The sequence below is a fragment of the Cibotium barometz genome, chromosome 3 (assembly GCF_041138505.1).
Source record: "Cibotium barometz isolate CiBa-2024 chromosome 3, ASM4113850v1, whole genome shotgun sequence".
Classification (NCBI taxonomy): Eukaryota; Viridiplantae; Streptophyta; class Polypodiopsida; order Cyatheales; family Cibotiaceae; genus Cibotium; species Cibotium barometz.
The window spans coordinates 9,404,512-9,476,600 of NC_141048.1; the positions used below are offsets into that span (position 1 = coordinate 9,404,512).

The 72,089-nt window shown below is 41.6% G+C and overlaps 2 protein-coding genes across 2 annotated transcripts; one reads left to right on the top strand and one right to left on the bottom strand.

The window, feature by feature from the left end:
- Positions 1-30,040: 30,040 nt before the first annotated feature.
- On the top strand, positions 30,041-33,029 carry LOC147639685 (pentatricopeptide repeat-containing protein At3g57430, chloroplastic-like). The gene is made up of 2 exons (XM_086772734.1): positions 30,041-30,141; positions 30,233-33,029. Exon 2 carries the CDS (start codon positions 30,520-30,522, stop codon positions 32,491-32,493), a length of 1,974 nt encoding a protein of 657 aa, XP_086628860.1. The 5' UTR covers positions 30,041-30,141; positions 30,233-30,519; the 3' UTR covers positions 32,494-33,029.
- A 10,352-nt stretch (positions 33,030-43,381) lies between these two features.
- On the bottom strand, positions 43,382-45,377 carry LOC147639686 (uncharacterized). The gene is made up of 4 exons (XM_086822083.1): positions 45,022-45,377; positions 44,396-44,743; positions 43,959-44,274; positions 43,382-43,873 (listed from the first exon to the last, which is right to left on the bottom strand). The coding sequence occupies exons 1-4, from the start codon at positions 45,375-45,377 to the stop codon at positions 43,397-43,399; spliced, it is 1,497 nt and encodes a 498-aa protein (XP_086678209.1). The 3' UTR covers positions 43,382-43,396.
- Between the last annotated feature and the right edge of the window lie 26,712 nt (positions 45,378-72,089).

Here is a 72,089-nt window from a genome sequence, read left to right on the forward strand (position 1 = left end):
CTCCTTGATGGGGTGATTCCAATACTTCATTGGGGGCCTCAGCTTGAGTTGGAAAGACCTCTTCATCAAGAGTTGCACTTGCAAGAGGGGCTCCTCTCATTAACCTCAACTTAATGTGTATTTATTTGGGCATACACATTATGTTTAAAAAAATACCCTCTAAACCCACTTGCATATTGTGGTTATTAAATTATATGGCCCTGCTAGCAATGCATGTACCAACAGCTCCCACCATGCACCAACGCGGATTGCTGTCTATCACCCTCGCTCTCTACAAGTACACAATCAATTCTGCAGTTTTCTTTTTCCAAGTCTGTGAGATAAGGTATTATATGTATGATAAACATCATGCAATAATAGGTAGTATTAGGTTGTCATCGTTTCGCAGAGATGTAAATGATAGAAAAAATGAGGTAGAGAGAGAGGGGGGTGGCGAGGGATGTGGACGTGAGATGCCAAAAGTAAAGGTTTGCAAAATCAGATTAATTATGGGCCCCTATTCAATAAGGTGCTGCTTCCAGCCCCTTTTTAATAGATTACAATAAAATCTTACATCTTAACACGAACAGTTTTTAATCTTTTGATTTGAAATTACCTAGTACATTAAAAAATAGCAAGATGTGCTCAACACCTACGTGCCTCTGAATGATGAGATGAGGTAATTATGATGTTAGCAAACCCATAATCACGTTAGAGTTTAAATCAACCCTACCACCCCTTGATTATCTCCTAAAAGGTGTCTTCATAAATCTCTCAAAAAAACTCCCATGGAGCTCTCACTTCAACCATTTCATATCAAGCAAGAGATTACCATGGGTCTTGCCCCACATCCCAAACTAATCTCAAGATATTATATAAAGCTCTTTTGTTATCTTAAGAGAACTTGTATAATATATAAATTGTGAAATTATTTATAAAAGAAAATCTCAAAATCTGAAGGTTTTTGTCGTACTACTAGATTGGATTAGAAAGGGCATTGCTCTACCTAGACTACAAGCATTGCAAATGTAGCAATGCCATGAGGCATTGTTGGATGTCAAATATGCATTCACATATTTTGGGTCGCTATCTACAAATGCATGAAAAATGTTTTTGGTCGCCCGTATTTTGGTCTTGGGAGGAGAATATATGTAGCATTAACTGTTGAAGTTCTGTTTTTGGGTTTTTGGTCAGGGTCGCACTTTCTGTATCTACGTAAAATACGTTTATATTTGATCTCGTGTTACTCAATACTGTTTTTTGTAGGCTAGTACGTTTAAAATTCATTGTTGGGGGTTTCCTAGTTTAAGGTTTCTTGTAGTCATCAGGATTTTTTCTTCAATAGAAGTTAAGATTTACCATTTGAGGTTTCTTGTTGCAACCGAGCTTTTTTTTCCTATAAAAATTATGGTTGTGGTTAGACAATCCAACGATGATATATTCACAAAAATAATACTACAAGTTTCTTCATGTTCATTACAAATCATTGCCCCTTCGCTCGGAACGTGCTCTCGCTCATGAAATGGCCATCCTCCTTTATGTGTCTAGCATTATAGTATCCAGATGACAACATCAATGTCCCAAAAACAAAAGAGATCCAAGTATCCAATTTTCCTGCAAACCATGGAATCCATAAAATATGGACTATAAGTCCCACATGATGACTTATACATATTGTGGAGAACATTATTCATAGATTGGCCCTCAAATCAAACATACTTGATCTACAACTTCATGAAATCCACCAATATATATATCCATGATAACATCACTTCCTTATAACCTGTCCATAGTCCTGAATTAAATTGAAAATGCAAAAAAGCATACCATAAGTTGGAAACTTGTTGGGGGATACTCAGTGATGGAAATGAGTGTTCAACGAACGCAAGTTCATATGATACCTCTCAAAATCATGCAATAAGTGAGAGGATCTTTGTTTTCATGTTTGTGGTGTAGTCCATCATGCTTTGTTGGCTCTTAATGGCTCCTTTTCTTTGTGGTGTAATCCACCATGCTTTTCTCCCTCCTTATGGCTTCTTTTCTTCTTTGGAAAACCCTAGCTCTTCACCTTTGCTATTTGAAAGAGGGAATATTCCTTTTATTAAGTTTGATTAAACCATTAAAACAGTTATACCATGCATAAGATCGTACTAGGCATATTAATGACATATAATGTGTTTTTGTGTTAATTTATGGACGTTTTGTAGGCTTGATGATTATGGACCTTGTAATATTAAGGTACATAAAAGGCAAGAAAATCTTATCATCTTACAACTCCTTGGCCTTTTGAACTCAGAACTTCCCATTTGCAACTATCCACATGATTTTGTCTCTATTTGTGAAACATGGTAAAACCTTCATCTTTATATTGAGACTCTCAAATCAACTAATGATTCAAGAAAAAATGGTTCCAATATTCTATTGGCATTGAAACTTTCACACCTTTCACTAATGAGAATGTGACTCCCTATTTGGTTTTGCTATGGTAGAACCCCTTCGATTTTTCTATGGTGGAACCAAAGCATCCCTTCTCCTCTCTCCACCCCTATTCTAGGAGATCTTTGGCTTCTTGCCCAATCTCAGAAAATCATCACAACCTTCTTATTATCCTTCTTGGCTTCCTTAAACAACTCACCACAGTCTTCATACTCACATAAGTAGTGTCAAGTAGCAAACTACTCGTCTTGGTTTTAATTATATAGAGCACTCCTCTAAGTACAATCTTGCATGCCGAGGTTGGAACTACAAAAGAAAATATATTTTGTGGCTACGTTATACAATTATTAATCAAGGAATATGAGCAAATGTAAAATCATACGTTATATAATTATTAATCAAGGCATATCAGCTAATATAAAATCATATGTGGTAAAAGAAGTTGTTGCTTTGGAGTAGCCTTTTAAAGAGAATGCAGGAAGAGGGAGAGCTTAAGTTTCTTGCAAGAAAACACAACACACACAAGAGAGAGCAAGACACAAGAGAGAGATGGATGTTTGAATTTTCTTCTATCTTCTTCTCTTCTCTACAACCATTAACATAAAGAGATAAGAGTACATATTATAAGGGAAATTATTCTCCTACTATAACTTATAATGGTCGGTCCATAGTGTGAACCCAAGCTGGATCTATAACTATGCCACTTGATCCCCTATGCTAACATATACTAGATCTACATCACTTGCTAGAACCTTCTCCCTCATAAAGTGATAATTCATCTCAATGTGCTTTGTCCTAGCATTGTATATAGGGTTACTAGTTGTATACTACTCATGTTATCATCACAATCAATGACAATGGCCCTATCCACCACAGGCTCACCCATATCACACCAAGTAGCTTATGAAACCAAGCTACCTCAAGTTGCCATAGAAACACCCCTGTACTCTACCTTTGTACTCGATAAGGCAATCGGGGTCAAGATTGGAAGATGGGCCATATTGGGTAATAATAGGGTCCACATCTAATTCAAAGAGAGACACCAAATTCGGATTATCTTTTAAAATTTCATCTTCTTCATCCTCCTCTGCCCCTTGTTCATCATACAGTGGCCTGGCTGTCTTAGTGACCTTGTGATCTAAACCAGCTACAGTAAACCTGATCTTCTTCTTGCCTTTCCACAGGGTGATCTAGTTAGTCGCCCAATTATGCTTTATTTGTCCTTGTCATAGCCATGATTGACCCAATAGCATGGAGTAAGCACCAACAATTTCGTCCATCTTCGTGACCACAAATACCATGGAATAGTCACATTCGGCGATTTGAATTTTGTATGTCATGGATCATCCCCAATGGCTTAACATGTTTTTGATCCGCCATTTGGACTGAGAAAGGGGTGGGTTCTAACTCCATGAGCCCCAATTCCTTGTGCATAGTATCCAAAATGATATTTACCCTTGACCCCCCATCCAGTAGAACGCCGGGGATTCGTCTTGATTTAATGCTAACTATTACTTCAGAGACGGCTATGTCCTAATCTAGTTCAGCCAAAACTATGGCGGATTTTTGGTCTACATTCACCCTATCTATTTGTACTACTAGATCCACTAGCTTACTTAGGAGCTCCTTTTGATAATTCGGTAGTAGGCTCAGTAGAGAGTAGGTGGTCCAGTGTCATATTAACTTTCATTTGTTTCAAATCTTCTCGTGCATCATACTATAATGGTTTATAGCCCTTCGTTTGGCTTTGCCTCTGATTTAATAGCTTTGCCAACTCTGCTTGTGTTTGTCCATACCTCTCTCTCTCTCTCTCTCTCTCTCTCTCTCTCTCTCTCTCTCTCTCTCTCTCTCTCTCTCTCTCTCTCTCTCTCTCTCTCACACACACACACACACACACACACACACACACTTTGTCTCTTTTAACTCTCTCTTTCTCTCTAACTCTCTCTATTCAAGTCCACCCATGGATCCATTGGCGCGATTGCATTATCTAGCTTGTTGTCCGAGAATTGACTTCCCCCATTAATGGATTCCGTCGGACTGGGTTGTATGCTAACAGTGCCTGATACATTCTTTGGAACACCAGTGAATTCATTAGAACTAATCCACCTTGTCATATTGATTGAGAACTGGCAGCAGCAGTTGACGAGCCAATGCCTAACGTTGATGCTTGGTCTCCTCCCATGTGAGGATAAATTGATCATGCGGCGTGAGGGACATGATATAGAAGCCTCGGTGTGGCGATCACCCATTAACTGGATAAACACGGTTACGTCGTATCACTAGGAAATCCTTCAAGCCATCATCCGACCGGAAGCACATAAGAACAACATGATCGCCAAAAGCATTGGGGGTTCAACCCCAACACGTAGTACTGAGTTTTGTCAAAAGAATAGTAACATAACAAAATACATAGAATGACAATGGAGCATAACTAGAATTGAATAGTCATCTTCTGATTATACTGAATCTGAATTAGGTCTCTCTTACAATGAGCGCTTAGTGCTTATAGATAGTGTTTACAAATGAAGATTTGAAGCGGCATTAATGCCCTAATGAATCTCCGTGGGGTGAATATACCTAGTGTATCCTAATGTATGTTTGCACCACTAACAACATACAATTGAGAGGAAGGATGTTGCTTTTTAGGATATTCTAAGTGTTCATGCCTGCCTACTTCACTCCTCCTTTTGGTGTCACTTGGTTTTCTTGGAGTGCCTCAACTTGATTTCTACACCAACATATGATGTAATTGATGGGAAATAGTATAATACCCCTTCATTTGAAAATTTGTGAGCATACTCTCCACTCCTTAATTTTGGGCTACCATGTCACGTAACTACACATCTACCTATTCATCTTATATGATCTTACATGGAAAATACTATAATACCCCTTCATTTCAAAACTAGTGTGAGCATACTCTCCACTCCTTAATTTTGGACTACCATGTCTCATATAGCTGCACATCTACCTATTCATCTTATAAGGCCTTACTACATGGCACATACTATACCTCCTAATAATAAGCAAACATAATAATAGCTCCTAACAATAAGCAAACATAATAATAGCTCCTAACAATAAGCAAACATGATAAGTATACCGTGATTTTGTATTGTGGGTTTGAAGGGACTTCTATCATGTTCCCTTAGGCATGCTAGGTATTAAATTAGCATTTTGTCATCCATAACTATTTGAAAATATTACCCTTAGTTCTAAGGTGGCTAAGGGGATCTGAAATATCATATCAAGATTAGGTACTTTTATAACACATGCATAAGAGGTTACAAAGAGTTGAGTACTGGGAGTTAGAAAATTGAAAGATTCCTTTTTATGGCTATTTAAAGCATAGATATGTCTATTTTTTATAGGGGTATGCATTTGTGTGATATACAATGCTTTGGGCATCTTTTTTTATTATCTTTTGCCTATATGGAATGAAATAGAATGCTTTACACTCTCTTTACACTTGTCCCTATATTTTTTTCATTATCTTTTACTTATATATATACTAAAATATAATGCTTTGCACTTGTCCCCATTATGCCCATGTGTCTAATCCAAGAATCCCACATACACTTAATGTTGTCCACGTGTCTACTATAGAGTATAAGCTTAATGTCCACGTGTCTACTATAGAGTATAAATATGAGTGACCTCTTGATAGATCAAGCATAAAAAGTTGATCTACCTTTTCCTTCCCTTTCCATGATACATGTGTACCTATATTCATCCTCAACCTACATGACCATGGACTAACACTAGATCCACTCTCCAGGTACTGTGTTACATTCATTGACTAGGAAAGTGTGGGTTTACTTCATGAAGGAGAAAAGTGAGACGTTTGCTCACTTTTAAAGATTTAAAGCCTTGGCTAGTAAGGAAAAAGGTACGTAGATCAATACCTAAGATCAGATAGTGGGGGAGAATATTTTTCCATTGAGTTTAGTCATTTCTTAGGAAAGTAGGGAATCAAGAGACAGTTTAGATGTAGGTACACTTCGCATGTAAAGGAATGGTGTTGTAGGAAAACAAAAATAGACATTTTGTAGAAGTGGAAGATGCCTTGATGTCTAAAAAGAATATGTCAAATTATTTTTGGGTTGAAGCAGTAGCAAATACTGCTTTCATAATGAACAAGATCACTATAATTGTTTCATGGCATGAGGCTTGAACATAAGTTTACATACATAAAATTAGATGTGTGCCACTTGAAAGTGTTTGAATATATTGCATATGTGCATGCTCCTAATGAAATGGGAATAAAGTTGGATCCAAAGGAAGAGAAATGCATCTTGATTGGCTATGCTTTGGAGTAGAAAGTTTATAGATATTATAACCCTACCACTCATAAGATGTGAGTAACTAGAGATGCTTCCTTTATGAGATTAGTAGCTGGTATATGCACTAGTGTGGTAGGGTTATAGATGCTATAACCCTACCACTTATGGTACAAGTAAGCAATGATGTTATCTTTGATGAGATGAGTAGCTAGTACATGCACCAGTGAAGGTAACAAAAGATGTAGATGTAGAGAGTAATGATGTTGCCCCACATGTAGAGTAGTAGTTACAAGTGCTTAGTGGACCTAGAGAGTCCTCTAGTAGTGGATTTATTGTCGGTCCATAGACAAGCAAGTTGAGGATAGATGTAGATACACATGTATCACACAAAAGGAAGGAAAAGGTAGATCAACCTTTTATGCCTTATCTATCAACAGGACTCATATATGGATGATGACTCTAGTGTGGATTTGAGGAGAGCCTTAATGAAGAGCTTGGCTTTTTGTCAATGGTGCAAGGAGAACCAAGGATGTTTTGAGGACACCTGATCCAGGTGTATACAAGTATATGAGGGTTAGATACCCTATTGAAAGGCTAAGATATGATGGATATACAACCCAATATTATCCTTACATGGTTAAAGCAATACAAGAGCTGGAGCCCACTTGTTTTGAGCAAGCACTTGGAAATAAAAAATGGGAAGATGCCATAGATGAGGCGATGGGCAAGCACTTGGAAATAAAAAATGAGAAGATGCCATAGATGAGGCGATGGGCAAGATTGGATGCAAATGCAGCATGTGAGTTAGTGCCTTTGCCTAAGGAAAACAAGGGAATTGGGATGTAAGTGGGTGTATAAGCTCAAGCATAACTCGGATGGATCACTGAGCATGTATAAGGTCAAGCATAACTCGGACGGATCACTTAGCATGTATAAGGCAAGATTGGTTATGTGCAGACCTGTGACATTGACTATGAGGAGACATTTAGACCAACCTTTGCTATGGCCGTAGAGCAAAGGTTGGTCTTTACATTAGATGGATGTAAAGAATGCTTTCTCGCATGGTGTTTTGCAAGAAGAAGTACACATGATGCATCCACCGCTGGGTGCAGCCACCACTGGGTTATAAAATGATGCATACCCAAATTTTGTGTACAAGTTATGTAAAGGTTTGTATGTCTTAAAGAAAACACCCAAAGCATGGTCGCGCTAGTGCTTTAGACATTGATGACCTACCTGAGTGACAGCTTCTGCACTTATGCTATTGGCACAATTGGTAAGATTATGATTGATATGTTGCTAGTGGAATGATAGGTTGCGTGACCACCACATTTAGATTACTAGAGTATAGCATAGTTATATTGTCAGCTCATATAGTCGCGTTCACACTATGGACCGAACTTATATGTTTTAGTAGGAGATTACTTTCCCTCATGGTATGTACTCTTATCTTTATGATATACTAGATTAAGAGAAGAAGAAGATAGAAGAAAATTCAGCCATCCATCTCTCTCTTATGTCTTGCTCATGTGTATCTGCTTACAAGGAACTCAAGCTCTCCCCTCTCCTTGCATTCTCTTTATGGAAGACATCTCGTATGCCTATTTTACAAGCATTAGAGTAAAAACAATTGTCAAAATTAGTAACTAGATAGATTAACTCATTTTTCAAGACTAACTTTAAGTAATATAATGACATACAAAATATGCCACAAACATAATGTCCAAAAAGTGAGTGTGGAAAAAGATATATCTCGCTAGTCGAAAGGGATCACAATGGTGAAAAGATGCATGGGAGAAGAGAGCTTGAGCACTTACAAGCACACACACACTCACATAAATGCTGGAAGAGAACACACAAGGTGAGAGGCTGAAACTCCTCTTCTTCTTCAAACAACAAAAGATGTCTACAAAGAAGATAAAGTGACTAACACACATAATAGAGTTTATACAAGCGGTCCATAATGTGAACACGCTAAGTGGAGTGGGTAGGTGTGGACTAGTTAGTGTAGTCCAGCTGTAGAATCTCTGGACGAAGATATGTCGGTGCTAGCTACCAAACCCGCTAGTGATGTAGATGTCGAACGGTCATGTAGACGCCTCGTGAATGTCAACTAATGTTGAGCTTGACATCTCAACACTCCCCCTCAAGCTCAATTCTAGCTCATGAACTTCAAGCATATCTCAAAATCTGCGGAGCTTCTCAGCTCCCAAGGGCTTCATGAAGATGTCAGTCAACCTGATCCTGTGTGTTGACATAGGCCAAGTCGATGTCTCCTGCCAAGACTCTCTCCTTGATAAAGTGGTAATGTACCTCAATGTGTTTTGTCCGCTCATGGAAAAGTGGGTGCCTAGCCAACTGTATACTGCTAAGATTGTCACAATAGATGAAAACCTTTCTCTCCACATGCAACCCCAAATCAACAAGCGCAGATCTCCAAAATCCTTCATCTCAAACTTCCTTTTGAGAAGAATTTTCACATGCTCAATCTCATCTAAGTTGTCACCCCCAACAATAAGATTATCTACAGAGATGGTGATTATCACAATACTCTTATCACTCTTGTGCATATACAAAGAGTGATCTACATTTTCCATATGAAATCCAATAGTGACAGCAATCTTGTCATGCCATGCTTGTGGATCTTGTTTCAGCCCATACAAAGCCTTATGAAGCTTACATACATACTCCAGGTGACCTGTATCCTCAAAACCAAGTGGCTAATCCATATAAACTTCTTCTTGCAAGTCACCATGCAAGAACATATTTTTTACATCCATCTAATGTAAGAACTAGCCTTCAGCTCTGCAGCCATCGCAATCACAACTCTCATAGTTGCCATCTTTGCAATTGGGGCGAATGTCTCCTCATAATCAATCCCATGTGTTTGCGCATATACTTTGGCTACCAATCTAGTCTTGCACTTGCTTATGCCACCATCACTGTTATGTTTCACCTTATACACCCACTTATAACCAATAGCTTTCTTGCCTTTAGGCAAAGCCACCAAATCCCAAGTCTCATTTCCATACAATGCATCCATCTCCTCATCCATACAATGCATCCATCTCCTCATCCATATCTTTCTCCCAATACACATTTCCAATAGCCTCATCAAAACATGTGGGTTCTACAACCTACACAACTTTTGCCATATAAGCATAATGATGTGCCACATAACCATCATAAGTCAACCTCTGCATAGGGTTTTTGACTCTTCGAGATCTTTGTAACTTTGTATTCATGGCTTCCATAGCCTTCTTCACATCAGGTGTCCTCATCGCTAGAATCCCAAGCTCCTCTCATCAAGGCTCATCTCCAAGCCACTGACTCTCCATTAACAAGAGAATGCCCTACAGAAGTATCATGCATACCAAGGGGCTCAACCACTTTCTCTTTGCCTTTATGTGATGTAACAAATACATTTTCAAGACTGGTATTATGATGCAACCCTCCATGGTTTATCAAAAAAACCACCGGATGAGGACTTTCCTAGTCTACTCAATGACTGTGATTGCTAACTTACGTTCTGTGCAACCACGTTTCCACTTACATCAGCCCCAACAATAACATCTTTTTCAATAGCATACCAGCTACTCATCTCATCAAATACAACATCCCTGCTTACCCTCAACTAAGTATGCAACTCATCTGGCACATGTACATATGCAATACACCGTGCACGAACAAGGGCTAAGATACACGTGTAAATGCCCAAAATACACTAAATGGCCTAAAATGTGCACGTGAATATCCAAATTACACTAAAATGGCCCAAAGTGTGCACGTGAATGTCCAAAATATACCAAATCGACCACATGGCACACTAACCACCACCAATACGAGGCTCAAAATATGTGAACAACCTCAAATAAAACATCAATGTGTGTGACACACCTCACACTTGTGAACAATCACCCAATATACCCACACTACACACAAACTATCCCCACAAACTCAAGGCATGATGATGAACTCCATCACTGCATGTGAACACCCCTAACTCAATGCATACTTATCATGCAAGGGAACCACCACTAGCACAAGTAAGGGTGGGATAGCCAAGCGATAAATAGATGTTAAAAAAAAAGAGTGGGAACAAGCTAAAGAATGGGCAAGATGGGCTAATGTGAAAAAGGAATGAAGGGACAAGATGTAAAGTAATGGAGGGTAGAGATGAAGAGATTAAAAAAAGAAACTACACTTTGGATCCAACTAAGTATGCAACTCATCTAGCACATGCACATATACAATACATCCAAAAACTTTTAAGTGAGACAAATCAGGTTTCTTACTAGTAAACGTCTCCTCTGACATTACATCATGTATGCTTGCAATAGGAGTCTTTTTCATGATATAAACTGTTGTAGACATAACCTTAGCCCAATAGCTATGTGGCATATTCTTCTCTACACGATGCTCGTGCTATCTCTGCAATGTGCATGTTTTTCTACTCAGCAACTCCATTTTGCTGCGGAGTGTATCTACATGCAAATAGTCTCTGAATGCCATTCTTTCACAAGAATTAAGAGAAGTATTCTCCCTCTCCATCTGGCCTTAGGCACTTCATATGCTTTCTTGTCTGGTTTTTAGCCATCACTCTAAAATTCTAAAAATGAGTGAACACTTCACTCTTCTCCTTCATGAAATACACCCACACTTTCCTCGTGTGGTCATCAATGAATGTTACATAGTACCTGTAGCCACCCACAAACATAGTCTTCACAGGATCCCATACATCTAAATGCACAACCTCTATTAGATTCTTGATCACATTTCTGTCATGTGGAAATACATGTTTTGTTTGCTTTCCAAATGACATGCTTCACATATTTTCTACATACCTTCAACCTTAAACTTAGGCAGTCCTATCACAATTTCTTTAGTTTGCATAGAGTTCATTCTTTGCACATTTACATGCCCAATTCTCTTATGCCAAATGTCTATATCTGCAACAACTCCTAAACCATTTGCAAACATTGTAGCACCAAAAACCTTGGCATCGCCCCATGACTACTTACAGGTGGATCTCCAAGCCTCTCCTACAAGCTCAACACTTCTATGAAGGTAATCAAAAAATTTGGGTCCTCTGACACCCAAGGTACACCATTCCTACCCCCATGCTTCTAGAATCACCCAAATTTTAATGGAAGCCCAAGATAGCCTCCGTTTCTACAACCACTACTATTGCATAGGACAAGGGGAAAGCAAAACTTCAGGAGGATTCCTTGACCTTTCGACTTCGGCTACTCCCCCACCCCTTACTATCCGACTCCCTTGGTGTACCTCCACTCAACCCCTTGCTTCTCCAACCCCAACTGCTCCCTCCGTGGAAGCCTCCAAACTTCCAATGGAGCTACCAACCTCACCAAAACTGAATTGGAGCTGCCTTCTCACTCTAGTAAACTGGCAAGGAGCCAGTACAAAACCCAGAACGGGTTGCTGGCTACATAGCCTTTGGGTACAAAACCTATTACAGGGTGCCCAGAAAAAAAGAATGAAGACACGGTCATACTCTCACGAAGCCACGCCCGTTCACTCTTGAAGACATGGCCGCACCTTCCTAAAGCCATGGCTGTACCTTCTCCCTCTACTAAGACGGCCATTATCTTGTCAAAAATCTAAGACATGCCCATACGCTCCTGAAGCCATTACCATTCCCTTGTCAATCACTTAGCTTACGGATGTACCTTCCTCACTGTGCTTAGCCACGGCCGTACCCTTCTCAACAGACTAAGCCATGGTCATACCACGGCCTTACCTTCCCTAAGCCATGGATGTACCTTCCCTAATCCACACATGTACCTTCCCTAAGCCATGGTCGTACCTTCCCTAAGCACGTACGTACCTTCATGAAACCACGGTCATATCCTTCCTAGAAATCTATTAAAGGGGCCCACCACTTCTATTTCACTCACTTTTCTCTCTCTCCCCTAGCCAAAAAAACTATTGGCAATTGTTTCTACCGAGCTTTCACCCTTGCCTACCAGCCTTCTACTCTCAGTAGCATGGCCACACACTCTGACTCATCCTATCAGGTCCTCCCTTCATAAACCCTAGAAGATGAAGTGCTTAGCTGGGGGCCGTTTTGAGCAGTACCGCAGACCCTAAGGGCAATTGTTTCAGCTTGTGGAGCTACACTTACACTCCAAGGGTGTTAAGCAAGGTAATGGATTTATAGGGTTCATGAAGGGTCTGGCCATTTTGGAGCATGAATTGCGTGTTGAGTTTGCGATTTAGGAGGGTATCAATTGTAGCAAGGATTTTCATCCAGTCATGGTCCACTTTGTCGCTTGACATAAGCGATCATGCATGGCACCCGCCGCTCATCATCAAGGGCTTGATGACAAGCATCGCGCAAACCAAGAGATCATTGCTCCTGTGGCAGTGGTCAAAGAATCTTTGGCAAAGGTAGATTTTGCCATAGGATGTGAGTGCCATGTATATAAATTAACCTTTTACACAGAGGTGGACATGATGCGCATCCCAGTCATGGATTGGTCGAGTTTGTCTCATGAAGGGTCGACCCAAGATGGCATCATAGGTGGCATTACAAAAGTCCATGACCACATATGTGAGGTGGAATGTCATGTCACAGACTTTTATCTTGAGGTTATGCACTTGCCCAGGGGTTTTGCAGATTTCCCATCTGCAAGCTTGATCACCAAGGTGGTGGGATCAAGGCGTGGTTGGCCATAGTTTTCCCAGCATGTTTGTGTGAGGATGCTTACGCGCCAGCACCTCCATCTAGGATGCATTTGACCACATGTCCATTATAGGAAATGGGCAAGGCTGCGTTGGTGTCATCACTCTCAAAGTATTGTCCCAATGCATCTACATGAATTGTGGGTGCACCTTTGGGTTCTGGGTTGTGGTGATGGAGTAAGTTTGGATGATGGGGCTCAGATTCATTCGAGGAATGAGTGCACGCCATCCCCCACTGAACCTACACTTTAGCACTAGGCAAGGTAGGAGCCCTCACAAATGCTCAAGGCCAAGGAAGATCCATTCGCCAACATGATGTTGACAAATGATGATTTTTCCCCTCATGCGCTTCCTCATCCTCCAATGCATATTCCACAAATGGCCAAGCCCAAATCCCACATTCCCATTGAACAACTCGATGAGAACAGTGACACAGAGTCCGGCAATGACTCACGAGGTCTGCACACCAAATTTGCCAAGGTATTTTATCCTCCTACGGCCACCCAATCTCGACCTCCACACCTGTCAAATAAGGACTAAATTGAGCTTCTATATACTATTGCTGGTCCACTCTATGATCAAGGCCCCGCCCCTCAAGAAGCTCCTACTCATCAATGTGATTTGGCCAGCCTCTATGCCTTCCTTTCCTCCCAAATCCAAATGCTCATTAATGATTTTTTTTAAATGGTACAGCCATATGCTTGCAAGTGTATGCCCGTGGCTTTAGTATGGAACGGTCATGGGGCAAGTGTGGAATGGCCATGGTAATTTTTTAATTTTATTAAAAAAAGTCTTACGCTCGTGGCTTTAATATGGAATGGCCATGGAATTGTTTTTAAAATTATTTTTTTAAAAAGTTTTTTTGTACGGTCGTACACTTACAAGCATACGCCCATGGCTTTAGGATGGAACGGCGGCCATGGTTTTTTTTTTATTTTTAAAAAAAATAAAAAAAAATTTAACAATTGTATGCTTACAAGCATACGCCCATGGCCTTAGGTGTGAATGGCCGTGGCAAGCCTTAGGTGTGAATGGCCGTGGCAAGTTGAAATTTGAATTTTGAATTTCAAATTGGAGGGAAGTGAGTGGGAGACAACTAAAACCCCCTCATTAATGCTAGGTAGGTGGGAAAGGGCTAAAGTTAGAGGCTATCTCTAAATTAGTAGATTTTACTAATCTAGAGGCACTCTAACTTAACTAATGATTAATCTTCTTAATCCCACTATTAATCACTCCTTGACCCTCTTCTTTGCCCTTAAATTACTTCTAATTGGTGAGGAGTTTAAGCATGGGGATTTGATAAGTGGATTAGAAATGTTTAGGCTAATCTAAAGATGTGTTTACCCCTAAATAATTTCACTAATTAGGTCTCTAATGAATCCACTCAAAAGAGGAAAAATTAGATAAAAGAGACCAAATTAGTGCTAATTAAGGCCTAATTGGAGTGGACTAAACATAGATTTGGGTCAAGGCAAGTGTTTAGAATAGTAATGCCATTCTAATTAGTCTAATTGCAAGCAATTAGGCTTGATTTTTTGGTTTTTTGCTCTCTTTAAGTCCACTAATCACATTGACCAGAGATAGTTTATGGTTTTTTTTATTTTTAGTGGATTAGGGTTCTATTTAATAATGCTAACCTACCTATGCAAAGGAATTAAGCAAAAGAAACAAGATTAAGCTAAAAAAATTAAGGAAAATGGTTTGGGTTTAAGCAAAAACCCTCTTGATTAGGCTCTCTAATCACCCAAATCTCAAGTTTTTTCACTCAAACAAGTAGTAATCCTACTCTAAACACAAAGCTATACATGAATCACAACAAATGTTAGTATACACTCAATGCCCGCCTCTCAGCATGTATCTCACTATGATGTATAATGCACATTTGTTAGGCCCCCGTTCTAAGGAGTAGCCATGGTGCATATGTCTTTAGTGGTAACCCCGACTTAGATGCCGATGGGGTCATTATTGTGACCATTGATGATGGTTAGGAGATGGTCAGGGATACGAGCGTTAGTTGAGGTCTGACGATATGAGGAATATTTTCTCAAATACTAGGTCCATCATTAGTGGTTGCAAGTCCCAAAAGAAGCCAAATCCACAGTATCACATGAGTGGCATCAATCCTCGGCATATGCAACTACCAATGTATATATATAATGAGAAAGCATGAGTGGACCAGTTGGGTGGCCAAATGGAGACATCTATCCCGGATTCTAAATAGTTGTGCGCAACTGAAAAGCATCCAAATATGTCTAAAGCAAGTGCGGGCAATCTCTAAAGAACTCTTCATCTACCCATTTAGCATCGATGGGAAGATAGTTCTTGAACTTCACAAAGTAACGCTCGACAACTTTACCTGCAGTCAGCAGCAGTAAGCTTGGGTTCCTTGTGATACACAATCTGTTCTGGTTGCAAAATCTCCTCAAGCTCTTTCACTTGTGGTGGATCCTCAATGACCAGCTCATTGGGCTCTGGCCTTACGTACTTGCGAAAGCAACTCACATGAAAAGCATTGTGTATATGCCAATGACTAGGCGATGTTAATCTGAAAGCCACTTCATTGATCTTCTTGATCACTTGAAAAGGCCCATAGTACTTGGTTGCAAGTTTAGGGTATGCACCCTCGTTCTCGGGCCAAATTTGATCCCAAATCGAGTTGGTGGGCTGTGTTCTTGATACGCGGGCGATGACCATGTCTATGTAGTGTAATCGCCCTCGTTGTATACGCATCTACCACACCGCCTATAGTACTATATATGGACATGGCTGCCATGAGCTAAGGTATCCAATGCTTGTGAGTATCCACCCCCTTCTACACCTTGTATATACTCCATCTAGAGTCTGTCTAGATCGCCATCTAAGCTCTACTTGAGAGCGCATGGGTCGGCAACACCATCACTTGTACCTCTTTGGTATAATCAGAATTTTATATTCTCTCCATTGTGTATCTATTGCATTGTCTATTGTGCTTTGTCTTGCTATCTCTTTCCGCTATGCCATATGCTTATAACAAAAACCATGCAAAACATCAAAATATATGGAAAAATAAAAAAATTGCATGACAAAGAGCTTACCTAGCACCGGACTATGGAGGCTCTGTCGGATTCGAATCAACATGGCGTAGACAAGTAATGGATTGGTACTCCTTGGTAGCGGCACCAAAGATGTTAAGGAAACCCTTGTAAGATTCCTCTTCCTCAGCAGCACAGCAGCAGCCTGAATATTGAATAACCCTTTACTTCATTACCCTATAATCATTCCCTATTTCTGAATACAAGAAAATAAGAATCAAGCAAATTAAGAGGTAAAGTGTGATTTATGGTCTTTTTTCTTAATCTCAAAATGTTTCTCACTTCTCAACCCCTCTCAAGCTTGAGAAGCATTCAATTGAATTACTCTTTAATGCAATTGGAACTCTCTAATGAATTTTAGTGATAAATCTTATAAAGTTTCCATTTATGCTTAAATTAAAATGTTTTTTTAAGAATATCGCTCTCTCCCCCAAAGAATGGTCAATCCTATGACCTATTCTATATACAAATCATGCTTCTCATGAAGCAATTCTCAAATCTAAAAGTAATTTCTATGCTTGTCAAGTTAGAGGCCAAAGAAGTGGCTTTTTAATGCTTTTATGCTACTTAATTTATGAAAAACTTAGGAATCAAGTCCATAATTGTATATTCATCCAAATGGTAGTTATTCTATCATATGGTATTACTAAAATTTATGCTTTCAAAATTATTAAATTTATCAGTCATAGCAGCGGAGCTATGGCAAAATTTCTGAAAAATTAACACATAAAACATTTTCATTCATATATGAAAAGAGGACTTCCTACCATATTCTAGGATTAATCATCCTAGGTTAATTGAATAATTCTCATCATAACCATGGAAAACGAACAAAATAGTTGCCCTGTAGCTTTGCTCCTGTAAAGAAAGCTCCTCAATGGGAGTTCATTTTTCGGTGCCTCCCGAAGAGCTCCCGACAAGGGTGTAGTAGCCAACACAAAGGGGAAAGAGTAGATGAAGCTCTTACCCTCGTACTGCTTTCTGTGCTTCTCTTGCTTGCCACTCATCCCTTAGCATGAACCAAGCTTTGATACCATGAAAAGATGCAAGGGAGAAGAGAGCTTGAGCTCTTACAAGCACACACACACACACTCACATAAACCCTAGAAGAGAACACACAAGGTGAGAGGCTGAAAACTCGACTTCTTCTTCACACAACAAAGAGGTCTACAAAGAAGATAAAGTGACTAACAAACATAATAGAAAATTTGGATTCTTCCTTTGTTGGCATTTCTTTCTCTAGTTTCGTCCTTTAGGTGATTTATACAGTCAACCTGATCGTTTACGGATGAACATATGTGACTCATCGAAACATTGATGACTCTCTATGTTGATATGGATAACTCGGGACGTCGATAATTCCATGCGCAGATGTGGGTACGTCGGGTCGCCGAGATGAATACCTGGTTCCTGTTGTTATAATGCCATGTTTTCCTACTTTATTCCGAATGGTTTACAAAACAAGTTGGCATTTCTTTCTCTAGTTTCGTCCTTTAGGTGATTTATATAGTCAACCTGATGGTTTACGGATGAACATATGTGACTCATCGAGACATTGATGACTCTCTATGTTGATAGGGATAACTCGGGACATCGATAATTCCATGTGCAGATGTGGGTACGTCGGGTCGTCGAGATGGATACCTAGTTCCTGTTGTTATAATGCCATGTTTTCCTACTTTATTCCGAATGGTTTACAAAACAAGGAAACTACTTTGAGTATGAATTCCTTTGATCATCCGCAGTTTGATGGGCAAACAGAGCATATGAATCAGATTGTAGAGGATATGCTTCGTGCATATGTCTCTAGTTTCTTGCGTGATATGCAGGAAATGCTGACCAAAGCTCGGGATTCTATCAGGAGTGGTCAAGATAGGGCACGGTTCTGCTGATAGAGGATGCTCAACTTGGTCTTTTAAACCAGGAGCGTTGGTTTATTTAAAAGTTCCTAAAGATTCTCAGATTTTGTCAAAAGAAAAATGCTCGAATTTATCTCCTAGATATTGTGGTCCATTTCGATTTATACATTGGATTGACACGATTGCGTATGAACTTAAACTACCTCCACATGTTAGAGTTCATCCGGTCTTTTATATCAATAGATTGAAAGGGAAAATGGGAGGTGAGGATAACACAGTTACTCCTCAAGAACTCGTTGAAGTCGAAGAATTACCCAATGTTCTACATGAACCTAATAAGATACTTGAATTAAGGGAAAGGAAACTTTGTAGTTGACTAATCCCTGAGGTTAAAATTAGGTGGAAAGATAGGGAAATAGAGGATTTGACTTGGGAGTTGGTTGAGATTGTTCAGCGCAGTTCTCCTTTTCATTGCAAGAGTGCAATGTTTTGAGAGAGGGGAAGTATGTTATGTGCACATTATGCGTAGATATACTAGGAGGCTAACCCACATTAGGCTTGTGAGCATGGGAGCATGGGTAGGGTCAGGCATCCAAGGGTCACACATGCGAGATGGAGAGTCAAGAGTCACTTGAGGGCCCTCCTATATAATAGGGGCATGGGACACACTCAAGGGGGGTTTAGGCTATGGTCTCTTGATGTTATCTTGAGGCTAGGTTATGTTATGTTCTCTTGTGTAGAGGATCATGACTACTCACCTACCATTTCACACTATAGCTACATGCTGATGGATTGGAGTTATACCTCTTGATGGTATGGGACATCAAGGTAAAGGTATGATGTACTTCATTATAATTCATGTGTGCGTCCCTTGGGCTCGGGGGTGGTCGCGTGGATGAGTTTATGCCTGATTTATGAATGTATATGCATAATAATTATCTAGAGAGATCTTAGGGTTTTAGTAGTCATGCAAGCACCTCGTGAATGTCCGCTCATGTTTAGCTTAACATCTCAACAAATGGGACTCTCTTCTCATAGGCTGCATCCTTCTCTTGCACATTCTCCTCCTAAACTCTTGCTTTCTTACTAGAGCTGAAGCCAACACAAGAGCTAAGGCATCCACTATAGAGGAGTTTGAGTCGAAGGAAAAACAAGGCCCTCTACAAGCCTGACAAGCTCTCATGAGGGGATTTGTCCTACACCCTATCTCCAACACAAGACCTCCTACGGAGTCCCTTAATCTCATTTAAGTGGTATGGCACTGCGTATATCCTCATAGAAGTAAGTGATGGTGCTACAACACTACCTTAACCATATAACATGTTCGCTCCATTTGCCTATATTTCATTCTTTACACTGAGGGTACTTAGGGTGTCTAACCCAATTTGTAACACTCTCTTAGCCATTCATGTGTGCTCCTAGTGGTCATAGTAAGATTATTTTTCTTTGTGGCCTTGCTTGCAAATTTCCTACTCCATATACTTCAATTGATGAAGTACCTTGAAAAGAGATTATAGGGCTCCAAAAGTGGTGTGCTTAAAAAATTACTTTTTATGGTACTCGGTTTCCAACCCTATTCGCAGTGCTCTCTTAGCCCTATGTGCTCCATGCCCTACATTCCATTCTTAGCCATTCTAGGATTTAAGCTTCTTGGTGTATCGAACCTACTTTGCAACCCTCTCTTGGCCATTCTAGGATTTCTCTTGAGCCATTATGTGCACTCCATGCATGCCCTACAACCCATTCTAGGATTTAAAGGCTCTTAAGCCATGTGTGCTACATGGACTTCAACCCACTCTTGGCCATTCTAGGATTAAATATCTCTTGAGACATGTGTGCTCCATACATGTCCTATCAGCCCTCTATCTCTTACATACCTGGTGGTTTTCACTAGCTTGCAAGTTTCTAGGTATGTTTTTTATTTGAAGCCCTTCTTCCTTATTCTAAGTTCTGGTTGAATGATTTTACTCATATCTCTGATTTCTATTGTATAAAAAGATACATAGAGTAGTTTTGTCTAATGTTTTTGGTTGTTTCTTTCTAGATGATCATATGTCAAGGACAAAGAAAACTGTAAGGGTTAAAGGAAAGGGTCCTCAAATAGCAAAAATAGCTACCATGAAAAGGGCTAGGAAAAGTGTTGGAAAAGGGAAGCTTGTGTCTATTATTCAAAGAAGAAAGGAAAGGAGAGTGACACAACACTTAGTTGTATTAAGGGACATCAAAAGGCAACAATATGCTATGGATTTAGCTATACCAAAGGCTCCTTTTTAGAGAATAGTGAGGGATCTTTTTGCTGAGAGAGGATTAGAGCTCAGGTGGCTCTCAATTGCACTCTTGTGTTTGCATAAGGAAACTGGGGATTTCTTGATTGAGTGGTTTCAGGACACCTTTGTTCTTGCAGCACATGATCGTAGGAGGGTGACTATAATGGAAAGGATGTGAATGCCCTCAGAACTATGAGAGATAGGTATGATAAGCTTTTTCACCATGTGGACGTTATAGACATAAAAATGAAAGACATCCTAGTAGCTCCTCCTGCAAGGAAGCCTAAAGATGAGGTGAATATTACATAAGTAACACATGAAAGAGACACAAGGAAGCCTAAAGATGAGGTGAATATTACATAAGTAACACATGAAAGAGACACAAGGTTTCATGCTGAGGGTAAAGAAGTGTGAAAATATGAAGAGAGGAAATGTGACACAACCAATAGCAATCAGATGAAATGAATAAATTTAGAACTAAATCAGCACTGTGTTTATTATTGAATGAGAAGAGATACAATAATGATAAATCTAACTCTAAATAGTAAATGGGGTAATCCCCATTACCCTAATCCTAGCACTAATGAGCTCAATCAACTCAGATATGAGAATCATACAATGATGTGTGTCAGACTCAGACGTCACTCAGTTGTTAGCCTCTACTTATCAGTGGAGGCTTTAGTTTAGTCAATTCACTGCGCTAATTGTAGCAAACAGAACCGACTTTTATAATGAACTAGGAGAGCAATTTTTTTCGCATTGTGCTTCATCTCTGTCGATGTAACCTGTTTGGTGTGATCAGAATCCTATAGCTAAATTATAGGGATAAGGTCACCTAATGTAGAATCGGTTCTTTAGAGGCCAACAACCTATAATTCATTCACCAAATGTTTACCAGCTTATGCAGTGCAATTTCAAGGTTTTGCAAACCTTGGATGATGTGCATCTTGCATTTTCTAACACCTTCCCTCAAGATTAGCAACATCTCTAAAACTTTGTTAGATATCTGACTACAAACTGATTCAATCAGCTGATTTAGTCAGCTAGTTTAGTCAAATAATTTAGTCAATTGATTTAGAAAAATGACTCTAACAAACTCTACGGGTTGGAAGCTGACTCCAGCATAGCTCAAATAGTTGATTCACTCAACTGATTCAAGCAACTGACTAAGACTTGCAAATTTAAAAAAATCTAAAAACATGTTATTCTATGGAAGACTATTGAGCCTTCCCTTGCTCCAAGCATGAAGTAATCGTGGAGCCTTCCCTTACTCTTCAAACACCTTCCCTTAAGGGAAGCTCCATCATGCCAAGGTTTTCTCTATGCTTGAAAAAGAGCTCTTTGCCAAGGGCTTAGTAAAGATGTATGCAAAATTCTCTTTGGTATTACAATACTGCAACACTATATCACCGGAGTTAATCTTCTCCCTAATGAAATGTTCTCTGACTTCAATATGTTTGGTCCTTTGATGCATGACTGGATTCTTGGCTAAGGCTTCAGCTGATATGTTATCCATAGAGAATAGGAGTAGAACCATCAACTACATATAAAAACCCCATTCTTGTAAGCATCTTTTCAACTAGATAGCCTTACAGGAGGATGATGTGGTTAAAGCCTTGTATTTAGCCTCTATAGAGGAAAAGGCTGATTGTATTGTGCTTCGTAGAACACTATGAAATGGCTCCTACACCAAGAAAGAATGCATTTCCACTAACGCTTCTTCTGTCCATCAGACAGGCTACATAGTCAGAATCACTAAACCCATACAGAATCAAGGTGTCACCTGTATATAAGATATCGCAATGCTAAGTGCCTTTTAGCTATTTGAGCACCCTTTTCACTGCAGTCCAATGTGAGACAATTTGGGGTTCTGCCTAAACTGAGCAAGACTATTGACTACAAAACAAAGGTGCCTATACAAAGTAGTGTTCCTCTTTCATCCTTTGTCAGCTTCAAAGTGGATTCCATTGGTGTTCCTCTTTCATCCTTTGTCAGCTTCAAAGTGGATTCCATTGGTGTAGACACTGGCTTGCAAGTCTCCATTCTAAGTTTCTTGAGGATAGTTTGTAGATACTTTTGTTGCGAGATGAAGATACCACCTACTGTGGTCCTGGCTACTTCAATCCCAAGAATACAGTGTAGGTATCCAAGATCTTCCATTTCAAACTCAATTAAGAGTTTGGATTTGGCAGCTGCAAAATCATGATTTCATTGCTTCCTGTCAAAATCAAATCATCAACATACAAAAGAACAATAACAATTTCCTTTCCTTTTACCATGTAGTAAAGCAGGAAGCTAACCCTGGTAGCGATTTCAGATAGCTGGCTCCGATAGTCAGAAGATGACATGGTGTCACAACAGGTCAGATGATGAACGTGACTTCAGTACGTCAGAAGATGACATGTTGTTAGCAGATCGGATGATGATGTGGCTGCAGCACGTCAAAAGCTGATGTAGATTTTTCAGATCTAAGTCTACAGACGAGAGTGGCTGATATACTGAACCTGCACCCTAAGTGCGTAATGTTGAATAACAGGATGCAGAGGAGTGACATAGCAGTTTGTCTAGCACTGACTCAGAGCGAAACGACTGCATATCTGAGGTAGTGTGTGATTGAAGGCTGATGGACATGCTCTTGTGGGTTGATCTCAGAGGATAGGTGGCACCGAGGCAGAGTTTATGTAATGGAGTAAACAAAGCTCTAATACTATGTGAAAATATGAGGAGAGAAGAAATGTGACACAACCAATAGCAATCAGATGGAATGAATAAATTCAAAACTGAATTAGCACTGTGTTTATTACCGAATTAGAAGAGATACAACAATGATAAATCAAACTCTAATTAGTAAATGGGCTAATCTCCAAAACCCTAATCCTAGCACTAATAAGCTCAATTAGCTCAAATATGAGAATCATACAATGCTGTGAGTGTCAGACTCAGACTGCACTCAGTTGTGTTAGCTTTTACTTATCATCAGTGGTTGGGGATTCAGTTCACTTAGATCACTACGCTAACTCGAGCTGTATACAAAATTGGCTTTTATCAGTGTGGGGATTCAGTTCACTCAGCTCACTACGCTAACTATAGCTGTATACAGAATGGACTTTTATCAATGGGGATTCAGTTCACTCACTCACTACGCTAACTGCAGTTATATATAGAACTGACTTTTATCAGTGGGGCTTCAGCTCACTTAGTTTATTGTGCTAACTGCATTTGTATACAGAACCGACTTTTATTAGTGGGGATTCAGTTTACTCGGTTCACTACGCTAGCTGCCAACTGTATACAGAATCGACTTTTATAATGAACCAGGAGAGCAATTTGTTGTCGCACTGTGCTACATATCTGCCCGATATAACTTGTTTGGTGTGATCAGATTACTGCAAGCTGAATTATCGAGATTAGGTCACCTAATGTAGAATTAGTTCCTCCTGAGAGATCGGTGACCTGTAATTTCATTCACCACCAACAACTTTTTGCCAACTTACGCGTTGAAATTCCAAGGTTTTATAAACCTTTGATGATGTACAGCTTGCATTTTCTAATAAGAAGCTAAGAAGAACAAAGAACAAGAAGCTAAGAAAGAAGAAGAACTAAAAGCTACCAAAAAGTGTAATGCACAATGTAGTACAAATGAGGGTATAAGGAGAAAACTACAAGTTATTGGTGCCCTGTTTGATGTAAATATAGATGATGACCTTGGGATACTTAGGTTTGAAAGAGATGACATCTAGGCTTTGAAAATATTTCATGTAGAGCTCGAGGGACTTGCTCACAACAATAAAGGGGGATGTCACCTATGTGCATGAACCTCAAGAAAACCCCCTATATATGATGCTCATAAGATGATAATACCCCTCTATTTAAGCTTATAAGAATACCTTTAAAATCACTATGTCACCCCCTTCCTTGTATCTATGTTTTTTCTCCCCCTCTTCTTAGGCTAAAGTATGTTACTTTGAACCTTATTGAGAAAACATAAGTACTTCATGCATGCTACTAAGAAATAGATGCTAAGAGGCTAGGAAATCATCATTGTAAATCACCCCCCTGAGGCCCCTCCCCCTAACTTAAATTTAAGATGTAGTATTCACCTAAATACATAGCCTTATCCCTACCTTATAAACTTATGACTCATTAAAAACAAAACCCCTCTTGTACACTCATGTGATTTCATAAGTTTTCTAAGAGTCCCCCAGGATGTAGAAGCCAATGTGACAATATTATCTTTACATACATGAGGTTGCTGAAGTCAAATCTTGCAAATGGTGATGAATTGTTGGTTTTTATTCTGGCTCCCCTTATATCTCCTTTGCTAAGGTCATATGATCATACGGATACTGAGCTACAATCATGGTTTACTTATTTTGACCCTTCAATTGTAACATTCATCATTTTTCCCTACCACCAAACGTATGTGGTTGAGAGGTTTATCTATTTATAATTTTTGAGTATTTGTATACAAATATGTTCCTCCATCTAATGTGGTATATTTGTTTAACATGAGACATTGGAGTCTAGCAGTGCTTTACTAGGATGACATTAAACATACTCTCTAAACTCTGTACCAACCTCCCATCTAGATGTAATATTGTGAGTAGACATAAGCATAAGTTATGACTTTTTATTGTTTTGAAGTGGTGCCACTACTTATTACATCAATACTTTTCAGTTGTTGCAAGAGAATAGTTTCTGTATTGGAACTTTGTATGGAGGATGAAATCTTGCATGAGAATGGCCGTATACAAAAACATAAGTAAGTATATCGCTGTTCAATATCATAGGTAAGTATATCGTTGTTCAGTATCATAAGTAAGTATATCACTATTAAATATTTAAAAATTGAGATTCATGCCATTATGCACACTAAGTGAAAGTATAAATTAAATAGGTAGAAGAAGAACAAGACATGTTTTCTTTATAGATGGAGAATACTTTTAATACAAATTATATTTTTAAGCTTACTTTTCCCTTAATGTATGATAACTCAATGTAAGCCTTATAACATTTCCTCATAAAACTTCACGTAATAATTTTTTAAATCTTTATTACTGATTATATATTTTTTCATTGTAGGTTAAAGATGTAAAACCTTAGGAAATACAATTGTTCCGTTCAAAATTGATATTAGAACTTTTGGAAGCTACATCAGAAACTAATATTGCTGTGGATAGGAAACCCAAGGTGCTAAAAAGGATCCAAAATCAACTGTAGAAGAACCCGAAGTGGCTAAAGTATAAAATATAAGTGAAGAAGAACAAAAAAGAAACAAGATTAAACGATGAAACAAAATGAAATCCAAGCTGGAGCATCAACCCAAGGGAGAGCGTGAAGAAGGGCCTAAGGGAGGGCCAAAAGTAGTGGAGCATCAAGTCACAAAAGAGCATGAGGAGCCCAAGATAGAACCACAAGAGCTTGTGCTGCCCAAGATAGAGCTCAAGCAAGATTGTAAGCCACGAGAGGAACATTAACCATACAAGAACCTGAGCCACATGAGGAGCAACCAAAACAAGAGTCTGAGCCGCAAACAATAAGAACATGAATCCAAGGAGGATTCCAACCCATAGCCAAATAGTCAACTGCAAGCACATGATACTAGAGAGCCTGCATTACCAGCACCATAGAACATTGTCTATAAGATCCCAACAAAGACGGTTTTGTATACTGTATATAAAAATTAAAGACTTATTGAATACTACTTATAACTAAAATACACTTACTATTACTGAGGAATCAATGAAACTAAAGAATTTTCCAGATGCAAATGCAAATGTAAGAACTATTACATATCATTGTTTGTTCTTTTCTCTTTGGCACTTGCATGTGAAAGCAATGCAAATGTAAGAGCTTACACAAATATAAAAATTTAAATACATACAAAACACTCTCTTGTACCTTTCACATGTATTTGAAAATGCAAAGCTTTCTGGCAAGTCTATATCTTCATTTTGTAAATCTTTTCTAAGCTATGCAAGTGTACAATTTTTTGCAATTGGAATTATAGTTTGAACTTCACCATGCACTTTCTCTTAAACATCAATAACCTGTACGTTTTCTAAGTCTTGGTCAAGAGGCACAAGCTAATTTTGAACTCTATGTACCCTTGTATAGAAAAAAGAAAGTTTCAAATTTTGACTTCCAGTGATGTATTTACATGATAGTGTTTTTGTCACAACTATGCATATTATACCATATGTCTCTCTATGATCCCATCCATTGTCAAGAATATCCATACTTACATTTGAAATATCTATGTTGGAAAAGAGATCAATAAATGCATTAATTTGTGTGAACAATGTTTTTGTAATACAAATATCTATGTTGGAAAAGACATCAATAACATTGTCAAGAATATCCATACTTACATTTGTACAAATATCTGTGTTGGAAAAGACATCAATAACATTGTCAAGAATATCCATACTTACATTTGTACAAATAAACATTGTTTTTTGTGATACAAATATCTATGTTGGAAAAGAGATCAATAAATACATTAATTGGTGTGAACAGTGTTTTTGTAATACAAATATCTGTGTTGGAAAAGACATCAATAAATACATTAACAACTCTTGTTATCAGTTGAGGTTTCAAATTATGTTGAACCTCTTAAAAAATCTTACAATGAAGACTCTCAGTACTTTGGCTACTAGTAAGGTAGTTTCCATTCTCAGCTACTAAACTCAGGTAGATCAAGCTTTTTGAGTGTACTACAAGTGTGTTAAAAAAACTATCGTAGAAAAAAATACCATTCTCTACGAGTGACATTTTAGTCCTCCCTTGGTTTTTTTTCTCACCAATGAAAGTGTGCTAAACATCAAACAATCCAATTACCAATTTTATAGGTTGCCATTCTCTATAAGATGATGGATAAACATTTGTAAAACAAAAATTTGGAGTTTAAGAAAATAGTTTTCTTGAACATTACCTCACCAAATTAGCATAAAGACAACAGCAATAGGTATATTTTACTTATAGTTTGGCCTATTCTTTGATTAACCCTTTGGCCAGCTCTCTAAATGGAGCTTCTTATGCATGTATACGTGTTGTACATGTAGCTCCTTGATTTTATTGTTGCTTCCTTGCCTAAAGTCGATCACTTTTGTCTTCCAACTTGAGAGAAACTCATTTTGAATCTTGGCCAGCTCTCTAAATGGAGCTTCTTATGCATGTATACGTGTTGTACACGTAGCTCCTTGATTTTATTGTTGCTTCCTTGCGCCTAAAGTCGATCACTTTTGTCTTCCAACTTGAGAGAAACTCATTTTGAATCTTGTGCCTTTTTCTTGACCTTGTTTGTAGAAGAACCCAGCTTCCTTTGGTTATTATCAGTGGTGCACATTCGCCATTTTCATTGTGTGTTTGCAATACATACTGAATGCATAGATGAAGAAGGACAACGTAAGGCCATGGCGATGGTTACATACTGAATGCATAGATGAAGAAGGACAACGTGAGGCCATGGCGATGGTTGAATGAATAGAGCAAAGAATGCAAAATGGGCAAGAAACCAAAACCAATGGGATTTAAAAAAGTTCAGTCATTCATTATGCATCAAAACTTGAAAATTCCTAACTGTCAGAACGTATCTGACATTTGATACACTCTCTCTCTTCCCTTTTTATTTTTTAAAAATTGAAAATTATGATAATTACAAATTTTCCAATGTTTTAGTGAATTTCACCGTTTCGGTGGCTTTGCTCTAATTGGTGGATACAATTATTTTCCAAACTCTAAAAGGCCCAAGTAGGAGCTCGAATTTTTCCTAATGCTAGATGACATGCTAGTGAGACAAAAGCACCAAAATGAGGATTTACAGTTTTCAAGGCTAACCTTGCCTTAAACTTCTAGATATCAACTCTTGGTCTTTTTACACTACTACTTGGGTGTGTAGTTTATACTAGCAAAATGATGGTATTACAATCAAAGTACATTAAGACACTGCTCAAGAGGTTCAATATGGAAAGTTACAAACTAATCTTTACAATGATGGAACATGGTCTTCTTCCTTCACCCAAGAGGGTGCCTCAATCTAAGACAGTGTCTTCCATGTCTACCTATAGCTCTCATAACTACCCAAAGGTGTCACATTAGGAGAAATATGGACTCTCATTTTTTCCCCATAAGGATTTCCACATCTCTTCTCTCTCTAAAAATGGACTCATGGTGAAATTTTTGCAAATCAAGTCAGAAGTGAGTGGAGTTTGCACATTTGGAATCTACTCTTCGAGACCTTTCCAATGATATATAGCATGATGGGCAATTTGCATATTCAAGAAGTCCCCAAATTGGTGATGATGTTTACATACCACATCATCACCAATTCGGGGACTTCTTGAATATGCAAATTTCCCATCATGCTATAGGAAAGGTCTCGAAGAGTAGATTGTTACATGCCACATCATCACCAATTTGGGGACTTCTTGAAAATACAAAATTGCCCATCATGCTGTATATCATTGGAAAGGTCTCGAAGAGTAGATTCCAAATGTGCAATCTCTGTCAACTTTTGATTTGATTTGCAAACATTTCACCATAAGCCCATTTTTCTAGAGAGAGGAGGTAATCCCCACCTCTGGCCTAAGACGTATTCACATTATGTATAGCCATTGATGTATCAAAGCCAGTTACATAGCCACAAACCTTGTATATATGGGTAGAGATAGGAATTGGGCACCCACTTAAGTTGGGTGGCTAGGCAAATAACTTTTAATAATGTGAACGGGGGACTCTATCATTTCTCAAGTGCAAATCTTTCTTCTTCTCTTGAGCTGTTACTGTCTTGATTGCTTGATTATAGAGGGTGCATGCTTGTGTGAGTGGATGGAGTGTGGGTGGCTAGGCAAAGAACTTTTAATAATGTGAATGGGGGATTCTATCATTTCTCAAGTGCAAAGCTCTCTTCTTCTCTTGAGCTCTTGCTATCCTACTTGCTTGATTATAGAGGGTGCATGCTTGTGTGAGTGGATGGAGTGTGTATGGCAACGCAAATAACTTTTAATAATGTGAATGGGAGATTCTATCATTTCTCAAGTGCAAAGCTTTCTTCTTCTCTTGAGCTCTTACTGTCTTGCTTACTTGATTATAGAGGGTGCATGCTTGTGGAGTGGATGGAGTGTGTTGAGTGTGCTTGCTTGAGTGAGAGTGTGATTGAGCATGATTGGAGAAGAAGGTGGTTCAAGCTTTCTCGCTTAACCTTTATCTTTTGGAAGGATTAAGTACTGGATTAGAGAGTAGATGAAGGGCTTAAACAAGAGGGATTGACACACCTCTTGGCCTCTCTAGTCTCTCAAAAGGGTGATTCAAGACAAGTGGTCTAACCACTAGCACTATGGTTCCTTGTAGAGTAAGAAGGTTCTTGACATGAATAACACTGCTCGTGTATATTTTGTCATATGACTACCTCCACCTCCTTTAGTGAGTGAGTACATGCTGATAATTGTTTGTCATGAGCTCCTAAGGAATGCGGTTGGAATACTTGCTAGGTGCATATAGCCATGGACACGCCTGCGATCAAAATGCGAGACCTTAGGTTATCTTGTTCACATACTCTCTCACTTTCTGTTTTGTTAATTAAGGTGTGTCAAAATCCCGCAACATAACACAAGTATGTGATGATGTAGGCTTGGGGGGGTGCCGGGCGGTTGTTGGCGGCTCAGCAGGTTGTTCAAGAGCAAGTATGAAGCAGCTATGGAAGCAGACGGTGGGACAACCGGTAAGTGGTTGCTGCTGCTTAGATTGAGGGGGGTTGGTCGTCTCTTGTGGGTGGAACAGACAAACCCAGATTTAAGGACTTGCTGTGGATGGATGGCTGGTACAATCCAAGCTGGGTTAAAGATGAAGACCACGGCAACAACAGTGGCGGGAGACGCTTGGCTTAGAGGACGCCCTCGCTTTTCTGGAAGAAGAGATGCTACCCCATCCTTCCGTCGAGAACCTTATATACATTGTGCGCGAGTGCTCAAAAGAGAAAAACCTAGCCTTTGCTCTGCGCTTAAATGCCTACATGCGTAAAAGTGAGCTGGAAGCTCATAGATCACTCGGGAACTACCTAGTCTCCATGTTGGTGGAAGTTGGAAGCATGTGCATTGCTCAGAAAGTTTTTGACGGGTTGTTGTTCAGAAATGAGTATTCCTGGAATTCCCTCATAAATGGTTACATCAGTTGTGGGCAGTCAAGGCATGCCCTCACCCTCTACCAGAAGATGCAACAAAATTCTCTACATCCGACTGGGCATACCTTCGTCGCCTTATTGAAAGCCTGCGCTAAGCTGAAAGATGTGAAGAGTGGTTGTGAAATACATGCTGAGATTGCCAGAAAGGGGTTGTTGCAAAAAGACCTTTTTGTTGGCAACACATTGGTCTATATGTACACCAAATGTGGCTTGCTCAGTAAAGCACAGGAAGTGTTTGACATGCTTCCAGTTCGAGGTGTAGTTACATGGACTGCACTGATTGCGGGATACGCGCAACACCAGCGTGGTAAGGAGGCACTATATTGCTTTGAGCAGATGCAACTTGAGGGTGTCTCTCCAAATGCTGTCACGCTTGCTTGCAGCTTGAAGGCTTGTGGTAGCATTGGAGACATGGACAAGGGCAGAGAAATACATGCTGACATTGAAAGAAAAGGGTTGTTGAAAACAAACCAATTTGTTGGCAATGCATTGGTTGATATGTATGCTAAATGTGGCATGCTAGTACGAGCAAAGGAAGTGTTTGATGAGCTTCCGGTTCATGATGTAGTCTCATGGAATGCATTGATTGCAGGTTACACCGAAAACAAGAGTGGCGAGGAAGCATTAATCTGTTTCAAACAGATGCAACTTGAAGGTCTGTCTCCAGATGCTACCACATTCGCTTGCAGCTTGAAAGCTTGTGGAAGCATGGGAGCCACAGACAAGGGAATAGAAATACATACTGAGATCGCTAGGAAAGGGTTATTGGAAAGAGAACCTGTTCTTGGTAGTGCATTGGTTGATATGTATGCCAAATGTGGCATGCTATCAAAAGCACAGGAAGTGTTTGACAAGCTTCCAGATCGAGATGTAGTCACATGGACTGCACTGATTGCAGGATACGCACAACACGATCGCGGTGAGGAAGCACTCATTTGTTTGAAACAGATGCAACTTGAGGGTGTCTCTCCAGATGCTTTCACGTTCGCAAGCAGCTTGAAAGCCTGTGGCAATGTTGGGGCCACAGACAAGGGCAGAGACATTCATGTGGAGATTGCCAGAACGGGGTTGTTGAAAAGAGACCTTGGTCTTGGCAATGCGTTGGTCGATATGTACGCCAAATGTGGCATGCTATCAAATGCACAGGAAGTGTTTGATAGCATTCCAGTTCGGGATGTAGTCTCCTGGAATGCACTGATTACAGGATATGCCCAGCTAGGAGAGATTGAAAATGTTCTCCGTATGCTTGACACAATGAGAGGAGAAGGCTATAAGCCAAATCCGGTTACGTTCGTCAGTGTGCTTAATGCTTGCAGTCATGCAGGTCTGATAGATAAGGGCCAGAGATACTTTGAGGCCATGAGTGCAGACTATGGCATCACTCCGACTCCTGAGCACCACACTTGCATGGTTGATCTCCTTGGCCGGGCAGGCCAATTAGACTGGGCGGTAGCAATGATGAAGAAAGCACCATTTCATTTTGATATTGTGATGTGGCTTACTGTGTTGGGTGCTTGTCGTAAGTGTGGCAATGTGGAGCTTGGAAGACAGGCCTTTGAACAGGCAGTGGGATTGGACGAAAAGGGAGCTGCTGCTTATGTTTGTATGTATAACATCTATGCAGATGCTGACATGCAAGAGGATGCGAGGGGAGGCCATGAGTGGGAAAGCACAAGCATGGAAGAAGCTAGGACATTGTTGTTGGACTGATGCTCATGGGATTGTGCATCTGTTTTGATCGGGGATAAAAACAACCTTCCTGAAGCAGAATTACTTATGCAAAGGTAGAAGATCTTCTCCTAAAAATGCTGGAGAAACCCATATATCATGTAAATTACTGCCATTTGGCTATGGCATTTTTGTCAAAGATAGAGGATTGAACTATTCAAATCAAATATAGCACGGCTGTCTGCATTATTTCAAACTGAGAGGAGGAAAGTTGTTGAATCAGGGGGTTTACAGGGCCAATTTCCACGCACTTCCCTAAGGCCCAAGGGTGGATTTGTTTGTGGCAAAAGCTGATTTGTGCGAAGGGGCTGTTGATTGTTCGCGAAGTTCGCACGGACTCCTGGACAAGGAGATGAAGTGCCATCACGCTCCCACCAACTCTAAACTCTTCCGTCGGAGGTATTTCTTATTAATTTCAAGTCATTTTTGAAGGTTTTGGGTGCCCAAATGTGAATAGGGGTTGGTTATACATAAGTCATTTTTTTCATAATGCAAAGACACAATCCCTTTTGTGCTAATTGAGCTCTTGTGTACTCCTTGCTTTTGTTCTTCTGTGTGAGAGAGAGAGACACTTGAGAGGATTAGCTTGTTCTTCTAGTACATGTGCCTCCCTATGCTTTGTGAGTTGAGAGTGTAGAGAGAGAGAGAGGTGTCCTTGCAAGGCAGTGCATTAGCTTCTTCTTGGTGATAGTAAGAGGTGAGGCTTCAGAGAGTGGAGCTAGCAACCATTGGTGGTGGAGCTTGGAGGCTATGGAGATCTTGAGCTTTGACCAGGTCTCTACTTCTTCATCCGGTCTGAGGAGATCTTCTCGGGTTCCCACTCCCACAGTGAATTATGCTCTTATGAGTACTTTGCAGACGATTGATGAGCTTGAATGTCCAGAGGAGGCCCTTGCAGTGGCGACAGGCTATGGAAGCCGAGATGTTCTCTATTGAGAGGAATCATACATTGACGAGTCATCGGTGTCAAATGGATCTTCAAAGTCAAGTTTCATGTAGATGGTACTTTGGATAAGTACAAGGCCCGTCTTGTTGCTCGTGGATATGCTCAAAAGGCTGGCGAGGACTTTGATGAGACATTTGCTTCTACAGCCAGGTTTACTTCCATTCGTATTGTTTTGGCTCTGGCTGCTCGTTTCAGATGGCCTGTGTTCCAGATGGATGTTAAATCTGCCTTTCTGAACGGTGATTTAGAGGAGGAAGTTTATGTGGAGTAGCCTCCTAGTTTTGTGATTCAAGGACATGAGGACCATGTTTACTTGTTGAAGAAAGCTCTTTATGGTCTCAAACAAGCCTCGTGCTTGGTATCAAAAGATTGATGCTTTCTTGTTATCTCTTGGTTTTGAGGGGTCATATGCAGATCCAAACCACTATGTGCTTTCTGATGGGGATATATGCATCATTGTGCTTTATGTTGATGACCTCATTCTTGCAGGCTCACAGATTGAGTTGGTCACTCAGGTTTAGTCTCGACTTTCCCTCACGTTTGAGATGACGGACCTTGGCCTACTTTATTATTTTCTTGGTCTGGAGGTTTGGCAGAGAAATGATTGCATCTTCATTTCCCAGGAGAAGTATGTGAAGAAGTTGCTTGCAACTTATGGTTTGACAGATTGCTCTCCTCTCCCTTGTCCTATGGATCCCAATGTGAAATTGTCTAAGGAGGATGATACACCTTTGGTGGATTTCACAGAATACCGGCAGTTAGTCGGCTCCTTGCTTTATCTTGTCAACACCCGACCGGATCTCTCTTATGCTATGAGCGTACTCAGCCAATTCTCTTCAGCAGCTCGGAGATCTCATTGGCAGGCAGCTTTGAGAGTGCTTTGGTATCTTCGTGGCACATCAGATTATGGCATCACTTATTCTGGTGGTTCTTCTTTGGTGGGCTTTACGGATACTGATTGGGTTGGTTGCATTGATACTCGGAGATCTACTACGGGATATTGTTTCATGCTTGGTACAGGATTGGTCTCTTGGAAATCTCAGAAGCAAAGAACAGTTGCTGCTTCTTCTACCAAGGTTGAGTACAAATCCTATCTTCTCTCCGCAGCCAAGGCATTATGGATACATCAAATTTTGGAGCATTTATGTTGTGCGGATGATTCCCCTGTTGTCATCTTCTTGGATTCTCAGAGTGCCATTGCTTTAGCTCAGAATCCTGTGATACGTGGCCGCTCCAAACACATTGAGGTTCACTATCATTTTGTTCGGGATTGGATTGAGCTTGGTCTTCTTCGACTTGAGTATTGTTCCACTCAGGACAATCTTGCTGACCTCTTCACCAAACCGCTCCCTCGAGCTTCTTTGGAGGTCTTTCTTCAGCATGCTGGAGTTGGTCCGCTCATCTGGCACTAAAGAGGAGGTGTTGGCATTATCATCTCCAGATTGGGCATATATGTGTATATTTCATGTTGTATCTGGCCAGATTTATGAGGCCATGCATTCATCTTATTTTAGATATTTTTTTGCTATTTTTGTCTATTTTTTAGACATTATTTTAGTATTTTTTGCATAGTCGGTCAGCCCACTGTTTTTATGCTGGCCTACCAGCTCTTGTCCAACCTATATATAGGTGGCTTGGGTTTGCATCATTAGCACTTCATTATTAAGTCATTGCTGTTGGTTGTATGCACCTACGGGCAGCCCTTGTGCTCTACTTCAGCAGATAACAAGTCTTCTACTTCAGTTTTATTACACATGTGCTTCTTTGTAAGATCTATTTGCTGTTTTTTCTGCTTTACAGCCATTCTTTCAGATGTCGACCCAAGAATTCGAGTTGGAGTCCATTCTTGAACGTGAAGACCTGCCGGCTACTACGGAAGCCGTCGATGCCGATCTTTTCGACGATTATGTTTCAAAATCAGATTTTCAAGAGTTTAAAGTTGCTCTCGAAGCTTCTTCCTCGGAACATCAAGCACAAATCGCCGCGCAGATGCAGGCTTTACAGAACTCCATCTCTTTGTTGACCACTACTCTATCTACTCTTTCGAGTATGGATACCTTGGCATGTGCTTTAGGCTCCAATATTACTCTCCAACAGTTTGGGGGCGAGCAAAAGCAGCGTACCAAGGAGATAGTGGATACTTGGCTACATAAGTGGCAAGTCCATTTTAAGTTTCATCCGTATGACCATGGAAAAAAGATCCAATTAGTAATAGGTTTCCTCTCAGGCAAAGCTTTGCTCTGGTGGAAAGAACTTAACCCTAAATCAACGACTTGGGCACAGTTCGAAGACGTCTTCAAGAAAGAATTCCTCAAGAAAGAGAATGACTATGTCACGAATCTACCTGCGGAAGCGTTACACACACGCACACGTAGAGAGAGAGAGATGGAGCCGAATAAGCTTGACTTTATTAGCAATGAATAGGTGATGAGATACAATAGTGGGCATGGGTATTTATACCCTTATATTGGAAATGGCCGACCCAAAAGCATTAAATAAATAAATAGATAAGTGCCTTTCTTAGACCCTGTTCCCACATGAGGTACTACTTTTAACACCCTCTCTGTAGCTCATAGTGGGCATAGATGAACAAGCCAAGCCGATGTAGATGCAACCATGGACACTCCAGCACTGCAGTTACTGGATACACCTCGGAGAATGCACCAATCAACCTGTCTTCACAAAAAATGCCATCTTGAGCTTCAGCTGCCACATAGAATAATGAATTGCAGACAACTCCACATCCATGATCCCCCATTCGTTGAACTGCAAACACACACGTTCAAGAGATCTCCTGAACATTGAACTGTCAACACATGACCTCCAAAGTCCTCTGACAATGAACTAGGAACTTATCCCGTCCATATTGTTACCACAATGAACTGCAAACAAAAGCACGTCCATAGTGTTGTCAAGCCGTTCTTCTCGCCAGATGCATGTGCTTTGAACTCCGTAACACGGTTCCAATACACCTGCTGGAAGCTTTGATTAGCCCCCTCTCCCCCGCACGTGCCTCTCTCTGGCTGAAACATGTGAGGGGAGTTCCCTTTATCAGTATGCTAGAATCGACCCCTCCCAATCCCCCTCTGCTTCAATGGCCCGAAGGAGATATAGAGTGTTACTGCTCCACAAAGAAGAAGATCTAGATCCATATGGTCTGACATATGTCCAAAGCATAGACTTCATCCATGTCCTTGATGACGACCAGCTGAATAACTTGTATTCAATCCTCCGTGAACTGGAAAGTGCCCAAGTACAGTGGTCAAGGTACTCTGAGTCATATCTGGGACCCAAATTACCGATACCAAAGTCACTTTGTCCTTTTGTCCACTGGTGCGGATAATCATGCCTTCTCATAGCCAATACCAAAAGATTTTGCCACAGTATATTGTCCGGACCGTGTCGATCAATGCTGTTTGGACACTCCATTGGGCTCCACTCTGCAACGTCAACATGGCGAAAAAGAAAAAACACATGGCTATAAATCAATCGAGATGTAAAGCTCGCAATCATCAGCTCTGCGATATGAGCACCGGGGCTTTGAGCACGGGAACTAATCTCAAGGGAGGCCATCTCCAAGCTTGGCGATAGAACTCGCGGAAATATGTCGTGTGGGAACTAATGCTTGCACACAAGCTTTTAATAACATTAAAAAATGCTCTTTAAAAATAAATGCTTAGCCAGCTCACGAGCCACGCGTCGACCTCCTGCTGTCCACAGCCACCTGTGTGCGCCTCCACGTGGCCACCTTCTACTGCAGCTGCTTGTACGTTCTTGCTTTGCCAAGCAGGCTTGGTCACCCTTTGCGTGCTCCCTTCTTGGCTACACACCAACAACCTCCAGTCGCCTTTTGCCTTGCTCTTGCTGCTGTGCAGCTTTTATGCTATCGTGCACCCTCTGTCGGCTTGCAGAAAATGCAAAGCCAGCCCTTCTCACGGTTGCACTTCACTTTGCCTTTCTCACGGCTGCTCTCCTCCGGTGCCTTTGCTCACTGTAGCTGCTTATGGTGTGCAAGCTTGCGCCACCAAGCACTTACTGGAGCAGGAACGCAGCCGGTTGCTCACGCTGCCCTTGCCGCCGCTTGCCAGAAAAAACGCAGCCCTTCGTCTTCTCCTTCGTGCGCAATGTGTAGCCAAGAATCATGAGCTCTGCTCTGATACCATGTAACGAATCTACCTGCGGAAGCGTTACACACACGCACACGTAGAGAGAGAGAGATGGAGCCGAATAAGCTTGACTTTATTAGCAATGAATAGGTGATGAGATATAATAGTGGGCATGGGTATTTATACCCTTATGTTGGAAATGGCCGACCCAAAAGCATTAAATAAATAAATAGATAAGTGCCTTTCTTAGACCCCGTTCCCACATGAGGTACTACTTTTAACAGACTATGATGTTGTTGTCCGGTTTTGTAACGCGCGGAAGCTCTGGGTAGTCTTCTTGCAGCCCTAAACACTCTTGAAGACCTTCTGATGCAAAAACGCACCTTGATGCAAAAACGCAGGTAGAGAGAGAGTAGAGAGAGAGAGTGAGAAGTGCTGGAATTTCAGTATATACTATGTACAAAAAAGGTACAGATCTTTGCAGCCATGGGCTGCCTTCATAAAAAGGTTCCTAACCCTAAATTCTGTCCTATGTCTAGACCCAACTCAAAAAGGAGTTGAATGAATACAATCATAAGCACTCTATGCTATATATAGGCTCTTGACCAATGGATGAGCTGGCCGACTGCTGTCGGACCAGCCGACTGGATGGGACCCCACAAAATTCTGGTTGGGCTGCGCTTTCTTGCCTTGTAGTGATGCGCTTGCAACCCGACTTCTTCTGGTACAGCCGACCCTGGTTGTCTTGCAGCCGACTGAGCCTTCCAAGTCCTCCAAGTCCTCCAAGTCCAACCTACTGCCTCATCTGCATCTTGTGCTCCAGGTCCTAGCTCTGACTGGTTCATAATCTTTATCTGTTTGCCTCTTCTGGATCTAGCCCTGAGAATGTCCATGGCATCTGTGATGCACATGACATCCCCCTCTGCTAAACTTGATGACGGGAATCCAACCTGCTCTTGGATGACTGTCATCATCCCAATCCTGTTCCGAAGTCCCTCTGTCATCATCCATCCCTGGCAAACCTTTTTCTCTGAAACTCCGTTCTGGTCTCCAAACCACTCTGTCTCTGATGAAGATCTATGCATCTGGTCTTCCTCTAGTCCACAATCCATTCCTGCCCTGACTCTGAACACCGTCTTGGTCTTCGTTCCTGGAACTGAGTCTGGCACTCTCACATCACCCTTGGAGGATCAACCTCCCTTGGGACCGTTCCCTTAGAACCCATCTGGCTCACGGAACTGCCATCCCCATCTGGCACTGTGGAACACCACCAACAAACCTCCTGGGAGTTCTTCCCGATCTGTGTTCCCGCCTTGGGCTTCGAATCCGTGTACTTTCCTGTACCTTGGACCTGTACACCATCATCTGGGACTGAATCAGTGTTTAGCTTTGCTGAGCCTGATGCTCTGATACCAATGTAACGCGCGGAAGCTCTGGGTAGTCTTCTTTCAGCCCTAAACACTCTTGAAGACCTTCTGATGCAAAAACGCACCTTGATGCAAAAACGCAGGTAGAGAGAGAGTAGAGAGAGAGAGTGAGAAGTGCTGGAATTTCAGTATATACTATGTACAAAAAAGGTACAGATCTTTGCAGCCATGGGCTGCCTTCATAAAAAGGTTCCTAACCCTAAATTCTGTCCTATGTCTAGACCCAACTCAAAAAGGAGTTGAATGAATACAATCATAAGCACTCTATGCTATATATAGGCTCTTGACCAATGGATGAGCTGGCCGACTGCTGTCGGACCAGCCGACTGGATGGGACCCCACAAAATTCTGGTTGGGCTGCGCTTTCTTGCCTTGTAGTGATGCGCTTGCAACCCGACTTCTTCTGGTACAGCCGACCCTGGTTGTCTTGCAGCCGACTGAGCCTTCCAAGTCCTCCAAGTCCTCCAAGTCCAACCTACTGCCTCATCTGCATCTTGTGCTCCAGGTCCTAGCTCTGACTGGTTCATAATCTTTATCTGTTTGCCTCTTCTGGATCTAGCCCTGAGAATGTCCATGGCATCTGTGATGCACATGACAGGTTTACTACTTTGACCATGACCTTGCAGAATCTCGCTTATGAGGTCTATCTCCAGAAATTTAGGGACTTGCAGATGAAAGCTACGAAGATGGATTCCACAACTCTTTTGGGTTTCTTCGTAGCCGGTTTACCCGACTCATACCGTTTACAGGTTAAAAACAACAAATGCAAAACTTTGGACGAAGCCATTCATTCCGCTCGTATCTATGATGATACAATGGTCTCTTCCAAGTCTAAACCTGTTACTGAGCAGGGGAACAAGCACAAAAGGAAGTTCTCCGCACCGATGACTAGCACGATAGAAGGAAAGTCTTCGGACCAACCTTCGAAGAATTCAACTTCGACTCCAGTGAAGAAGAAACGTCTCCTTAAGGCTTTGAAGCTTAAGAAGGAGGGACGTTGCTTCATCTGCAAAGAAAAAGGACATATGCGTAACGAGTGCCCGAAGCAAAAGGGTGCAAAGACCAATGTCGTAGGACCCAAGCCAAAGGCAGCTAACCAGTTGTCTTTGACAGGTATGTCAGTTACTGTACTCTCGCTCTAGTACATGCTTTGATTGTCTGTTCAACTCTAAAGTTTTTGGCTTGCATGATCTTCTCCGAGTTTATGGAGACGTGAATGGCCATAGAATCCACATTCTTCTAGACCCTGGCAACTCACACAATTTTGTTAATTACAAACTTGTTCAGAAATTGGGTCTTGACACAACACCCTGCGATCATACCTATGAGGTACGTCTACCTGCGGGTCGACAAGTATGGGATCGAAAGGTGGAGATGCTACCGATTCGGATTCAGGACTACAAAGATACTCTGGAATGCTATATTATGCACCTAGAACATGTAGACTTGTTATTAGGGATTGAGTGGATTAAGACTCTTCAAGTCCAGATAGATTGGTTTAGTCATATTTTTTCTTTTGAACATAGGAACACCCAGTATAGTATTTTAGGTGATTGTATATATCCCTCTCAGGGACCTCTTGTAAATACAGTTGATTTTGGTAATATAATGGCTTCTTCTTTGTATACTGCTTTCCATTGTGTATTGATTCCATTTCTTTATTTCTCATACCTTCTATGGATGTCAATGAATTAAGTGTATTTGAAAGCAAAGAATTATAGAAGATACTTGATTCGTTTCAAGATTTATTTTCTAAGAAACTGCCATCGGGCTTACCACTTGAAAGGGCAGTAGATCATCGTATTGACCTGATCCCTGGTGCTCACCCTGCTAGTATTTCACCTTACAGGATGAGCCAAGCTGAGAAAGATGAGTTGGCCAAACAACTTGAAGATTATTTGAGGATGGGACAGATCCGTCCAAGTAAATCACCTTGGGGTGCACCTGTGTTGCTTAGGAGAAAGAAGGACAACACTTGGAGAATGTGTATAGATTACAAGAGATTGAACAAGCTGACAATTAAGAACCGTTATCCTCTCCCTAGATCAGATGACCTGATTGACCGGTTAGCCGGAGCGAAATATTTCATGAAGATAGATTTACGTACTGGCTATCACCAAATACGTATTCATGAAAGGCATGTTGAAAAAGAACCGCCTTTTTGACTAGGCCGGCAGCAGTCTCGAGGCTCGCAAGGGTAGCTTCGTGGTAGTATGGGACGTCACGAGGTAGAGATTGGTCGGTACATCCATCTAGTTAGCTCAGCTCGTGGCTCGGTGGGGACAGCCAAGACTTGTGGGCTTGCCCACGACTGTCAAGGTTGGGAGGTGAGTTAGGCCTGCATCCCCCTTTATGTTTGTTTGGTTTGTTTGCAGGTTTCGAGTCTTGTACCAGGAGCGTTCCACGAGGAGATCCTATGGGGATTTGACAAGAAGAGAGAGAGGAAGAGGGAGAGGGTGTCACCATTTGGCCACTCGAATGGTTCACTCTCGCTTTCACACTATGTACATATTGGATTGGTGTCCATGGCTTATGGAATGTGCCTATGCATGTGATTGACACGTGTCATGCTGTATAGTTGGATATGATATTCCGCTGGGACTTGTCGTTATCATGCTCGGAATATCTGGAGGACTTGGCTTTCCGCTGGGACTTGTGCCTTTGTGTACATGCCCGGAAACACCTGGAGGATTGGCTTTCCACTGGGTCTGGTATCGCATATACTTGCCTGGAAACGCCTGGTCTTATATGGTTTCATGAACGGAAATTGCTCATGCTAATGCTGCATTGCATAGCATCTTTATGTGCTTGCCTGCAAATGAAATTGCATGCTGTTTTCATGCCTGCATGACCTATGTGTAGTTCTGGGCTAGGGGACGCCCGCCCGTGAACCGTGCGTGTGAAACTGTCTGCTGACATGGTTGTGTGGCATGTGAACAGGTGGTAAGTATTACCCAATCTAGGCTCAAATAGCCCTTAGGACTTGGCCAATATTTATAAGTGAGTGCGTTCCCACTTCATTAAAGTTTGGGCGCCCAAAAGTCTCTTATAAATTATGACCGCTTCCAAGTTCACACTCACTGAAGTCCCGAGGCAGACAAGACTCAATGTCCAGGACCTGATCCTCCCCTTTTACTCATAAATGGACATCTCCCCATGTCCCTTCACCTGATTGGACCCCAATTCACTTACTTATTAAGAGAAAATTCGTGTTTTCTCTTCACGAGGATTTTTGGAGACTGAAAACTCTGTTTTTCCACCATTTCTCTCCATTTCCAAGCTCTCCATAGCCATACCCAACTTGCTAGGGTGTTTTCCAAGCTTCCAAGAGTGTTTCCAAGTGCTAATCACTCTCCTACTCACTCCCAATGACTGAAATTCAGCAAAACAGCTCTCATTTTTGCTGTAATTTCTGGTCTTTTTGTTGAAAACCCTAATTTCAGCCTTCCTTTCTCAAGTTGAACCATAGGGGAAGCTTTCCCAAGGTTCCCTTCATCCTTTTGAAGACTTTTGTCGTGAAGGATTGCGGCAAATCGAAGATATCAACACTTCTAAAGCTTTCAACGCGAAGGCTTCCGCTTGCAAAAACTTCTATGAAGACTGGTAAGCTAATTGGACAATGTGTTGTCATTACTTATTCAGTAAAGGGCAGGACTCCTTGTTTAGCCGCCCTGTGTAGTATTTCTCTTGTCCTATGTGCTCTTGAAGATGTTGCTACCTTGCTTGGTAGAACATAGAGCCAATGGTAGAGAATATGGGCACTGAAGTCGGGCCGGGCATCAAGGCAGCTCCTTGGTGATCTACATCGATATACCATTGTTTTCTAAATGTTGAATTTCATATGCATTAGCATGGAGGATTTGGCAATGGATGCCCGTGAAGCTATGTATTGAATTTCTCCAAAACATAGTAACCTGGACCGGCAAAAAACGGTCGGTTCGGACCGGGTCGGAAACGGTGTTTCCGAGTTCCCGCGAGGTCGGAAACGGCAAGAAATGGAGTTTCTTTTGAATTTATTTTAGACATGTAAAAAACATGCATAGAGACATCCTATTAAATAAACTTATATCAAGAGATGCAAAAACATGCATAGAAACCTCAAACAAGACACATCAAAGACTCAAGTGGACATTAGAATCATAACACTTAACAGAATGTAGATAATGGACATGTATGATGTCGCGGCAAATTCATGTCAACCATAAAAAACTAAAGGCTGAAGGCCGAAGCATACATAGCGAGCTGCAAATTGTGATCATAATACATCATACATATCAGCAATGATCATCAAACTTGGGAGTCAGAGGTTCAAAAACTACAAAATAACCGACATGCCGGCTGTCCATAATTCCTAAGGATAAGAAAAACTAAACAAAAAACATGGAATATCAGTGAATCAATGATCACTATTGAGCCTCATCTGAAGCACCCGAGGAGTCTGAATCCTCCTGAGAGTCCTCATGGCTCTCGCGTGTGTCCTCACTGCAAGAAGATGAGTCCTCTCCAATAGCCTCCTCTCTAGCAGCACTAGTACTAGCTGCAGCCGGCCTCCCTCTCCTACGACGACCACCACGTGTGTCGTGAACTGGTGTTGTGGCCTCCTCGTAAAGCAAAGTGTAAAGATCTCGGTCCTCTTGTAGAATTGTGGGAATATCCCGCACCTTCTCAATGTCAATCTTGTCGACATTCACTTGCATTGGCTCAGGACCCATAGCTGCCCGCTCAAGAAGCTTCAAGTTACAATTGCAGAAAACAAGACGCTCAAGTTGGGCTGTAGTCAACTTGTTCCTCCTCTTCGTATGGTAGAGTGCCCATGTGCTCCAATTCCTCTCACAAGTTCCAGAGCTGCAATCTTGTGAGAGGACTCGAATGGCAAGACGTCTCTGTTCAAAGAGCAGATTTAGGATTAGTACATTATACAAATAAGGTGTCGCCGTTAAAGCTTAAGCGGAGGGGCTTCTTACTCACCAACGTAGGCACACCATGTCCATATTTCTCCCACCATGAGACCGGCTGAAGCTGCGTTTCTCGAAGTTTTGCAGTAGGTCTTGTGAAGTAGCCAGTGTTGTTGCGGAAAGCAAGGAGATCATCCTCTAAGCATCGCAACATCTGCAAATTGCCACCACACCATTTCTCCACATAGGTTTGGAAGTCATCGTTTAGCTCCTCACACTCAAGCTGATCCTCGCTACGCCATAGAGGATGCAACACATGAGCCACAGCATGGATTGGTCTATGAAACCAAACCCAACGGTTTTGCCAAATCTGCTTGATCTCCGCGATTCTACAAGTAACAAACAAAACCAAAGAAAAACTTTAAAGTTAGAACTTAGAAAAGAGCCAAGACAAAAAGGCAATTTGGCAAAGGCTCATGAGCCATGAGTCATGAGCGAAGAAGTACGTACCTCTCTACAGATAGGTAGGCATTGTTGTCTAGTGCCTTCCTGATCCTATCCATGTACTCATAAATGAGGCCTAGTGTACTCCCCTCCATGTCCGTAATGCGCAAGACCGTGTAGATGAGATTTAAGGTCTGCACTAATGCCTCTGCCTCTTCCCACCATGCTTCATTGAGGATCTTGCGTCTAAAATCCACAAACTTTGGGGTCATACTCTTACCCGACTGGATCCATGCATCACAACTAATAGTGCGAATCAGATTTGGCCGCACACGAAGAAGCCGCTCAAGCACTATGAACATGTATGCAAACCTCGTAGTGGATGGCTTGAGAAGCTCCAAGGTACTATTAGCCCTGTACATGCTCAAAACCTTTGGTCTTTTGTGTCACAAATTTGACAATGCTCCTCGCGATGGCAAAGATTTCGCTGACCCAAAAAATTCTCCCCAAATCCTCAATCAATAAATCAAGACTATGGGAGGCACAAGGGGTCCACACAATTGTTGGGAATGCATCCTCCAACATACTCCCCATGGAGACACAATTGCTTCCATTGTCCGTAATAACCTGCACAACATTTTGTGGGCCAATCTCCTCAATCACCTTCTTGATGTGTGTCCAAATAAAGAGACCTGTAACGGTGAGACGCAGCCGATGCATCAATGGCCTTGTAAAACATGGTGCCTTTGCAAGAGGAGATAAGCACATTATACACATTCCTCTTGCGTATATCTGACCATCCATCACATAAGATAGTGCAGCCATATTTCTTCCATGTTTCTTTCAAAAACTCAAGCTGGCCTTCTACGTTTAGTTTCTCCTTCTTTAATTCTCGTGTGCGGATTGTCTCAGCCGAGGGACCCTCCCACTCACAGCCAATGCGGCTAACGGCCCGCATCGTCTTCTTCCATTGTATGGTGCGAGCCACATTGAAAGAGATAGCACACTGTATAAACAAGCGCGTGACCTCCCTTGTTGCCTCCTTCATGGCTTGCTTTTGCAAGCCTGCTGTAATGCTTGCTCTTTGCAATGAACCCTTTGCAGGCACTTCCACACTAGGTAAAGGCGTCCTCTTTGCACTAGGGCCCTCACCCACACTCGAAGATACATGTGCACTGTCAACATCTGTCTGGCTCTCAACTCTAGTCCTCTTTGAAGAGGCCACTTGGCTCGAGGATGCTTCACCTGTTGCATGTGCTGCCATATGTTGCTCACCAACATCCAAACCAAGGCGTTGCTTTCTCCAACCCTCAAGTGATGCCAATACATCGGGCGGCACATTTTGACATAAAGCGACATCTCTGCCCGAGACATGTCCCAAATGGTCTTTTACCCGGGTCACTGAACCTGTTTTTTCATATCCACAAAAATTACATTTCCACTTGCGGGAACCCCCACCTCCGACATATCCATTCCCTTTTGTTGCATACTGCCAATAGGGATCTGTAGGCATAGTGAGACTTGAAGTTGAAAGCACTTACCCTCGAGAACACTTGTCCTTGGAGGCTTGGAAGTTGGGCTTGAGCCTTGGCCCTTGAAGCCTTGAAGAATGGGCTGCCCGGCAGCCACCTGTGAGACTGGAGAGCAGGCTGATGCAGAGTACAGGCCTTGGGGCCTTGTGGGGGGCACTGGGGCAAAGGCTTGAGCCTTAGGGCCTTGGCCTTGAGCCTTGGGCCCTTGTGGTGATAGGCGCAAGGTTCGAAGAAGCGCAGGAAAGGAGAGCGAAATGGAAAAACGCACGCGCCCCCCCCCCCCCCCCCGCGGTTAAACCTGAAAAAAATAATGTACGGAAACGGCGTTTCTGCCGGCCTGCCATTTCCAGAAACGCCCGAACCGTTTCCAGGGGGCGGAAACGCCGTTTCTTGTTACTATGTGTAATATGCGGAAGCTTCGGAGAAGGATCGGTACTTCAAAACTCAGAAATCAGCACTCTTTTCGCGACGGAATTAACGCACAAATTGAAAGACGATGTGCAGAAAATAGAGAGAGAAGTGGGAGATGGAGAGGACACAGTATTGGGTCCCAATTACCCTCTGTAGGGCCCCCACCACGGATGGTGTATTTGCTTTATTAGAATGATGTAAATCTGAAAACAAATACAGAGTACTTGACCTTTTCTTGGCTGGAAAACCTGCCCTTGACCTTCAGTCCTTCACCCCTTTGCGTTAGCAACCTCTTGGCTGTCCTGGCCCTTGTTTGCTTGATGCACTTGGTGAATTATGAGATGATCTCAATGATTCTTGGCTGGAGTATTTATACTCCTCCTTTCATCCAGTCGGCCAGCTTCATAAAGCTCCACGACTAGGTCCTTTTCAATAAAATGCTTTCGCACTATATTATATGCTGGCCATCCTGCGCATGCCTTCTGGGACAGCTCCTGGCTGTTGGGCAATCAACGCATGGGTGTGGGACTGCTCCCTACACCTGGCCGACCTGCTGGATAGGGCTTTAATCCCTGTCGGCTGCCTGTCCAGAAGCTCTAGAGCTGGCCGACAGCCCTTCCAGCCCATGCCATGGCTGGTGGGCACAACCTGGGCCCTCCTGGCCCCTTGGGGGTGGTTCTACACCTCCCCCATGCCCGCACTAAGAGTGCAAGTGCAAATCTTTGCACTGGGGTAGCCCTATGGGCTGGCCCCATCTCTACATGCAAACCTACATGCCCACAGAAGTATGGCATCCAGTTGCAAACCAGATACACAGAACATCTGACATCATTCCAGAGGGAGACTCACAGCGCGGACTGGCACTGCTTCATGTGCAGGACAGTGCACACCTGACCTTGGACTCATGTGCAGGACAATGCACACCTGACCTCGGACGACTGAGATGGATCCCTGGCTGACTCGTCCCGGACTGGGCTCACATGGGACCAGTTCACCATCCCAGGTCCTGCACCTTTTGTACAGAAATGTCTACGTGGCATCCAAGTGCGGGATGCACGTGACATCCCCTTGTGCTTAACTTGACGGAAGCTGCATAGCCTCCAAATAATCCGTCAATACTGCCGGATAATCTTCGAAAAATTCTTTGTCGAGCCATACCGCTTCATGAGTTCCTCGGTCCTGAAACTTCGTGAGAAACTGTCGTAGTCTTCGGCCTGAGCCATGCTTGAAACGGTGCAGAAGGATCTGTTCTGGAACCATTACTTCTGCTTCATCAATAATGTCTGGTTCCGCTTCGTCTTTGACCTCTGAAGGGGGTGGACCTGCATATGGCTTTAACCAACTGACATGAAATACATCGTGCATAGTCCAAAAACTTCATGTCCCTTCGGTCTTTATTGGCCTGTCGAGTGTAGGCCTCGTGCGCTTTAGCCAACCTGTCTTTAACGGACTCTAGGATCTCCTGGTAAGACTCCGTCACTCTGTTCGCCTCCGGTACTGAAGACGAAGTCCTGGTTAACAACGACTGGAAAGGCCTTCCAAACGCTGCCTCATATGGAGTCCTGCCAATAGCTGAAGAAAAAGAGTCATTCAAAACAGCTTGAACTAAAGGCAAAAACGATTCCCACTTACCTTGCTGATCGTGGACATAACACTTCAGCACATCAAAGGCCAACTGGTTGTATATCTTTGTCTGGCCATCTGTCTGTGGGTGGAATGCACTGGAAAAATTCAACTTAGTACCAAAATTATCAAACAATGCCCTCCAAAAATGACTGGTAAACTTGGCATCTCGGTCTGACACTATGGTCTTAGGAATCCCGCCAATCGGGTACCAATGCTGAATGAATAGCTGGGCAACATCCTCGGCGGTCACATTGGCCCTGCAAGGAATAAACATCAACAATAGTTAAACACTGCGTATTACGCTTACTCGGACTGGGAGGCAGATTTGTGACAAAGTCCATCGAAATGTCCTGGAAAGGACCCTCAGGAATTGGCAAAGGCTGTAACAACCCTATCTTCTTTCCACGAGGAGCTTTTACCTTTTGACAAATGTCACAGCGTTGTACATATGTAAACACATCACGCCTCATCTTTGGCCAATAGTATTGCCGTTCTAATTTCTCCAGAGTCGAATTCATGCCCCTATGACCACCTGTAATGGCGTCATGGGCATCATGGAGAAGAGCTGCCCGGAATGATTTCATGACACAGAGTCGGCCTTTGTAGAAAAGCCAACCATCGCGTATCAGAAAATGGCATGGTCCTGTGGCATCCAATGCCTGTTCCCACTGTGTACCGAATTCCTCGGAATCCGCGTACGTGTGCTTCATGTCTTCCAGTCCTGTACCAACAAGGTCAAGTCTAGTGGTCTGAATCGCAGATACATGTCCCTTCCTGCTCAAAGCATCGGCCACTGGATTGGCCTTTCCTGGAAGGTACTCAATCATACCACCGAACTGCTGGAATATCTGACTCCAGCGGTGTTGTCGATCACTCCACTGTGCACTTGGCATCGTCTGAATCCAGCGCAATGCCTGATGGTCAGTGCGAACCTCGAAGTCACGGCCATACAGGAAATGTTTCCAATGTTTCAAGGCCTGTATAATTGCTAGGAGTTCACGATCATAGGAGTAGTTCTTTTCGGCGGGCAGTAACTTACGAGACATGTAAGCTACCGGATGACCATTCTGTTGTAATACACCTCCAATTGCGATGTTACTCGCATCGGTGATCACTTGAAATGGTTCGTCCCACGAGGCAAGGGCTAAACAAGGCGCTTTTGACAAAGCCACCTTGAGGTTCTGGAATGCCTCCAACGCTCGTGGAGTCATTCGAATCTTTTGCCTTCTTGTTTTCACTTCCTTTAGGAGATCGGTGAGATCTGCCGAGAGATCAGAAAACTTGTCAATGTGGGTGGAATATGCCTGGCATATACCCACAAATGATCTAATGTCATAAGCTGTCTGAGGTACTTCCCAGTTAACAATCTCGGCCACTTTAGCCGGATCAAGTCGAATGCCTTCGGCACTAATTATATATCCCAAGTAATGTACCTGGAACAGATAAAATTCTGACTTCTTTTCATTGACATAGAGCTCATTGCTTTCTAGCAACTTAAGGACTTGCTCAACTGTAGCTGAAAATATGAGTATGTCGTCCAAAAATATGAACACACTCTCTCCAATCAACTCCCGAAAAACACGCATTAAAATGCGGTTAAATGTAGCTGGGGCGTTCGTCAAACCAAACGGCATGACCACAAATTCATAGTGGGCCCGTTCTGTACGGAAGGCTGTTTTGGGGATGTCCCCCTCTACAATCCGTACCTGGTGGTACCCACTCTTTAAATCCAATTTAGAGAACACCTTAGCTCCATTCAGCCTCTCGAGAATATAATCAATTCGAGGCATCGGGAATTTGCTCTTGATAGTCAGTTTGTTGAGTGCACGATAATCGACACACAACCGGGAAGACCCATCTTTCTTCTTGACAAACAAGATCGGTGCTGCAAATGGCGACACGCTGGGGCGGATGAAGCCAGCTTGCAACAACTCTTGGAGTTGGCGGTCCAACTCCGATTCCATTGCCTTAGAAAGGCGATACGGAAACTTGCTCAAGGGTTCCGAGCCTGGGAGGAGGTCAATCTTGTGATCCTCCGGTCTGGACGGGGGGAGCTGGGGAGGGAGACTGTCCCGAAGAAAAATCTTTTGGAACTTTTCATGGAGAACCGAGTACTTCTCGGAAGCACTGGCCACCGTCTGGGCTGTCTGGATGTAAATCATCGCACACTGTGCGCCTTTCCTGACTGCTCGCTTAGCCTGCAAAAGTGGCTTATGAGCGGAAAGTTTGGAATACCTGGCTCACACTTAATGGTCACCGGGGTGTTTGACACATTCCGATCGATCTGGAACGTGTGCTTGTCCCACTTGACATTAGGAAGAAACTTGTGAAACCACTGGATACCCAAAAATTATGTCTGCTCCTACAAGAGGGGCAACCATAAAGTCACGCACAAACTCTATGCCCTGAATTACTAACTTAGCACCTAGAGCTTCATACTTGACGCTCGTTGTCATACCTGTGCTAAAACCCTCAACTTGTTTGTTCACCGGAGTCAGCTCGAAACGGGCACGCCTAGCGGTCTCTTCCGTGATCACATCCTCCGTGCTGCGCTGTCAAACAAGACAACGACTCTCTGGCCACCTATGTAGCCAAAGGACTTGAGCAATTCGTTGCACTCATACTCCTGGTCATGGGCGCCCTTCTGCTTATCTTCGAGCTCCCGGCTAATAATTGCTCCAACTGAAGCACCGGGGGTTGAAGAACTAGGGGTAGCCGCTGGGGTCTGTGTGGGAGCTGTGCTCACCACGGAAGCTGTGGAGGCGGCGGCGGCGGCCTTTGGAGGCTTCTTCGGACAATCCCGAGAAGTATGTCCTTTTGTGTGAATCTGACCATCCACTATCTGTGTGGGAGACGTCCGGAGGCTTCCGGAGGCTAAAAACCAACTGTCCTTCGAGGGACAGGAGTCACTCCGAAAGGGGTAGTCCACCGGCGTCTAAAAACCAACCACACGAGCGAAAAAATTTTCTGGTTTTCTTTGCTGAATCTTTGTCCTTGACGTAGGCTCTGATACCACTGTAATATGCGGAAGCTTCGGAGAAGGATCGGTACTTCAAAACTCAGAAATCAGCACTCTTTTCGCGACGGAATTAACGCACAAATTGAAAGACGATGTGCAGAAAATAGAGAGAGAAGGGGGAGATGGAGAGGACACAGTATTGGGTCCCAATTACCCTCTGTAGGGCCCCCACCACGGATGGTGTATTTGCTTTATTAGAATGATGTAAATCTGAAAACAAATACAGAGTACTTGACCTTTTCTTGACTGGAAAACCTGCCCTTGACCTTCAGTCCTTCACCCCTTTGCGTTAGCAACCTCTTGGCTGTCCTGGCCCTTGTTTGCTTGATGCACTTGGTGAATTATGAGATGATCTCAATGATTCTTGGCTGGAGTATTTATACTCCTCCTTTCATCCAGTCGGCCAGCTTCATAAAGCTCCACGACTAGGTCCTTTTCAATAAAATGCTTTCGCACTATATTATATGCTGGCCATCCTGCGCATGCCTTCTGGGACAGCTTCTGGCTGCTGGGCAATCAACGCATGGGTGTGGGACTGCTCCCTACACCTGGCCGACCTGCTGGATAGGGCTTTAATCCCTGTCGGCTGCCTGTCCAGAAGCTCTAGAGCTGGCCGACAGCCCTTCCAGCCCATGCCATGGCTGGTGGGTGTGTGGGAGAAACAGGAATTAGGGTTAGGTGAATGCATGTGGGAGACATACACAGAGAAGCAAGGAAGAGAGAGAGAGAGAGAGATGTGGGGATAAGTCAACTCATGAGGCATGAGTGTGTGACTCCCCTATCACACATGTATATTGCACTAGTACACATAGTGCACTTAGTACATTAAAAGTACTAAGTGTACTATGTACTGTAACTTATGGGCTTGTACACACTATAAGGGTGGGCATTATGCCTTTACCCCAACAACCTCCCACTTAAAGGCAAAGTGCCCTTAAGTAAAGGAAAAGAAAAAATCAGCATGTACATGATAATATACAAGGCCATATCAAGGCTGAAACTGGCCTCATCCAATGCCCATCAAGTGTCTGCAATGAGCAAACCGCTCCGGAGGCAAACTCTTTGTCAACAGATCAGTCGGGTTGTCATCCGTGTGAATCTTAACAAGCTGAATTTGCTTGTTCTCTATCACCTCTCTGATGAAGTGATACTTCACATCCACATGCTTCGTCTTTGCATGAAAGACAGGGTTCTTTGCCAACTGGATGGCACTCTGACTGTCACAATGCAACAATGGAATATCCCCTGTATAACCCAAATCAACCACTAACCGAGATAGCCATAATGCCTCCTTGCAAGCCTCTGTGGCTGCAATATACTCGGCCTCTGTAGTAGATAAGGCTGTGCACTTCTGCATCCTGGATATCCATGACACAGCACCTCCTGTGAATGTAAATACATAACCGGTAGTAGACTTCCGGTTATCTGGATGACCGGCATAATCCGAATCCGTGTAACCATGCACTAATGCATCCTGTTTGCCAAAACAAATGCACATATCCTGTGTGCCCTTCAGGTATCTCATGACACCTTTCACTGCTTCCCAATGCTTCTTGCCAGGGTTGGCCATGTATCTAGAAACCACTCCCACTGCAAATGCAATGTCCGGCCTAGTAGCAACCATGGCATACATGAGACTGCCACAAGCTGAAGCATACGGAATCTTGGCCATATCAGTCCTGTCTCTATCTGACTGTGGGCTGTCCATAGCACTGAGTTTCACATATGGAGGCAAAGGAGTACTAGTCTTCTTCCCCCCGTCCATATTGAACCTCTGCAAGACTTTGCCAATGTATTCCTTCTGAGACAAATACAACACATGCTGATTTCTGTCCCGAAGTATCCGCATACCCAAAATGTGATTTGCATCACCCAAATCCTTCATATCAAAGGTTTGATGCAGCCTCTGCTTCAAGGTATCCATCTCCTTACGAGATTTCCCGGCAATCAACATATCATCAACATACAAGATGAGGATCAATAGACTGCCATCCAAAGCTTTCTTGGTGTACAAGCAGTGATCTATGTCACTTCTCCTGAATTTCTGTGATTTCATGAATGTATCAAATTTGTGATACCAAGTGTCCTTAGCATTAGTATAAAATTGCATCTACCAATATGGGAGGCATGTTCGCCTATCAGGTTATGCCCTTTGGATGAACTAATGCCCCTGCAACATTTCAGTGGCTTAATGTGCACAGCCTTTAAAGACTACTTGAAAAAGTGGTTGGAGGCATTTATTGATGATTTGTGTGCTCATTCCACCTAAAACAGGATCACTTGGCTTACTTAAGAAAGGTATTTCTAAGGTGCTAATTATATCGAATATCTCTAAATCAATTGAAATTCGGATTTTGGGCAAAGCATGGGATTATATTGGGACACATTGTGTCTAAAAATGGTATCTCTATGGATGAGAGCAAGGTCAAATTGATCTTAGAACTACCTCCACCCCATTAACTTCAAGGCAATACAAAGATTCATGGGACATGCGGTACTATCGACGGAGGTTCATTATATTCTATGTAGTGATAGAAGCATCGATAGGTGGTCTCAAAAGTAGTGTTAAGGACATTGGTTTTTTAGGTACTTAAAAGTATTAAAAATAAGGTGAGAACTTCCCACTCTCTTGTAACTGTTATGTGGACCCACCTTCTCTCTTTGGAGAAAGTGGGCTAACACTAATGGAGGTGCTCTCTCTCTCTCTCAACGTTGGCTTGCAGACCCTTTCCTCTGTGTGTGTGTGTGTGTGTGTGTGTGCACGCGTGCACATATTTATGTAAAAAATATTAGAAGCAACATCACTTTCTTGCACAAGCAAAACTCATTAGTAATGTAAAGTAGTTAGTATTTTGTAGCTTTTGAACAGTTGTACTAATATAAGTTCTACTATACACTAACATTTTATTTCTCTTGATCTTATTACTTGTTAGTCCATGGAGATTGCACACATAACGTGCAATTGTAACTCTAGGAACTGTCATTGTAAATCACAAGGTATTAGAGAATATTGGATTGCTAAAAAAGGGAGTCATGACAAAGAACAAGGAATATGCAGTGCTTGATTCATGATGAAGACAACACTACAGTCGATGTGTACAAAAGACGTAACATATGTAAGGTTGTGGCACACTGTTTCGATGAGCAGACAATGGGGATGGACTCAAGTACTCGAAAGGAAATCTTTTAAGAGCTATTTTCCCATCCTCCCTTCATAAACTTACAAGACACAATAGCAGATGTTGAAGCAGCAATCTTATCTAACATTCACAACACTTTAACCCGTGTGAAGGTGCCAAGAACCGCAGATGAGTTTTTTTTTTAACAGATCAGCCTTCATGATGCTAATGAATTATGGTGGTGGCCGTGATTCAAAAGATGTGAGTGTTCTAAAAGTTGCAAAGCTTTTGGGGATCCACAACTCAAAAAAGTTTATAGTGCTTAAAAGCACTCTGCACAATTTTAGTCAACTCTACAAGCATTTTCTTATTTCTTGGACCACTTTAAGAGAAGTCTTAAAACTGTTGCTTTACTTTAAAGCAAGCTAGAGACTGATGTGCCTTGGAGATGGCTTTGTGGTGCTTGAAAGCACTCTCTAAACTTTTAATGAGTGCTACACACTACTTGTGTAATGCTCTAATAGAAGTCCTAAAACTGTTTCCTTATTTTAAAGCAAGGTAGAGACTGTTGTGCCTTGGAGGTATCCTCAAAGATACTACCTTCAAAGCACTCTCTACAGTTTTAGTGATTGTTGCATATTGATTTTAGTGCTCTAAAAGAATCCCTAAAACTACCTCTTTACTTTAAAGTAAGCCCAAGACTACTATGTCTTGGAGGCATCCTCAAAGTTTCCTCTTTTTACTGCTTTCAAAGTAGTGCACATACTGTTATGTGGTGCTTGAAAGCACTCTCTACACTTCTAGTGAGTGATGGACACTTCTTTGTTGTGCTTCTAAAGCAATCCTATAAACTACTTTGTAGTGTGTATATGTTGCTTTCGAAGCAGTGCCGAGAGTGCTTTCAAGTGCTTGAACTAGTGCCTAGACTGCTTTTTAGTAGTGGTTAGTGGAAACATAAGTTAGACTTTAACAAAGTGCATTTTTCTTGAAAGCACTCTCTACACTTCTAGAGAGTGTTGGACACTACTTTGTTGTGCTTCTAAAGCAACCACACAAACTACTTTGCAATGCATATTTTCCTTTATAGTAGTGCACAGATTGCTTTGAAGTGCTTGAAACAATGCCCAGGCTGCTTTGAAGCAGCTTACACTTTTATAAATTGCATTTTTCTTGAAAGCACTCTCTACACTTCTAGTAAGTACTGGACACTACTTTGTTGTGCTTCTAAAGCAGTCTACAAACTGCTTTGTAGTGCACTTCTAGTAAGTACTGGACACTACTTTGTTGTGCTTCTAAAGTACTCTACAAACTGCTTTGTAGTGCATATTTTCTTTTGAGGCAATGGTTTGGACATAACTTACACTTTTATAAAGTGCATTTTGTTTTGTAGTGGTGGTTATCATACCTCTTTTAAAGTAGTGTAGGGATTTCTTTGTAATTGTTGAAAGAAGCCTGTGTACAACAACATTTCTTGTTTAAAGTAATATACTTTGAAATTTCTTGCATTGATCTATAGCAATCTGTTTTATGTATATGCTTCATGATAGGTTGAGCTCTTCCATAGATTCCATAAATTGTATCCAGGGTTAGAGGTCTCATGTTGTTTGGAAAGCTTGAATTCGTTTTTTGTGCGTAAATTGAAGGACCACTATCCTTGGTGCTACATTGCATATGTTCAAATGATATTTCTCAAGGATGCAATCAATCAAATACGCCATTACCATTTTGGGATCCATGGGATATTATGTTCATATACTTGTGAGGTGTATATCTTAATGAGATAGGGACACATGGTCGCAAATCTTCACAGAATGCATATAAGAGAGTGTTATAACTATTTTGGAATCCATACTTTGTCCCAAACCCAATGGATCTACCTTTCATGCACACAAATGTGTTCTGGGAAACTTTGATGCATGTGGCATAACGAGAATGGTGTTGGGTCTACAAGAGCAAGATGAGAATAATTTGCAAGTGTTTGTTAAGATCTTTTAAGACATAGAAACATGAAACAATGAAGAAGGGAAGAAGAAGAAACATAAGAATCTAGTATGCAAGAAGATGCTTTGCAAGGATCTTGTTCTTCTTTTCCAAACACACCTCACAGGTTTCATTAGGCATAACTTCATCTATAGAGGTGAGCTTAAGAAAAGTGTATTGAGGCTCCCACACAGTGTGGTAGTGTCTATTGTTGACTTTGTAAAAACTTACTCTTTCAAAAAGAAAAAAAATTAGATTCAGTCTATGCATTGGTATTCAAGTCAAGTGACCATTTTTTGTTCACATAACATATTGTGGTCTGGCATGAGGTGATTTTAAGAAGACCATCCATTTTTTTATTTTAGATGATAAGTTTCATGATACACTACTTATGCAACATTGCTTTTTGCTTCATGATAGATGGCTAAAAGAACAAGGACTTACACTAAAGCAGCATTGATTGTGATCGGACAGAGCGGCATCACAATTCAAAGCAAAGCATCCTTTTTACTTTGTTGCTAGATTTTGGTAGCTTAAAGGACTACATATGACATGGATTTTTCTTTGGTTTCGATCATGGCAAGGGGGAGCATGATGGACCAAGGGTAGTTATCAAAAGAGCTCTCACACATGAGCATTTGAAATGTGTAGCTAATTTGGTGAGTTTTTTAAGAGCTGACCTAAGCAATGGAGTCCATCATACCTACTCTTCTCAGAAAAGGGAGGTAAGTAGGGTTTTTTGGGAGATCAAGGAAGGTGATGTGCCCGGAAGGCCTAGGTGGGATTGTAAGTTAGTGCCTAATGCATTTCATCAATGGTCATTCAGAAAGTGCTAATTGTGCACTAAGATCTAAAAGGTTGTCATGATTTTGTGCTTTGGTGTATGTAAGGTCTTTGGAGGAGATGTAGCAATAGGTCATATATGGAGATGTGGGAGTATCACACTCTTATCTTGATAAAGGAGACCAATGATGATGGATAGGGTCCTAGGTACTCATCAAATGAGAGCTTAAGTGATGAAAAGGGTACTAGTGGGCCCACATATGCAAGTCATCATGATACAACATTGACTAATGCTTTGTGTAGAGGATAATTTTGATGTTAATGCTGAGGAGGAGAATGAAGGTGTAGATTTTTATCTAGTCAAATGCTCCATGGCAAAGGAGTACTACTTTACACTTTTGATTGAAACAAATGAGGAAATTTACAATAGCATGCCTTTTTCTCTATAAGCCACTTTGTAATTCTCTAAGTAATACAATGAATATTTTCCTCGGGAAATTCACTTTCCATAAAAAGGGGACATCACCTGCATGCATGAAACTCATAAAAAACCCCTTATTTAAGTTTCTCTAAAAAATAAACTATACCCCTTTCTAAACATATGAGTCCCAATTATGAAATTCAAGTACCCCCTATTTAGGGTTTAAAAATCAAATAACAGATATTGATGATATACATGTGAAAAGTTGCAGCGCCCATGTAAGTAGCATGGATGTAAGTGCTAGAAGCACAAAGACCTACATGTACTATCCAAAAATTATTCCATGTATAGTTAGCTTAAAAGAGTAATAAACTAATCAAGTTTTCAAACTACACTCCTAGATCACGAATTGTAAACTACAAGAAGAAATGAAACCTCTACTTTCATTCTCCCTCGTCCCCCCCCCCCCCCCCTTGGCCACCATAAATCCCCCTCACCCCCTAACTTATAAGCTTAAGAGCCCCCTTCTAAAACCCCCTCCCTTACGCTCACATGATACCATAAGATATGGCTTGTGAAGCCCCCAAGGTATTTTCTAACACTATATCATCTCCTCTCTCTTCTATATACATGAGAGTAGCACTTTAAAGCAATCTATGACATCCTCAACTCACTTGTTTATTACTTTTTATACTACTTTTTTGATTGATAATAGTGAGAGAGTGTCATGTGCATGAAAGATGCCATGGACATTCTCAGGTGTTGGTCCATAAGAGGCATCCAGATAAAGAGTATGAACCAGATAGAGCTAGGACTTGGGGCACAAGGTGCAGTATTGGACTAGAGAAGGACAAGGATGCACTGTCGGCTGATCCAGATAGGACTCCAGGAGCTGTTAGCTGAGGCGACTGCAGGTGCATAGGCTTTTATAGATTTTATGATTTATTTTGTCCAATGGGTTGGCCGACTGTTGGTCGGCCAGCACTCCAAGAAGTCCAAGAGGGTATAAAAGGCAAAGTGTGCTCATAGTTTTATTCGTTCAACTCACTTAGGAGTTGGGTCCTTAGGGTCCCGGTTAGGGACAGATTTTGGTGATGTTCACCTTTTCCAAGAGCGCAGCCAAGGGCTATAGATTAGGAGTACCTTTTTGTACTATATTAATATACTGAATTTACAGCATATCTCTCTCTCTCTACTCGCTCTTCTTATCTGTGTTGTTTTGCATCAGCATGTTTCCAGGAGTGTTTAGGGCGCTGAAAGAAGACCCCTAGAGCTTTTGCGTGTGTTACATTGGTATCAGAGCATCAAGCTCAGCAAAGCTAAACACTGAATCAGTCCCATATGATGGTGTACAGGTCCAAGGTACAGGAAAGTACACGGATACAAAGCCCAAGGCAAGGAACACAGAATCGGGAAGAGCTCCCAGGAGGTTTGTTGGTGGTGTTCCACAGAGCCAGAGGGGATGGCAGTCCTGTGAGCCAGATAGGTTCTCGGGCAACGGTCCCAAGGGAGGTTTATCCTCCAAGGGGTGATGTGAGAGTGCCAGACTCATTTTTCAAGAATGAAGACCAAGACAGTGTTCAGAGTGAGGGCAGGAATGGATTGTGGACTAGATGGAATAGATGCATAGACCTTATTATGAGACAGAGTGGTTTTGGAGACCGGGCTGGATTTTCAAAGAACAGGGTTGCCAGGGATGGATGGATGACAGAGGGATTTTGGGAAAAGATTGGGATGATGACAGTCATCCAAGAACAGGTTGGAATCCCGTCATCAAGTTTAGCAGAGGGGGATGTCATGTGCATGAAAGATGCCATGGACATTCTCAGGTGTGGGTCCAGAAGAGGCAGCCAGATAAAGAGTATGAACCAGATAGAGCTAGGACTTGGGGAACAAGGTGCAATATTGGACTGGAGAAGGACAAGGATGCACTGTCGGCTCATCCAGATAGGACTCCAGGAGCTGTCAGCTGAGGCGACTGTAGGTGCATAGGCTTTTGTAGATTTTATGATTTATTTTGTCCAATGGGTTGGCCGACTGCTGGTCGGCCAGCACTCCAAGAAGTCCAAGAGGGTATAAAAGGCAAAGTGTGCTCATAGTTTTATTCATTCAACTCACTTAGGAGTCGGGTCCTTAGGGTCCCAGTTAGGGACAGATTTTGGTGATGTTCACCTTTTCCAAGAGGGCAGCCAAGGGCTGTAGATTAGGAGTACCTTTTTGTACTATATTAATATACTGAATTTTCAGCATATCTCTCTCTCTCTCTCTCTCTCTCTCTCTCTCTCTCTCTCTCTCTCTCTCTCTCTCTCTCTACTCTCTCTTCTTATCTATGTTTTGCATTAGCATGTTTCCAAGAGTGTTCAGGGTTGAAAGAAGACCCCCAGAGCTTCCGCGTGTTACAGAGAGCTGTAGAGCACTTCAAAACAAACTTTAACAAACATATATATATATATATATATATCAAACATTGAATTCTTCTATGTCCACACAGGAAGACTTCCCCCCCTCAATTTGTTATATATATATATATATATATATATATATATATATATATATATATATATATATATATATATATATATCAAACATTGAATTCTTCTATGTCCACACAGGAAGACTTTCCCCCCTCAATTTGTTATGAGTGTGCATAAGCAACCAATTCATATCCAAGATCAGTGCCTTATGTTCTTTTATTATGGGAAGTGGATAGTCAAATGCTCCTTGTTGTCAAGGTATCATCTATTGTGAAAAGGGATATTTAACAGCCTTATGGCCATATGACCAGATGGCCAAACCATCCCATGCTTTGTCTCTACTTTTCTGTATAGCCTATAGGGAAAGGAGGACATCTCTATCATGAAACATTCCTCTACAAAGAAAGTACATTATTTGTGTTTTAGAGAGTGATAACAATCATCACATAAAAGATAATTTCTTGCAAACTGTACAAAAGAAATGGAGACTAGTGGGACATAAAACAAACGTTTTCCATTGTACAAAAGAAATGGGGAACAAGAAGAAATTGAAATAGCTAACATTTCATTAAATAGGATTCAAAATACATTGAAGGTGGGATGGAGTCCCCAAATTAGTCAAAATGGCTTAAAAGAAATGGAGATTAGTGGGACATAAAACAAATGTTTTCCGTTGTACAAAAGAAATGGGGGATAAGAGGAAACTGAAATAGCTAACATTTCATTAAATAGGATTGCAGAATACATTGAAGGTGGGATGGAGTCCCCGAGTTAGTCAAAATGGCTTAAAATTGCAAGGGTTAAGGCTTGCTATGTAGAGAAACTACAACAGTAAAATCATGGTGTAGATTTATAATTTTTGTAAGCACATGGCTTAGCAAAGTATGTGTGTGAGGCAATAGTTGTGCTGATGCCATATTCTTTTTTTCCTTATGTGGGGCATCCTCCCATCTTCCTTTTCTTCATCAATGCTTGAGCTACATTACCTTATTATTTTCCCCTTACATTTCTTTTGTTTTAAACCTACAAACATATAAGAATGTTATCCTAACCTCCTTATTACACTATGTAAGAATATTATTAAGCCTCCAAAAGGTACATCTTCATTTATATACCAAGCTGCATTTATATACCAAGCTCAAGCCTCCTTATTATACTATGTAAGAATATTATTAAGCCTCCAAAAGATACAACTGCATTTATATACCAAGCTCAAGCTATTGGTCCATGCCTTGCGGACCCTTTCGTTTCTTGATCCCCCATGTTTTTTAATTCATCAAGAGTCATTTTTTCACCAATCTGGTCTTGATTCTCATCATGCATCTTTTTCACATCCTCAACTAAATTAGGGTATGTCATGGTTGCAACAACACCCAAGGTAGTAACCCTATCCAGATCAACTCCTTTCTCAATAGCACAGGTCTTCCCTTCAACAGTGCACTCCCCTTTAGTCTCCCAACATTCTCATCAACATCTATGTGTTCCCTCCCTTCTAGAGGGTGATTGTCTACATTTTAGGTCTTTTGTTTCTCAGTGCCACCCACACCATTCACAATACCAGCCTCCAAGGTACTCTATGAGTAGGGCTAAGTTATTGTGTAATAGACTTGTGTAAGGAGCCAACTTGTGAAATCTCTACATAGCTTGCACATACAAAATTAACATATAATATAAAATATAGAGATACTCTAAATATTGTTGTATCATATCAAACTAGGATTTGGGGTAGAAGCAATACCAAAATGGTGGTTTTGACGAAGGGATTTCTATTGGTTGCTGCATCATCTTAGTTTCACTTGGGGCTTCCACTGCAAAATCATTAACTCATGAATTACATACTAAACACAACACACTTATAACAAGCCAAATATGTGTTTTTTCACTTTCACGCACTGCTTCTATGCTTCAAAGCAGCCAAAAAAGCTTTGGACTACTTTTAAGCGGTTTGCACTGCTTCAAAGCAATTAGACAGTAGTGTAATACTTTTTAAGTAGCTTGTATTTTGGTTTGTACTACTTTGAAAAAAATCTCTACTATTTTTTGAGTTCCCTATACTACATTTAAAGCACTCTACACTTTCTAAGCACTTTGGATTGATTTAAAGCCTCTAGGTGAACCTCTATAGTACGAAGCACTGCAAAAGCTAAGAAATCACTTCTTGGTCCTAGTAGCAATGCTGCTTGGTATGCACCACTTTGTAAGTAGACTCTCCTACTTTAAAAGTAGTCTCTACTTTGAAAGCAATTTCAATAGAGACTTCTTAAAAGCAGTACATGCTCCTTATAAATGGGGCGAAGCTGAAAATGATGCTTTTCATGATATTCTTTCTTCTCCGATGATGAGGAGCATAAGAAGCACTTAGCCATTCTTTTTTATGAGCTACACAAGCATAAGCTCTACATAACTGGAAAGAAAAGTGATTTTTTCTTATCCAAAATCCATTACTTGGGTCATATTGTTTTCAAGGAAGGGTTCGGATGGATCCCGCTAAAGTGCGCGCAGTTTGGGATTGAACACCTATAAATGTGCATGAAGTATGGAGTTTCTTGGGCCTATGATCGTATTATCAAGACTTTATATGGCACTTTTCTCATGTTGCACTACTCTCAAAACATCTAGGTTTACATACACACACATCCTTATATGTGTTGAGATTCAAGCTCAATGTCAGCGTGTGCCAGCTGTGCTATGTGCTGGCATGTTAGGTAGCAGCATGTGTGAGACATAAATGACCGCGTCCAGCTGGTCATAGTGTGTGGACATTAGCTAGGGTTAGCTGTGTGTGGAAGTGATTGAAAAATTACTGGTTTTGAAGCTCTCACAAAACAGAGAAAAAGAGTCACTTGGTGGATGAAATTAGAGCTAGTTTTTTGTAAAAATCAGACAATTGATGGGTTGTACACATGCCTTGGAGTGTTCGGCAACAATATATGCTTTCAATTACTACTACAAAGCTCTCAATTCACCTCTACAGTAGGTGGCGTAGATCATACAGAGAAAACAAAGCACTTTTCTCATAAGTGGAGGCCAAATTTCACTTGTGTGGTTGATTATACCCAAATTTTGCTTAGCAATTTTGTAATACACAAACCTAAGGAGGTTGCTATATGATTAGTTGGAGCAATTATGAATTATGGAGCTGGAAATGAGCTGATTAAACAGGCTGTCTACTGTGATTAGTGAAACAAAGTGTGATTAATCGACTAATTACTCTCTCATCTTAAACAATTGGTCTAATTCCTTTTACATGGAGTTAGTGGACATCATTGCTAAGCTAATGAATGCCTGGTTTCTCAACTTGGACAAGCATTGAAGAAATTAGAGTAATTCTACTACTGGTTTTTCTCAAAACAGAGAAGGGGGGTTTGACAAAATTGGTATGTACGCACCTTGGTTGGTGTTGATATGCAACATTGAGCTTGTTTAGGTGTCAATGCAAGTTATCCACACTTGATTGAACCACTACATTGCAATTTGAAGCCTTGGAAAGCGCGCCAAAACAGGGTACCTTGGACTACGTATGCCAGTTCATTTTGGATGCAATCAGTTTGATTTTCTACATCAAAAGTGAAGTTTGTTGAGTACTTTGGAGTATCTGGAACACTTATTAGAGTGTGGTTGATCTGAGGAAGACTCGTTTACAGATTTGGACGTGTGCGGAAGGTGCATTTGCATTGAGCAAATATGTCAGACAAAACCTAGTACAAATTGTGGGTGAAAAGTTGGATAGGAAGAACTTCCAGGCATGGAAGTACAGGATCAAAAGCTTTCTAAAGGGAAAAGGTTTTTGAAATCTATCCCGACAACCTACACAGTAGCAGGTTGTAGCTCATAAGCAATGGTCAGAAAGAGCATACAAAGTTTTGCATTATCTGTCTATATGTATCTCGGATGCTATACTCATACATATACATGATGTTGAGAATCCCAAGGATGCATGGGATACATTGGTAAAGCTGTTTGATACAGACACTAGTGCTCGTCGCAAGTCTCAGTTGCAACAACAGATTCATAATGTGAAACGAAAAGGAAGGAGCATCCATGATTATGTACAAGAGATAAAGAAGTATGTAGATGCATTGGCAACAATCAATGCCCCCATGCCTGATGATGATGATTTGGTAGACATTACCTTGCGTGGTCTTGGCAAGGAGTATAAGTCTTTTGATACATCCATCTCGGTTCAGAGTACAGGTTTACCAGACTTTGATGAGTTGGTTTCACTCTTGCTTGTTGAGGAAATCAAACTCAGTGACTCCTTTCATGATGCATCTACTAGCCATGATGATAATGGCATAAATCAGGCTTTCTATTCACAAAGGGGATTTAGAGGCAGGGGGAGATTTGCATCACGTGGCCGTGATAATGGTCGTGGATGGCAGGATAGGTCACCACAACAAAATTTTCAGCCTACATATGGTGCTAGAGGTGGTCGTGGATATACACCTCAGAGAGGCAGAGGTAATCCTCGTGGTAAAGGACGTTGGCAAGGCCAACAAACATCTATGCAAAATGTGGAATGCCATTACTGTGGGAAATTTGGTCATATCGCACGTGATTGTTTTCGCAAACAAAAATGATTTGAGAGGGGGTAGAGCACAACATGGTGGACATTATGCACAACATGGTGGTGGAAATTATGCATCAAGCAGTAATGACGGTAGTGCAAATCACTTGTTTGCCATGAAACATGTTGTGGGATCTATGATGACAAATGCTGAAAGTGATGACACTTGGTATATGGACTCTGGAGCATCAAACCATATGACTTGTCATGGCGAATGGTTTGAGCATATGAAGCCCATGGATGTGAAAGGCTATGTGGAGACAAGAGATGATACCCAACATGCCATTACACATGTTGGAAGTGTACCATTGGTTATGCACAATGGTGAAACAAAATCTATGGCAGATGTCTTGTATGTGCCTTCTATTACAAAAAGTTTGGCCTCAGTTGGTCAAATGGTAGAACAGGGATTACAGGTTCGTTTCAAACGAGCATGGTTGCTTCGTTGAGGATTTCAAAAATGGATGTAGAGTCATTGCCAAAGGCAAGAAAGAAGGCAGGTTATTTAAGTTGGATGTGTTAAAATATGGAAGAAAGAGCTAGAAACTAGAAGACTAGAAGTAAAATAAGAACAAGATAGAAGGACAAAGAGTTACCTTGAGATGAGTGTAGACAAGACACAAGCTAGATAGATTGCAATGATGTGACCCATGAATATATGGGCCAAAGTACAAGACATAGAGCAAGAGTGCTTATGGGATAATTGTAGAGGTGCCACATGGCACACACTCAAGACACAAAGACTCAACTAAGACTAGACAAATGTAGACTAGGGAAATAGTACACCTAGTGTGCACTTATCTCCAACACCCTCCTAAAGTGGACACTAGGAGAAAGAAAGACAAGACTAGAAGACATACATAAAGACCGATAGACTAAGAGACAAGACAAAAGACATGACAGACAAAGATCCTGAGACACCCCTCCTCAAGTGATATCCTCATATGGGTCCACAAGGATAGGGACAAGATGGATCTAAAACAAGGCACAGTCAGATTGATAGACAAATAGACAGACAGACAAGACTAGATAGACAGAAGACTGACTGTAGATAAACAGATGGACCTTGAAGACATCCCCTCCTCAAGGGCAATCTCTGCCTCTCGGGTAGGGACAAGAGAGAGGTCCTAAAGCAGAATGAGTAAGACATAGAACCCCTTGACCTACATCATCGGTGGTCAAAGTGGTAGACAAGAAAGATGAAGTAATCAGAAAGCCCACTCCTCATCATATGAGGAATGAACAGCAAGATCTGCTGATGGAGATGCTGCAGCAACATGGACTGAGGTAGATGTAGGGGCTGATGTAGAGGGTTTAGAGTAGCAGTCCTTCTCCCGGTGATTATCACGGCCACAAATGGTGCATGGATGAGCCTTGAAGCAGTCCTTCTCCATATGATTAGTTTTGCCACAATGGGTGCAAGGCTTTCTTACCTTAGAACTTCCTTTCTTTGCTAAAAATGCAGTGTTTACCTTTTGTTGTTGAGTTCTTTCCTCTTCTTGGAGAGCATTGATGATACCTTCAAGAGTAGGATTATTGTGATACTTGAAGGTAGTGACAAGAGTAGCATAGGTGTCAGGTAAACTTTTGAGAAGCACAGCAATAGCAATATCTTCGGAGATGGGGGACTTCACTGATGCAAGCTGAACCATAAGACTGCGAAGATAATTGACATGGGAGGCTATAGTAGCTCCCTCCTGCATATGTAGATCAAAGAATGAGATCATAAGTGCAATCTTAGAGTTTTTAGAGCGGGGTCCAAAAAGGGTATCCAAAGTGATCCATGCTTGAGAAGCAGACTGTATGTCGGAGATGTGATGAATAAAATCATCTCCAAGACCGAGCAAGATGATAGCATAGGCTTTGTCATTCTTGGCAGTGGGAACATAAGTGACAACTTGCTCAATGTCGGAATCTTCAAGAGTAGCATGGTGAACAACGTTCCAAAGACCTTCTTTCATAAGATGGCACTTGATTTTGATTTGCCAAGTATGAAAGTTGGACCCATTGAATTTGTCGATAGACATGAGAGAATGAGTAGAAGAGGCCATGTGGGAATGAGTAGAAGAGGCCATGTGGGAAGGTCTTACCTCTTGCTAAGATACAAGGGCAGTGTCTATTCCCTTACAAGATTGCAGAAATGAATGAAAGAAGAGATCCAAATTGTTTTTAGAAGCCAGCTCTCTCACCACTTGTCAAGGCCATAGCATGTGATAGCCCATCGAAGTATGAGGAACCAGCAGTTTGCAGATATGAGCATGAACAAAAGGAGACAATGCACAGTACCTTGTAGACTCTTCAGAGGAAGCGATGGGGCAGAACTGAATAGTTAGGCGGCCTGAAGGGGAAAAATAGATAGTGGCTGTAATCAGGGCATGAGCAGATTGTTGTAGAAATAGACAGCTGTAGCAAATGCCCACGAAGGTCCAAGTCGGGCTGCAACGTCAAAAACAAGTCGGCCCAAAAGTTGTATGAGCCTGAACACGTACGAGAGTCCGCAGCACAGCTGCTGGAAAACAGGCCGGAACAGCCTCTGGAACAGGGCGGCAGCAACAAGAAAGTGGCCGGACAGCAGGCCCGGCCTGAACTGAATGTGAATAGGCTGAGGTAAAAAGAAAGGCTTGCAGCAGCAGCAGCAGGGCAGAATTGAAGTAGAATAGGTGCGGCTGGTCCTAAAAGCTGAGCGCAGCTAGGGAGATGGTGGCCTGAAGCTAGCGGGCAACACAGGGCAGGAGCAGCCTGCTCTGATACCATGTTAAAATATGGAAGAAAGAGCTAGAAACTAGAAGACTAGAAGTAAAATAAGAACAAGATAGAAGGACAAAGAGTTACCTTGAGATGAGTGTAGACAAGACACAAGCTAGATAGATTGCAATGATGTGACCCATGAATATATGGGCCAAAGTACAAGACATAGAGCAAGAGTGCTTATGGGATAATTATAGAGGTGCCACATGGCACACACTCAAGACACAAAGACTCAACTGAGACTAGACAAATGTAGACTAGGGAAATAGTACACCTAGTGTGCACTTATCTCCAACAGGATGCTGGGATTCCTGAGTTGAAATCAGCCATGTTCTCTAAAAGCCAAAATGTGGTACAGGACACTGACATGTGGTATAAGAGGATTGGACATGTGAACATACAAAGGTTAAAGAACATGCAGGCAAGAGGCATTGTTAGTGGACTGCCTAGATTCAAGTATGATGGGAATATGCATGTTTGTGATGCCTGTCAGTTTGGAAAGCAGGCAAGGTTGCCGTTTCCTAGAGAAGGCAACATGAGTAGCAGGCCACTTGAGATAGTTCATAGTGATGTATGGGGTCCTACACAAAACCCATCCATTAAAGGCAGTTTGCATTATGTGACTTTCATTGATGATTTCAGCAGAATGACTTGGATTTACTTTCTCAGAGAGAAAAGTGAAGTGTTGGGAAAATTTAGGGACTTCAAAGCTTTTGCAGAGAAGCAATATGGCTCTTGGATAAAATGTTTGAGGACAGATGGAGGTGGTGAATACACCTCACATGCTTTTGAGCAATTCTTGAGAAAGCATGGCATAAGAAGGCAGTTAACTTGCACGTACACACCTCAGTAAAATGGTGGTGTGCTAAGAGGAAGAATAGAGTCATTTGTGATGTGGCTAGGGCGATGCTCAATGAAAAGAGCATGCCAGACTATTATTGGGCAGAAGCGTGTGCCACCACGGTGTATGTACTTAATAAGACACCCACAGCAGCCATACATGGAAGTACGCCAGAGATGCAGCTTATAGGTTTTAGGCCAGACATTGGACACCTCAAAGTGTTTGGTTGCATAGCTTATTTGACGAGAGAAGGAGGAAGTTGGATCCTAAGGTAAAAAAGTGTGTGTTTGTTGGTTATACACAGGATCGCAAGGCATATAAATGTTACAATCCACAAACTAGGCAAGTGGTTATCTCACGAGATGTGGTGTTTGATGAACTTGCTAGTTGGTACAAAGCAAAGGATGAGGGTGTCATTGATTCTCTTGATGCTGATGTGCATGTGAACTTGCCACAAGCAAGTTCTATTTCTATGTCTAGGCTAGCAGAGTTTGAGAGTAGCACTATACGTCCATGGCCAGGACGCTTGAGGCATGAGAGTGTGAGCACTGGGAGTAGTGCTGTGGATAAAGGAAAAAAGAAGGTTGAAGGAATTGGCATTACAGGTTATAAGTCGTCAAGTTCAGAGAGTTTGGATGAGGAACTTGGCATACTAGTTTTACGCACACCTGGTGCAAGGCATAGGATAGATATGGGGCTCCACATGCTAGAGTGACAGGTGTTCAGAGTGATCCGCATGCATTGCGGAGATCCTAAAGGGTCAGGTATCCAGTTGACAGGTTGACATATCGTGATTTTGCTATGCATTACGCATATATGACCTCTTTGGTGAAGCATGTGGAACCTACATGCTATACAAAAGCTATTGGGAAGCATGTATGGAAGAAGGCAATGGATGTTGAGATGGATGCATTGGTTCATAATGAAACATGGGATTTGGTTGCCTTACCACAAGGCAAAAATGTCATTGGTTTGCAAATGGGTTTACAAGGTGAAATGCAAGTCAAATGGTTCCATTGAATGTCATAAAGCGAGATTTGTAGCTAAGGGTTATGCACAAACCCAAGGCTTGGACTATGATGAAACATTTAGTCCAGTTGCAAAGATGAGAACAGTGAGAGCAGTCATTGCTATGGCTGCAGCAATGGTTGGGAAATGCATCAAATTGATGTGAAAAATGCATTTCTAAATGGTGATCTATAAGAGGAAGTTTATATGGCACAACCAGAAGGATATGTACACCCAAGGTATCCCACTCATGTATGCAGATTAAAGAAAGCATTATATGGTTTGAGGCAAGTACCTCGTGCTTGGAGTGATAAGATAAGCTGATATCTTAACTCCCTTGGATTTCAGGTTTCTTCAGCAGATTCTTCATTCTATGTGACGAAAAGATCATGGGATTGTCTTACTTGTCATCTATGTGGATGACTTGATTGTCACAGGAGACCATGCTATAGATGTTATGCATGTCAAGAAGACATTGAGTGGGTAGTTTGACATAAAAGACGGGTGAATTAAGATATTTTCTTGGAATTGAAGTGATCAAAGACCATGCAGGTACATGGTTAGTGTAACACTAATATGCATTGGATATGTTGGCAAAATATGGGATGACAGGGTGTAATCCCATTGGAGTAGAATGTAAAGCTACGGGCTGATTTTGGTGAAGAGTTGGATGATCCATCTATGTATAGAAAGATAGTTGAAAGCCTTATTTACATGACTATCACATGCCCAGATCTCAGTTATGCTGTGGGGCTAGTAAGCCAATTTATGCAGAGCCCTAGAAAACCTCATTTGGATGCAGTGAGATGCATTATGCGATATGTAAAGACCACTGCACATTATGGTCTTCTTTATGAGCATGGTAAAGGCTTGGATATACATGGCTACACAGATGCAGATTGGGCAGGTAGCTCGTATGACAGGAGGTCTACTAGTGGTTATGCCTTTACATTTGGAAGTGTTGCGGTGAGTTGGAGTAGCAAGAAGCAACCTACTGTTGCTTTATCTAGTACAGAGGCTGAATACAAGGGTGCAGCCATTACTACATGTGAAGGAGTATGGTTAAAGAGTCTCTTGGCTGATTTGGGTGAGCCTATTGATGGCAAGGTTGTCATTCATTGTGACAACATGAGCAGCATACAATTGGCCAAGAATCCAATTTTTCATGCGCGGACCAAACACATAAAGGTCCACTATCACTTTGTCAGAGAGAAAGTGCTGGATGGTACAGTGGATTTACAGTACGTGAAGATTGAAGAGCAGGTGGACGACATCTTTACAAAGCCACTTAGCAGGGAGAAGTTTGAGTACTTCTGTACTATGTTGGGAGTACGTGGGATGAGCTTGAGGGGGAGTGTTGAGAGCTTTGATAGCCCAAGCTCATCTACATCTTCATCTATGGCAGTACATCATGAGCTTGAGAGGGGCTGTTGAGATTCAAGCAGCATGTGCCAGTTGTGCTATGTGCTGGCATGTTAGGTAGCAGCATGTGTGAGACATAAATGACCGCATCCAGCTGGTCATAGTGTGTGGACATTAGCTAGGGTTAGCTGTGTGTGTGGACACAACACATAGTGTGTGTTGTGTATTATGGATTATGGCTTTATGCATTGTGTGAGAAGGGAGATGGCTTCCCTCTATGGTTAGGGTTTGCAATATACATTAGGGTTTGCTCCTCTGTGTGTGTCTCCTCTCCCTCTACATGTTTTTCATAATATGTCTCATATCTAATAGGTTAAAAAATAATTAGTACATACTAAAGTGATATGCAACATGTACATATATTTGGCAAATAATATATATAATAAGAAGTTTAAATTTCAAATAAAAAACAAGGCTAAAACTACAGCTCCAAGGAAAAACTTTAACAATCAATATGGCTATCTTTTGAGATATTAAGCTCAACTCTAGTACTGGACATTGATGACCCGCTTGGGTGATAGATTCTGCACCTGTCACTAGCTAGGTTGGTGAGATTATGTGTACTAAATTTATGGCATAGTTATAGCTCTAGCTTATGTAGTCGAGTTCACCGTATGGATCATCCTTTATATGTTATATTAGGAGAACACTTACTTATGGTATGTACTCTTATCTCTTTATGTTATGGTTGTAGAGAAGAGAATAGAAGAAAATGCATCCATCCATCTCTATTGTGTGCTTGTCTACTCTTGTGTGTGTTATGGTTGTAGAGAAGAGAATAGAAGAAAATTCAACCATACATCTCTCTTGTGTTTTCTTATAAGGAGATCAAGGTCATCTTCACCCCCTCATTGTTCTCATGGTATCAAAGAATCAATTTATGTGAAGAGATCAAGAGGAAAGAAAGGAAGCGGTACATAGGTAAGGGTAATTCCATCTCTTTCCCTCTTTGAATTTAGAGCAACACCTTTGGGTAGCTATGAGAGCTGCATGCAGACGTGGAAATCATTGCCTCAAATTGAGGCATCCTTCTGGGTGAAGGAAGAAGACCATGTTATATGTAGTTAGCTATGTTGATTGAAAATTTTCACATTTCAGTGCAATTCGGGCATGTTTTGGGCCTCACTTTGGTTATGTCAGTTTTTTTCAAGTGTCAATTTTGACTGTGTATGCTCAATTTTTGGTTCGGTGTAAATTTAGGACAAAAATTTAATTGTAAGATAATCTGTGTAGAGAATCTAAGATTTGTAGGTTGGTATGTTTGTGTGACTATTCCATATAGAGTTGTAGTGTACACTACCAGTCTATTGGAGATTGCAAGTTTGGTGTAAGTGCAGAAGTATTTGCAAGAACTATTTGATAAGTTGTTGTGCAGGTAATTATGTTTTGACTGTGTATCCTAAATTGTGAGAAAGAATCTAGACAAGAATAACATCCAAGCATGGAAGTTCAAGGTGTCCAATTTCCTTATGAGAAAAGGATATTGGGAGTTTATCACGTGATAAAAAGAAGGCAAAGATTTTTGAAGAAAATCCCACCTCACAGTAGATGCAGGCATATAAAGCATTGCATGAAAGAGCCAAAATGGTGTTGTACTAATTGTTTGTCTCACTTGTGAAAAACTCTATGATTGTGCAAATATACAAATACCTAAGGAGGATTGGGATAGCTTGGTGATGAAAGATATATAGTACAAATACTCAAGCTCGAAAGGTGTAACTTAAATAGGAGCTACATAATGTGACTAGAGGGAAGATGAGTATAAATGATTACTCTTTGGTAAAGGTTTAAGGGCTTGCGGATGCCCTT

Excerpts from the sequence above, each read along its gene's own strand:
- LOC147639685 (XM_086772734.1), top strand. The coding sequence starts at position 30,520 with ATGCTACCCCATCCTTCCGTCGAGAACCTTATATACATTGTGCGCGAG.
- LOC147639686 (XM_086822083.1), bottom strand. The coding sequence starts at position 45,377 with ATGAAGGAGGCAACAAGGGAGGTCACGCGCTTGTTTATACAGTGTGCT. Across the intron at positions 44,275-44,395 it reads GCCTACCTATCTGTAGAGAG|AATCGCGGAGATCAAGCAGA; the intron begins GTACGTACTTCT and ends TGTTACTTGTAG. Across the intron at positions 43,874-43,958 it reads GACATGGTGTGCCTACGTTG|AGACGTCTTGCCATTCGAGT; the intron begins GTGAGTAAGAAG and ends CTCTTTGAACAG.